This window comes from Hyaena hyaena, unplaced genomic scaffold (genome assembly GCF_003009895.1).
Source record: "Hyaena hyaena isolate Hyena2069 unplaced genomic scaffold, ASM300989v1 scaffold_133, whole genome shotgun sequence".
Lineage (NCBI taxonomy): Eukaryota > Metazoa > Chordata > Mammalia > Carnivora > Hyaenidae > Hyaena > Hyaena hyaena.
Genome location: NW_024080765.1, coordinates 361,301 through 432,883, shown reverse-complemented (window position 1 = coordinate 432,883; position 71,583 = coordinate 361,301). Strand labels below are relative to the sequence as shown.

Genomic DNA, 71,583 nt, shown 5'->3' with positions numbered 1-71,583 from the left:
CTAAATGTGAGACATGAAACCGTAGAACTCCTAGAAGAAAACGAAAGCAGAAATTTCTTTGACATCAGCTGTCGCAACATTTTTCTACACGTGTCTCCTTGAGGCAAGAGATGGAACAAAATAAAAATAATTGACACTACATCAAAATAAAAACCTTCTGCACAGTGAAGGAGATCTTCAACAAAATGAAAAGGCAACCTACTGAATGGTAAAAGATATTTGCAAATTACATATCAATATGGGGTTAGTATCCAAAGCATATAAAGAACTTACTTATACAGCTCAACCCCAAAAATTCAAGTAATCTAACTAAAATGGGCAGAGGACATGAATAGACATTTCTCCAAAGAGGACATCCAGATGGCCAACAGACACATGAAAAGATGCTCAACATCACCTGTCATCAGAGAAATGCAAATCAAAACCACATCGACTTAACACCTTACACCTGTCGGAATGGCTAACATCAAAAAGACAAAAAACAAGTGTTGATAAGAATGTGGAGAAAAGGGAACCCTTGTGCGCTGTTGGTGGGAATGCAAATTGGTGCAGCCATTGCAGAAAACAGTATGGAGGGTCCTCAAAAAGTTAAAACTAGAATTACCATATGGTCCAGTACTTCCACTATTGGATATTTACCTACAGAAAATAAAAACACTAGTTTGAAAAGATTTATGCACCCCTATGATTATTGCAGCATTATTTACAATAGCCAAGATATGAAAGCCACCAAGTGTCCAATAATGGATATTGAAAGATGAGTAGATAAAGAAGATGTGGTATATATACACACAGTGGGATATTACTCAGCCATAAAAAAGAGTAAGTTGTTCCTTTTGTAACAACATGGATGGATTTAGGGGGCATAATGTTAAGTGAAATAAGTCAGCCAGAAAAAGACAAATACTGTTTGATTTCACACATATGTGGAATTTAAGAAACAAAACAAATGAGCGAAGAGAAAAAGAAACAAGCACAAAACCAGATTCTCAAATACAGAGAACAAACTGGTGGTTGCAGGAGAGGAGGAAGGGGGATTGGGTGAAATAGGTGAAGGCATTAAGAGTAAACTGATCATGATGAGGACTAAGTCTAGAATTGTTGAATCATTATATCACACATCTGAAACTAATATAACACCGTATGTTAACTTTTCTTCAATTTAACAAAAGAATATCTCAATGCCCTGTACTTTGTAGAATTCAGCGTTTTTCTTTCCACCACCTAGAGCTGAATGTGTCGCTACCGACTAATATGATCGGGATTTTGAATCAAAGTGATCCAGTTAGATCGTCTGCCACAAACCGCACATTCCCCTTACATACCAGTGGCTGTTTACAAATATGCAACTGTTTAAATAACTCCTTTCTCTCTCAGAAGCTAAAGAAGGTCTCCTGCCTGTGCCGTACGCTGCTACCCTGTGCAGACCCACGCCCACTCTCGTCTTACTTATTACTCGTCTTTGCCCATCATCCCTGGTCTGGGGACCCAGCACTCCTGGTCTCCTAAAGACAGACCCGGTCGGAAAAAGGGAAGAAGAAGAAGAAAGAGAGAAGACAGTGAAAGAAAGGGAAGGGAATCCCCCTTCCCTGACCCCCCACTACTTTAGTACTGCCTGCAAAAATGGCCTGGAGGAGATGGGAGGGGAGGAGGAAGGGAAAGGAAAGAGAGAAGCTCCCACAGAGAAAACCCTCCCTGGATGTCCATTCTATTCCCCCCATCTGCCTGCTGCTCGCTTTTGCCTGCAGAGCCCGCCCAGCCCAGCCCACGACCCTCAACCAGACTGTGGACACGGAAGAACCAGCCCTTCTAGGGGGAAGTTAGCCTCTGGCTCCCAATTCCCGCCTCCCAGCACAATCTACAAGTGATGTTTTGGAACGCAGTGTTTTGTGAATAGATACTATTTAAATTCCACCTTAAGTTCTGGTATGTATATATTTATACTTCATACTAAGTAGAACTGTTTTCCAGGATATATTAAATGTAGCTATTTTAGCCTATCAGTGTAATTAGTAACATCCGAAGACAAGTTCCATCATTTTAACCCTATTCCTTACTTTAAAAATCAATTCTATTTACTATTTATGTTCTATAATAACAGTTGAATAATTTTTATTAATGTTACTACTATAAATGTACAAATTAGCATACATATATTTACAGACGCAGTGGTGTTCATATATGAACTTACTTATAAGAAATTACTTATAACATATTACATACAGTATAGATTTTACATATATATACAATTTAAAAGACAAAAAGACTGAAGAAAGTACTAAAATTTTAACAATGAGACTAGAATTATGGGATATTGTAGAATTCTTTCTACTTTCTTTGGCTCTCAAATTTGTTCTCCTAACATATATTACTTTTATAACTAGAAAAATAAAAATAAACATAACTCTACATCTTAATATGTTAATTCCTATTAACTATGAAACCTGGCTAATACAAGTATACTTTTAGAGTCAATCTTCCAAATTTGGATTTTCAAAAACAAGAATACATACTACAATGCTTTAAAATATGACAGTAGGGGTGCATGGGTGGCTCAGGTCATGATCTCACAGTTCATGAATTCTAGCCTGGCATCGGCTAGAGCCATGCCATTGGCACAGAGCCTACTTGGAATTCTCTCTCTCCTTCTCTGCTCCTCCCCCACTCTTGCTCACTCTCTCTCTCTCTCGAGCTCCCTCTCTCTCTCAAAATAAGTAGACTTTAAAAACTTTTTAAACAAAATATGACAGGAATTTGGAAATTGTGAGAGTAGTAGAAACCTATAATTAAGAGACTAAAGAAAAATTATCTTCCCAGGGATTATCTGTGGTAGAAACAAAATCTAGCTAATTCTTGGAAAAACAAACCCTTGTCAGGATACATATTTCAAGTAATAGAAAATCATTTCACTTCATGAAGTCTTAATTCTTGGTGGATTTTCTGATTTAAAGGCACATGTCTATTTTCATCATTTCTAAAATATAAATGTGTTTTTAACTCAAAATCAAAACCATGATGAGATACCACCTCACACCTGTCAGAATGACTAAAATTAACAACACAGGAAACAACAGAATTTGGCGAGGATGCCGAGAAAGTGAACCCTCTAACGTTATTGATGGGACTGCAAACTGGTGCAGCCACTCTGGAGAACAGCATGGAGTTTCCTTAAAAAGTTAAAAATAGAACTACCCTACAACCCAGCAACTGCAGTATTAGGCGTTTATCCAAAGGATGCAAAAATACAGATTCAAAGGGGTACATACGCCCCAATGTTTATCAACAATAGCTAAACTATGGAGACAGCCCAAATGTCCATCGACAGATGAATGAATAAAGAAGATGTGCTACATATGGAGAATGGGATATTACTCAGCCATCAAAAAGATTGGTATCTTGGGGCGCCTGGGTGGCTTAGTTGGTTAAGCGTCCGACTTTCGCTTAGGTCATGATCTCGCGGTTCGTGGGTTCGAGCCCCGCGTCGGGCTCTGTGCTGACTGCCAGCTCAGAGCCTGGAGCCTGTTTCAGTCTGTGACTCCCTCTCTCTCTGACCCTCCCCTGTTCATGCTGTCTCTCTCTCTCTCCTAGAAATAAATAAAAATATAAAAAAAAAAAAAAAGATTGGTATCTTGCCATTTGCAGCAATGTGGATGGAGCTAGAGTGTATTATGCTAAGTGAAGCAAGTCAGTCAGAGAAAGACAGATACCATGTGGTTTCACTCAAAATTGGAATTTAAGAAACAAAACAGATAAACATATGGGAAGAGGAAAAAAGAGAGAGAGAGAGAGGGAAACAAACTATAAGAGACTCTTCGTGATGGAGAACAAACTGAGGGCTGATGGATGGAGGGAGGCAGGGGGGGTGGGCTAGATTGGTGATGGGCATTAAGAAGGACACTTCTTGGGACGAGCCCTGGGTGTTACATGTAGGAGATGAGTCACTAAGTTCTACCCCTGAAGCCAATATTACACTATATGTTAACTAACTAGAATATAAGTGAAAATTTGAAAAAGAAAAAAGTATTCTCTGTAACACAAATGTTTCCATCCTGCCTGGTATGTTTGTTGTGTTTGTTGACAGTGGGAACGGAAATGAACAGGAATTAGGAGAGTTGGTCTTTGGTTCCCGCAGCTTGTTACTCAGCAGCCCAGAGCCTCAGCCTCCTCACCTGAAGACTGGGGTCAACAGTACTGAGCACCCCAGCACTTGGCCGTTGAGGGCCCCACGCCTGTTAATGGGCACCATCCGTAACCTCTGGTGCGGCTCTCCTTCTGCGTCCCTCTTGCTGAGAAGTGAACCAGCTCTAGGGGAAAGTGTATGGCCTGGGGGTGTGGGGGGCAGACAGTACTCTCAAGGAGCTTGGGGGATGCTTCAGAGCACATAAAAAGAAGAGCCTTAGAAGGGATGCAAAGGAGAGAATGGAGAAAGGGAAGATGCCCTGGGAGGGACATTTGTTTGTCTCCTTTCCCATTGCAAAGTGACAGCATTTTCCAAAGCAGTCCTCGTTAAGGCCAGCGGTGCATTGGAGCAGGGCCATTGTGTCTGGGACAATGAGGACAGACAGTGGCCAGTAGGCTTCCTGGTGAAGTTCTTAAAGAGGCCACTCAGATGTCTGGCCCAGCTCCTGTCTGTGACTCGGACGGAAGGGAGCCAGAGGGGCCATGGGACGCAGTGAGTGTCCGGCTCACCTGTAGGCGAGCATCTGTAGCTGCTGTGCCTGGTTCCTCGGGCTCCCTACTAAAATATTGTGATAAAGCTGCTGGCAGGACGCTCCGGGATGTAGATCGTGTGTATTTTCCCAGGTGCAGAACGGGCTTAGACCAAAGACAAATGTGAACCCTTTCATCAGAGCCACCGGACTGGTCACAGCAGGGACATCTCCAACCAAAGGGTTAAAAGGTTGCTATTATGTCTACAGAGCAAGACCACGGAGACCTTATAGAGGGACCCCATGCACAGGAGGGCCTGGGGATGTCATCAGTAATCGTTCTTTCTTTTCTTTTCTTTTTTTTTTTTTTTTTTATAGTTCTGAGACAGAGAGCACGAGTGGGGGAGGGGCAGAGAGAGAGGGAGACACAGAATCTGAAACAGGCTCCAGGCTCTGAGCTGGCAGTCAGCACAGAGCCCGACGCGGGGCTCGAACCCACGAACCGCAAGATCATGACCTGAGCCAAAGTTGGGTGCTTAACCGGCTGAGCCCCCCAGGCGCCCCTCAACAGTAATCTTTCAAAGGCAAAATAAAATGCTCATGAACCAAGTGCCCTCACACATTTCCTGAATATCTAACGCAGATGGCTAATTGGGAGCCATTTCACATTGCCTGTCTTCAGGCCCCTCGGAGGTTTCTCTGGCAGAACAAACAAATCAGTAACAATCTCACCGGCTAAGGGACAGAAACACGGACTGGAACAGATCACAACTCAGCAAGGAAACCCAAAATTATGGATTGATTTCTTTCTCAGTTGAGAATTCTCATGAATCTCCTTTCCTGTCTGTCTCACAGCAGAGAGGCTGGGCCTTCAGCTTCACGCCTAATGTCTACCGATTACTATTGTAAATTTTATGGAAAATATATTGCTACCTTAAGGTTGGACCACAATGTTTCTAGATCCTTAATGACATCCTAGAATTTCAAGGAAAGACAACTAAAAACACTTTCAGAAACACACTGGTTCTGGGGAACGTGAATCTGTCTTTAGAGAGGATCTTGGGCTTCATCCTTCCTCAGGCCTCTGTATCTTAGAGAGAAAAGAGACACATTGGGTCTTCAGTTAGCATCACACAAGGGTGAGTTCTTCCAAAAACTAGTCTATTTACGTAATGCAAAAACATGCTCTAGAATTCTAGAGAAAAGGTACATTTGTATAGAAACAAAACAAACATTTTGTGTGTGTGGAAAAATTGGCCCTTTGCCCTGGGAGGGCTGAAGACAGGTATTTGGAACGGATGTGACGAATCCCCAAGATTTTAATTTTCATTTTAATTAATTGCATTTTAATTGGAGGCTTGGAGGGAAGCAAATTCCTAAGCCATATCTATAGCGTTCCCCGGATTCATAACGATAGCGTAGCACATGAGATGAATGTCTCTGGGTCGACTTGTCACCAGAAGGTTGACAGAAGCCTTTCAAGGTCTTACTTTACATATTTCTGTGAAGCTTCCATTTTTAAGCTTTCGTCATCAGAACAGAAAAGGAGACATAAAGACTTTTAAGTTGGCTTTCCTGTGAGGTGCTCTATGCTATGGATATTGGAAACAGGTTATTTTTATAATTTCATTTCAAAGTACGGATTTGCCCGTGCAAACAAAACTAGCAGAGAAAGGCTGTCCAATAACCACTTATGCTAGGAAAGGCTTGGTACTGTGTGGAGAAACAGAGGGGGTGAGGCCGTGTGTCCCACCTGCTGGGACCACAGTTCACCCAGCAGGCCTTTGTTAATGAACTCTTTAACCAGGGGGGTGCCCACGGTCAGCCCAGCTCTTGCCTGCCTCAGAGAGTCTTGTGCTGGTCAGCCTCTGGTCGGTCCCCATTCCATGCCCTTACCAAGCACTGCATCCACTCTCACCAGATGCCCCTCGGCTGACCAGGGAGGGTCCGCCCCACAAGACCAGTTCCTGGGGAAGGTCACAGGAAGAAGAAAAGTACATAGAGAAAGGGGGCTGGGGGGGCTGAGACCGAGAAAGAATGGGGGGGGTGTGGAGAAAGGGTGGAAGTGGAAGATGAGCGTGGTGCATGGAGAATGAAAGACTCTATAGTTTGGGGAGGGGGAGTGCGCATAAAATGGGAAGGGTCCTAAGGAGACGGCCAAAGTGCTTCTGGGGTTGAAACACTGAACCCCCTCAACATCTGCAGTCATGGCTCCTGCCCATTGGCCTGTGCTTCTGAAAGCACGGTGGTCCTCTGAGCCTGGGTCATTGGGCCACTCAGGTGACAGAGGCGACAAGTTTAACAAGGACCTAGGAAGGGCACAGGGGTGAGGCACACAGGAGGGGGAGCCCAGGTCCTGGGAGGGCCGGCCCGTTGCAGATGAGAAAATGCTCCGAGCACTGGAAAGGGCCCCAGGCGGCCTCGGGAATGGTAGTGAGGCAGGAGAAATTAATAACTAGATCTGAGAAGAAATATGCAACGCAGAGAAGCAGCGGGAATGGAGAGCTCAGAAGATACATCTCATCTGTCTCCCTCACACCTCCGCCTTCTGGACACTTCCTTCTGGGATGCATTTGGAGGTGGTTCCCCTGAGCACCGCCAAGGAAAGGTGGAGGGGAAAGTGGGTGATTAATCACTGCCTGGGCTGACGGAAGTCACCGACATTGTGATTCCAGCGCAGTGTTAATGAGCTGCAGGGCCTGGTAACTCAGACAGCCGTCCCCCAGGCCTACATTTGGTGGCCTTAATGATTCCTCTAGCCCAGCACCTGACTTCGGTTGGTCCCAAAATTGAATCTGAATTTTTTTCTTTCCTTTAGTGAGACATTGTCTGAGTCCTTAAACAAATGTAGTGCTTTCCGCCCTCTAGCTGACTTTGGGCTGCCAGATGCCTTAGCTTTCTTTCAACCATATTTAAACATTTTTTTTAATGTTTATTTTTTGAGAGACAGAGACAGAGCATGAGCGGGGGAGGGGTAGAGAGAGAGGGAGACATAGAATCTAAAGGAGGCTCCAGGTTCTGAGCTGTCAGCAGAGTCCCATGCGGGCCTCGAACCCATGAACTGCAAGATGATGACCTGAGCCCAAGTCAGATGCTTAACTGACTGAGCCACTCAGGCGCCCCTCAACCATATTCTAAAGTATTGTAATGAGCATCTCCTGTGTTATCAAGTGGAGATCACTTGGTTTCTCAGTGACAGAAAGTTTGTGGCTGCCCGTACTTCTTAAAATATTAGAGGCATAGGCTCTGTACTTAGAAGACCTGGGTTTCAGGCTCCATTCACTGTTGGGCGAGCGAGCTGCCTGTTTAAGCATCAGTTTCTTCGTCTGTAAAAATCAGGTAAGGATAACGATTCAAAGAGCTTTCTTCAGGAGTAAATAAGAGATCCGTGTCCGGCACCGTGTCCAGCACATCCCGTTAGTTTTCTTCCCTTTTCCATGATTAATTTGCTTTAAAAACCTATTTTCACCCTCCTCCACGGTGCAATAAATGCTACATGAGCCTTTTAGAATTACAGGTAATTTTAAATTGTTGAGGCATGTATTAATTAGACTTAGTTATTATAACTCCTTATTGCAATCAATATTAAATTGCATGATAACAATTACTACCTCCTCTTTAATACTCATACGTAAAATCAGATGCTTCTATTCAACAGGCTGCTCTCAGTCCCTGGTGTGACCATAATTTTTCCGAGTGTCTGTCCTGGACCTGTAATAGCGTAACACGTGATTCTCTACCCTGGGGCGGACCTCTGTCCCACACCTGCCTTTCGACCTGTATGTAGACCGCACCTTCCTGAGATGAGCAATGCAGGCTTGTCATATGTGACACTTCCTTCTCAAGTTTAAAATGTGTAGAAGCGACAGGAGGAGAATCTGAAGTTGGTAGAGCTCAGGGGACAGTCATGGTAACTCGCCCTCTCTGCCCTGAGAGGCCACCCCCAGGAAAATCTTGGGAAAGGAAGCCTGTGGGATTAGGGCATTGGTTGTCATGTTGAATGAAATTATTTCTGTCTGTATCATTTACAAGTAATTTTTCTTTACGTTTCAAAATGTTAGCTGAAATCAGGACTGTGGTACTATGGCCATTAAAGGTTGTATGCCTGAGTTTTCCACATCATGGAGATTCCATAAGTTATAGGAACAAACACATAGTTTAAAACTGGTCCTTCTATATTTGAATCATGTCCCACCCATCATTGGTGAGGTCCAAAGCCTAAGGGGACAGAATTTGGAAAGCAGACATTCAACAACCAGGCAGAGGCCACCCAGCTCCCAGAGGCAGAAGCAAAATGCCAAGACAGGTCCATTTCTCAACAAGCTGGTGACAACTTTCCGGAAGGTCAGCCTCCCTCATCAGCCTCCACCACCAGCCTCCAGCATAGGACCCACCAGGATGCCCTGGCCTCTGGCCAGCCCCACCTGCTGGCCTCTTCCATAACTGCAGTCATGCCTGCTCTCTCCTCTTAGACCTTCATACCTCATGCTTGAGCCCTTCCAAATGGAAATGCAATGAAACTTCCAGATTTTTCTGTGGTGATGGGACTGGAGGAATCTGCACTTTTATTTACAAAGTGTTTTCATGTTTGCAGCAACATTTCAAAGTGGGTAGAGGGGGCGCCTGGGTGGCTCAATTAAGCGTCTGACTTCGGCTCAAATCATGATCTCATGGTTAGTGGATTCGAGCCCATGTCAGGCTCTGTGCTGACAGCCAGCTCAGAGCCTGGAGCCTGTTTCGGATTCTGTGTCTTCCTCTCTCTCTGACCCTCCCCTGCTCATGCTATGTCTCTCTCTCAGAAATTAAAAACAATTTTTTTAAAAACATTGAAAATTTTTAGACAAAGTGGGTGGAGAAACTAATAGCAAAGAACAAGGGTCTCTAAATATACCTAATTCGACTCAACTAGCTGCCAACGTGCCTCAGTTTCCTTCTACTATTCACGCTTTCAAATACTTGCACAAATGCTGAAGCATCTTTGAACCTTTCGGGTTTAACTGTTCTGATTTGGATGGAATCAATAGAAGGGGCAAAGTAGATGTAACCGTTATTGCTCTTTACTGGGTTGTATTTTGCTTTGTCAATTCTGAAGTTGTAACTTTTTTTAATTAAAAAAAATTTTTTAATTTATTTTTGAGAGAGAAAGAGACAGAGCGTGAGTAGGGGAGGAGCAGAAAGAGAGACAGACACAGAATTCAAAGCAGGCTCCAGGCTCTGAGCTGTCAGCACAGAGCCTGACGTAGGACTCGAACTCACGAACCTCCAGATTATGAGCTGAGCCGAAGTTGGATGCTTAACCAACTGAGCCACCCAGGCACCCCTAAAGTCAAAAAAATTTTGTTGTTCTATACTTTTTGGTTTAGGAGCTCATTAATAAGATAATATGGCTTTGTTTCTTCTTGAATTAAAAGTTTATTCTCCATGTTGCTGGATTGCAACAGTCCTGTCGATGGCTAAGCTCAGAACACTCCAGTCACCTAAATCACTGTCTGAATAGATTTGAACCAGGAAAAGCAAGGGTGTTAAGGGAAATTATTTGGGAAATTAACTGTATTTGGTTGATTGTTGTATATTTCTATTGATTTCTGATATAGAAAAGATTACTTCCCTTCCCAGGACACATTCAAATACAAGTCTGATTTTGTAAAAAAGACAGTGCCTGATTTAACATATAAAATGCCTTAGAAGGTGCAAATCTGGTAAATTCATTACTTTCCAGACCTAGTGATCTGATCCCTTGTATCAACAGTTAGAGGCCAAGAACAATCCTTGTAAAAGAGAGTGGAGGTGGGCTCACATTACCTGGACCATTGTGACGTAGGCATGATTTTGAAATGCAAGCAAATTTTTCCTAAAATTGTTGTCATTGTCTCCTTTCTATTATCCAATAGCCTTCGTTAAAAATACGATAAATTCAGCAGCGTGAAGAAAACGCTCTAATATAGAGCCACATTTCATTAGCTGTCCTTATAGTGGTAGTCATTGTTATTCCTCAGAGTTATCTTAAACTTTGCCACCTGAGACCGTAAGCCCAATGCTCCCAGAAGAAATAAAGATTCCACCTAGTCAAGGCTCAATGGGTGATGAGCTTGTGGTTACAGAGCCGGTGGAAAACAAAGCAACCCCAGAGGGAACGTCTGTCATGTCTACTGAGGTGACCAGCCAAGAGCCAACTAGGAACCAGATACAAGCAATGCTACTGACTTGGGTGAGGGCCCCTCAGAATCCTGTGGCACCAGCAACACACCTGCTTGGGGATCCCACTGCCTGTAAGTGCACTCTGCTCCCTGACTTGACACTCAGACTCTCGGTTGACTTTCCAGTTTGAATTTTGCTTTTGTTCCGATGAGAATCTGTTTTTGTTGGTGTCCCTTCTTCACTCCTGCACCGTTTAAAGTTTGTTTATTTAGGGGCGCCTGGGTGGCTCAGTCGGTTAAGCGTCCGACTTTCTCTTAGGTCATGATCTCGCGGTTAGTGGGTTCGGGCCCCGTGTCGGGCTCTTTGCTGACTGCCAGCTCAGAGCCTGGAGCCTGTTTCAGTCTGTGACTCCCTCTTTCTCTGACCCTCCCCTGCTCTTGCTGTCTCTCTCTCTCTCTCTCCTAGAAATAAAATAAATAAATAAATAAATAAATAAATAGTCTTAGATCTGCATTTAAAAAAAATAATAATAAAAAAATAAAGTTTATTTATTTTTTTTGAGACAAAGAGAATGTGCATGCATGGGGAGGGCCGGAGAGAGGGAATCCCAAGCAGGCTCTGTGCTGTCAGCTCTGGAGCCCCGTGCAGGACTTGATCTCATGAGCCATGAGATCATGACCTGAGCCAAAATCAAGAGTCGGGCACTCATCCGACTGAGCCACCCAGGCGCCCCACTTCTGCACCTTTTAGAATCCACCACTCTGCTTGGCTTTCATCCTATCACCCTGGATAAATGTGGAAATAAAAACTACTTCTCTGTGGTAGTAAGCCATAGCCTGACTCAGTGCTCAGGAATTCAGAAATGAATAGGATCTATTAGCATCTCCCATTTGATTTTCTTGCAGCAGGATTTTCCTCAGGGTTATAACCATGTCCTACTGTCACATTTTTTTCCTTTGGAACCAATATTCTCTATTCTAGAAATTATGCATGAAGACTAAGTCTTCTTAGTTCAATACACATTGTGCAAAATTGAAAAAAAAGAACAGGGCTCAGTGGAGAATGTACAGAGAAGGCACCCTCTTAAGCAGGCAGAGCTAAATTAACTTTCTGGTCCCAAGTCACACATTACCCATTTGTTTTGCTTTTATAGACTAAGATCACAAGAATCTTCAACAGAAGAAAGGCCAGGAGGGCTAGAATCTCACCAGATGGTGGTGTTTAATAATGGAGCAAAAAGAACTGATGACAAAGTCGGAAAACGACACAAAGAATATAAATATGGTGAGATGGCTCCCTCCATCCCAAATGAGTCTATTTGCCAAATATTTTCATTCCCCTTGTAACATTCATGAAAAAATACGGAACATAGAATCACGCATTACATCTAAAAATGTTCTGCTGGGATCGCTTCTCGGCCTTTTGGCTAAGATCACGTGTAGTAAAAATGTTCTGCTGGTGACACTGTTATTCACTCTTTTTGTCATACGTGTCTTTAATAATAGATTGATGGGTATTAAAATCCCAAAAATATTTAGTAGGAGCTTATTTGACTTGTATCACCACTTTGATTCAAAAACAGATTTAAGGTGGTTTATAAGTTGAGAAGGAAACAAAGCCCAGTTGTGACAAACAAAGCCCAGAACTTTAGCTAGAACTAAGGAACTTGACGCCTCCGAAGCTCTCCATGCTTCCCCCAGTGGCGTCAGTGTGCACAGCTGAGAAGCGGCTTCCCCACCGCTGCCTGCCAGGGGCACCTGAATGGTGGTGGGTAGAGGTAAAACTCAGAATTGGTTGGACAGGTACCAAGCAGCCCACGTGTAAATAAACAGTCTTGAATCTGGGCAGAAAGATCTAGTTTGTATATCTTGGAGTCTTTGAATAGTTTGCCATCCGCACTGAAGCTTCTCTCCACATAAAAGTTACCTGCCCCCAAAGCCCCATCCTTCCCCACGCTCCATACCCTGTACCGCCCAATTCACAAAGGCATACAGGAAAGGTATCCCAAGCCAGGATGCTCTTCATCACAGAAAATGAAAATAACTCTCATTAAAACTTGTTAGGTCCCTGCTCTGGGAAGTGCACAGTCACGGAGTGCCAATGCCAAGCCTCACCAGGGTCTTCCACTGGCCACATAAAGGTTCAGACCACCTGTAATTAGCACAAATTCAGAGCAATTACATATAAAAAGGTAAAGGAAGTATGGTAACTAGTAGCAATTGATGGTTACTAGGCCCCGTCTTTGCGCCAGATTCTGCTTTAAATGCTGTGCATACAGTATCTTATTTCATTTAAATCCTCGTAACAATCCTATAAAATAAGTACTATTCTTATTCTACAGATAAGGAAACCACAGCTCGCTGAGGGTAAGTCCTTTGCCCCGGGTCCACGCGGAGTGCAGCTGAGGAATCAGTCTACTGGATTGACCATTCCGTGGTGCTGCCCCCCAGTGGGAAGAGCTGGTAATTAGCAAACCGGAATTCTGGCTCTTCTCTTCATTTCTCCACAACTCTGTTTTCACCTCAGAGATGGGCTGGGCAAACATGATCCCCAAAGTCCTTTTTACTTCCAGCATGCCTAATTACGCCAGAGATAGGAAAATATGTTCAAATAGCAAATTGATTCTTAAGTATGCTGACTTTATGGCCAAAGTGATAGTAATTCATTCAGCCTGGATTTATAAATTACATATTAAGGCTAATCGGAGTGTCTTGCACTTTAGTCCTGACAATATAATTATTGGGATACACATAAATCTCCATGAGGACCAGATCCAAGACTTCATCTGCCTTTGCATTCCTCACACTGGAAACTGTCTTTCACACCAGAGGGCCTCCCAGATGACTAGTTCCTCCTCAGAGGTGAATGTAAGATTATTAAACCAGCTTTAACTCACTTCTTTTTTGGAAAAAGAAAAGAAAAAGTGGAAAGCATGGAGCTAGAATTGAATTTAAAGGTAATTTATGTAGTTCACTCTTTTTGTTTTATACGTGACTAAATTAGGCCCTGAGATAACATTCTTTTTATCACTATATTGCTATTATTAATAATATGTAGCTATTATCACCATCTTCAACTTTTAAGGGGCTCCGACTGGCTAAGAATTCCTTTTTCATCCACTGCCAAGTATCCTAAGAAAAGAGCCCTCAAAAGCTCTCTGCTTTTTTTCTTCTGAGCTAGAGATTAGGAACCACAACCCTCTGGCCGTCTTGACCCACCCCCTACACACACACACACACACACACACACACACACACCACTCAAAATAAATTCCACCCTTAATTCTTAAATGATGGACAGTTTTCTTTTGCAGTGGGTTTTTGAAGAAAATTTTGTAGAAAAGTTTTGTTTTGCTTCTATATTTAAAGGAAGAAAACTGCGCACCATGTACACATACATGTGTGCTTGTGCGTAGGTGCATATGTCCGTGTTGTAGGTGTGTGCTGTTTTTGCTCTATAGTTCACTGGTAGATGCAGTTGTCCATCAAAAAAAAAAAAAAAAAGGATAAAAATAGTCATTTTGAAATTAATTTTAGTTTGGGTCTGTAGTCATTTTGTATGAGCCTTCTGTTATACATCCCTGGTTGGAGGTGCAAAAAAAGCTTTCTTAAAATGAAATGTTTTGTGGAAAAAATATTTGTCTCCTGGGCTAATCCTAACATCCAAGGTGGAAAACCTTCTATAGTCATATCTGTAGTGCTTTCTGGTCAGGATGATCCAAACAGTCAGCCAAAACTCTGGGAAGAGAGAAGAGAACAGATCACATCCAAAGAATTCCTTTCAAACTGCATTGAAGGGTGAAGATAATACCCCAAAAAACTGCATGGAGTCCAGTTATGAAGAAAAAAATGTAAGCACATTTCTGTCAGATCCAGTTGGAATGCTCTTTAAATAGTTTTCAACAGTTCAGCAGAATATCAACTTTCAACCTCTATGAAAAGAGCTCATTTATATTGGACTAGTTCTCAAAGTTATGTTGAGGTACATCTAAAATGCTACTTTATTAGTATAATATGGAAGTCCAGAATAGATTTTTGTCCATGGAGCAATAACATAATTAAATAAAAAGAACTAAAAGACTGACATTCATTTTCTTATTTTGGAAAATATTTTAAAGGTTCTGTTTATGTAATACATACATATTGAACATATGCAGACTAAAATCAAACCATAGAGACACCAGAAAAATGTATAAGGGAATTTTTTAAAGTAATTTTGGATGAAGGCTTTTTTCAACTTGACACAAAATCCAGAAGCCATAATGAAGAATAAAAACCAACATATTTTAATACATAAAAATTTAACACATCTGTGTAAGAAAAAAACACAATATTCAAAAACAAAAAAAAAATCAGGAATCTGCAATGTATGTAGCATTAATCCTCATGATGGATTTAAAATGGTCACAAATTCTAGAACAGGCTTTCCATCAAGTTCTGGGCCCTATGTCCCCTCCCACTGAAGTGAGCCCCTGAGCCTGCTTTAACCACTAGAGTAGGAAAGATGCATACTAATTTTTGGGCCCAGCTGGGCCTTAAGAGAGTGCAGGCTTTCCCTTCTTGTCTCCTGGTGTTACAGCAAATACTCCGTGCCCAAGAAGAGACAAGCCACATGCACTCAGGGAATCAGAAAAGACTATTTCACATCAGTGGCAGCCCAGCAGAGTCACCTCCAAAGGCTGAGCCCTGAGCCCTGGCGCTGGCCTTTTTTTATACTTGGCTAGCTTCCGGGTACTTGGAATCTTTCTATTGGCTGCACGGAGGGGGCACTATCAGTTGTGCTACATGGGCAGTTGACACAAGAGGCTGCTGCAGAGAACACATGAAGAGGGAGAGGGACCCGCCGAGCACACCCTTCCAGTCATCCCTGCCAAGGTGAAAGCCATGTGAGCAGAGCCACTGTGGAACCTCTAGGTCATGCCAGCTTCCAGTTAGGTACCACTGAGTGACCCCAGGCAATGCTACTTAGAGCAGAAGAATCACACAGGAAGCCCTGCTTGAATTCGTAACCAACAAAATCATGAGATACAATAAAATGATGATTATGTTAACCACTAAATTGTCGAATGGCTTGTTATATAACAATAGATAACCAATATAATCCTTAATTTGTATAAACAGGTTTTATAAATCATTGAAAAGTAAAACATCTCAGTTGAGAGAGAGGAGATATTAACAAGCAAATTATGACAGAAATACAGTGATCATTAAACATATATAAATAGTCTCAGACTCACTAGTAATCAAATAAGTGAGATTTCAGGGTTTTTTTTTTACCAACTGAAAAAATTACAAAAGCCCAATTCTGGTAAGGCTATAGGGAGCTAAGCACTGCCGTATATTATTTATGGAAATGGAAACTAGCAATCTTACAAGAGAACTTTCAGAAAGCCTCTTCAAGAGTGATGCAGAACCCAGGAAGAGAGACTAATAAATTGATGGTATGAAATACAAAACATCTCCAAGACAAAAGAAATACCATTAATTAAGGCAAAGTATATATTTATCAGTGGACTATTGACAATGTTAGACTCTGCTCATGTAGGCACACTCTGTTCACCATTGTTAAAAACTAAAAATTCACCTGAGTAACTTTAAAGCTCAAATTGGCTTTATTCAATGATTCATGAATTGGCAAGCATCCCGTCTAGCAACAGGAAGGAGCTCTGCTGAGCTGTAGAAAGGGAAATGTGTTTAAAGGCAGAAAGGGGCAGAAAAAGGAAATTATTAGCAAAAAAAAAAATGCATTGTTTCAGGCAAGGCCACCCTTCTGAGGGGAATGGAAGGGGTCTATTTGGTGTGGATTATGTCACTAGTGCTGAATGCGTAATTCCAGGTTCACTGTTTAAAGCATACGCCCTGGAAGAGGTTGAAACTACAATTAGGTTAGGTATTAGGTCTTGGTTTGCTGACATGAGGCTTAGCACAAGTGACTCCATATAGGGCCTGTTGTTTCTTTTTTAACACCATAGACATCATTAACTCAGTTCCCTTTATTTGGTACCTCCACCAACGCACAGCCTCGGAGTCCTCCACTAGTTCTTTTGTATGCGGCCACAGAAGAGAAACAGAGTGTGAAAGATGATGCAAGAAGATTTAAAGACAAGCCTGGAAGTAGTGTACTTCACTTCTACCCATATTCCATGGTCACATCTCACTTCAGAGGAGGCTGATAAATGCGGTTCAGCTGTGTGCTCAGGAGAAAAAGGGCAATGGGGTTTGATAAACATAGCAGCATTTTCTCAGTGACCAAAAAAAAAAAAAAAAAAAAAAAAAAAAAANAAAAAAAAAAAAAAAAAAAAAAAAGACAAACTAGAAGATTTTAGTAAATGTAGCACATAAAAAAATAATCTTCTTATAAAAAGAGCACCTATAAACCAGTAAAGGCATAGAAAAATATAATAGGAATGCTCCAAAAAATATAAAGAAATTTAGCTGCACCTGGATGGCTCAGTTCATTAAGCATCCAACTTCAGCTTAGGTCATGATCTCATGGTTCATGGGTTTGAGCCCCATGCCAGGCTCTGTGGCTCTGTACTGACAGCTCAGAGTCTGGAGCCTGCTTCAAATTCTGTGTTTCTCTCTCTCTCTGCCCCTCTCCCATTCACGCTCTTTCTCTCTCTCAAAACTAAGTAACCATGTTTTTAATTTAAAAAATATAAAGTAATTTGGAGAAAGGGAAATTTAAATGACAAATCAATCAACAACCTGACTCACAATCTGCTCTTTTAGATTTTGAAATCTTTTTTATTCTCTTTATTAAAATTTTCTAAAGTTTGTACGATATTCAGTATTCCTGAGTATATGGGTTAAAAATACCTTCACAAGCCGTTTCTGCAATTGTAAATTGGTCCATTTATTGGAGGGCAATTTGTCACTAAATTGGTACAGGCACATAACATTTAACACTTTAATTCTATTGTTAAGAATGTATGTATTTTGCGAGGTAGAGTGTCCAATTTGCCCAGGACAGCCGGTTCAAGAAGATAGCCCTGTTGTCTTAGCATCTTGTTTTATTTTCAAGTTTCATGGTTTAGACAACAAATTACACAAGAGCCCTAGTGATGGATAGATTTTTTTCCAGAACTGCTTATAATAGCAAAGTATTAAAGCCTCCTAAAAATCTATCAATAGACTGTATAGCAGTTGATGAAAATTATGATATATCTATTTAATGGAGAGCTATTAAACAATTAGTGACCGCCATCAAGAGTCATTTTCACTACTGCTCTCCTCTAAACAAAAAGGAGAGTAAATAAAACACCCACAACCTACTCCTATAGCATAACTACAATAAAAGAGAAGAAAAGAAACTCCTACTTTACAAATAAGTGGGGAAATGCATACCTAAGATCAACAGACTTGGCAGAAACTTCATGGAAAAGCAGAGAGGTGAAAGTTTCCTGGGGGAAATAGACTGGAAAGAAAACAAAAATGTTCCATTTTCAAAAGTCGAGGGCTGCACTAGAGGCGGGAACTATCTCCATAGTCAATCTGAGACCGGGAGGGTCTGAGGGCTGGGAATACCAGAATCTAAAAGAAAAGACTTGGAAAGTACTCCTTACTAGATGTGGCAGTACTGAGTAGGCATTGAGTTTGGAAGAGAGCAAGGCTGTGGAATCCCCTGGAAAGAGAATCTGATGATGAAGGAAGAGAGGGAGAAGTGATGAAAATGGCCCTACTAAAATACGTTAACACTGAAGAATTATAGGGATCCAGAACAAGAGCGCGCGCGCGCACACACACACACACGTCACAGTGTATTAAAGAAACTGCATCTACCTATATAGCACCAGAAGAGATAACCCTTGAATTGTGAAACCAGAAATAGACAACCTATCTTTACACCTCAAGGAACTAGAAAAAGAAGAACCAACTAAGCCCAAACTTAGTAGAAAGAAGGAAATAACAAAGATCAGAGTGAAAATAAATGAAAAGAATAATGAGCCTAAGCTGGACTTTTGAAAAGATAAACAAAATATACATACCTTTAGCTAGACTTGCCACGAAAAACAAAATGACAGGACTCAAATAAATAAAATTAGAAAGAGGAGACATTACAACTGATACTACAGAAATACATATAATCATAAAGACTACTATTACGATTATACACCAACAAATTGAACAATCTAGAAAAAAATGGAAAATTCCTAGAAACATATAACCTACCAAGACCAATTCATGAATAGAAAATCTGGACCGATCAATTACTAATAAGGAAATTGAGTTAGTAATCAAAAACCTTCCAACAAAGTCCAGGACCAGATGGCTTCACTGGTGACTTCTATCAAACATTTAAAAAGGAATTAATACCGTTAATTAATAGTCTCCATTTGCCACTCTGGATTATTTCTTTTTTTCCCTAGAACATACATGTGGAACACATCAAAGACCCCATACTGAGGTACTCTTTGTGTTGCTGATTCACTGATGGTGGTTTTCCTCTTATGTTTTCACTATGTCACAGTGAAAGCTCATCCACACAAAGTTCTGTTTTTCCATTGGACTCTGTGAGGCTTAGAGGAGCCTTGGGAAACTGAAGGGTCTCCACGCCCAGAATGGCACCACGTACATTTATTTGTCCGGTGTCTGAGGAGTAGTACTTGCCTGGGACAACTTTCATACTAATTTTACACCCCCAGGAAGCTACTCATAGAATTTACTACATGGGACTCTAAACCCATGTATAGCATGGGCTGGGCTTGATGTCTCAGATTCATTTTCTTCTGCTCAGAGCCACTAGAGTCAAATTTCCTTGCTGTCTTCCTAGGCAATGTTCGCAAGATCTTCTTTCACGGGGGCCACAGATTTTCAAAGGTTCTGGCTTCACGCAGGGGTCTTGGGATTAGCTCATCTCAAGTGAATTTTATGTCTCTGATTCTACCCCAGCAAGGAGCCTAATCCCCAAATCTCCAGTATTAAGGTTGGGGACTCATCTCTGTCATCCTCTGGGGAACAATGTTCCCACAGGGTGAGGTGTTCTCTGCCTGGGCTCCATTTAAACTGAGATGTTTGCACATATATTCTTAAACTGAAATTTTGCTGTAACTTTCTTTTCCAGGATACCATGTCAGGTTTCAGTACCAGAATTATGCTTATGTTCCATAACATGAATTTGAAAACATTCCCGATACAGTAATGATGTGAGATGACCAGCCTACCATCTCACAAAATCCGACACAGCCAAAGGGCTCCAACCCTCCGCATGGGCTCCAGCACCCCCAGAGGCCCTGCCCTCAAGCAGGAGCAGGCCAGAGTTCTCCTCTTCAGACAGCGGAGGAGCAGTAGAGACCACAGCTACCATGTTGCATACTTTCCATGTGGCTTGTAGTGTTGTGCTCCATATTGCTTTTTAGAGCAAGAGCATTATTTGACATTTAAAAGTAAGCCAAAACTTATCTAATGGAGCTAACTGGACCTGGACATTTTTTGGAGGTCATTATTTAATAACTCTGTAATTTTTTCAACAGCTATTGGTTATTTAGATCTTCTATTTCAAGTCTATTTCATTGAGACTTCCAAACAATATACAAATACAGTGTATTTCCCTATACTAATTCATCTTCTCCCCAGCTATTTTATATTCTTCTTGGTCTTACAGGTCTTATTTTATGCTTTCTGGTTTTTCTGCTCCTTTGAGAGTTCTTTTGACTTGTCTTTTCCTATATGGACTATATTTATCCTCCATCCTCACTTGAAAGCAAATCAGCTTGGTTTAAAGTTATACCATCAGTCACATTTCCTGTTTGACACCTCAAACTATATTGTTCTATTTTTCAATGGCAAAAATCACAAAGTTGCTCTTGACTCCCTTGTAAATAAGATGAGGCCTTAACAAGCTTTTACTTTCTCCCACCACTTCTAATTCTTGGTTGTAACCAGAGTTTTTACATTACATATATTCACTCTTCATATTTTGGACATTTGCTTTGCCTTATAATCACAGGATTCCTTGGGCTAGAGCTTTTAACTGGTACTTAACAACATTATCTTAACTTTCCTCATTCTTTTATTAATTTTTTACCTTTGCTAATTTTCCCCCCTTTGGTCAGCTGTAACAGGTCTAGGATATATGTAGGTGGTGTGTGTATGTGTGTCTTTCTAGAGAAGGCAATTCTCCTTACTTTGTATTTTAGGATCCAGTGCCTCACCATGTGTCCATATCTAGTGCTTGCATTATTGACTAGATTGTTGGGAATTGTAACGACTGGATGTCTAGAAAAGGTTAATGATCATGAGAGAAGCACAGGTATGGCCACTTCAGAGATCAATTTCTTCAAAGAGTACTCTGGTTGTACACATCGTGGCTGGCAAAGATTCAGGTTCTTTGGTATCAACTCATAGCAGAAAGGGATAAAAATCTACTTTCTTCCTTCTACTTCTTGAAAGCTCAGCCCTTCTTACTGTGCCTGACACATGACAACACTAAGTTAATCACACTTCAGTTGTTCAGCTCCATTTCAGACTAAGAATTCCTTAGAGCAAAGACCAATAATTCATTTTTTTAGACTAAGCTGTTATAATAATACTCCATACTTATTAGTACCAAGCACTTTAGTACCTTAATAGGTGCTCAAAAATGCCTAAGCCAAATCTCTAACACTATACACTTTCAGTTGCAACACAAGTTAAATCCACCTCTCTACAATAAATGGGAACCCCAATCCCAGGCTTTTCCCCTAGAAAATGTGTTCCTAGTTAATAATGTAATCTCTCCCAAGAGAGACACCCCCAAGTTTTCTTTTGCATTTCATCTCAGTGTTCACGGACATCCTGTAATCAAATTCCACCCCCGTCCAACAAACAGTGTGGCTGGAAATTGCATTTCCCTTCTCACAAAACAGTAAAGTTGGCGCAACACAAGAGGTTAGGCTGTGGCAATGTGTTCTAATACTGTCTCATACACTTACCTTAGATTAACACTTAAGCTCTGAGACTTAATGTCCCATTTTTTAAAATGTTGTCAATACCGGTCTACTTTGCTAATTTTGTTTTGTTTTGCTGCAAATAAAGCACCTGTGGCAATGTGGACATAAAAATTTATTTTTAATTACAAATTGTGTCATGCAACAAGCATGGAATCTCCCCTATCACCATTACACAAGAGTGAAGTAATGCAGCTGTCGCTTGCCACTTGCAAAAGAAACAGTAAAGGCAGTATTTGTAAGTCAAATACTTGCACTGTCGGAACTATTTGTACTTAAAGGTAAAATTTGATTTAAATGCTTAATTCTTTTACAACTTAATCAGATTAACATTTTGCCCTAAACGTCCCAGCTTTACAGCAGTGAGGCTGCTGACGACCTTTCTTTTCACAAAGGTGTATCCAGAGGCTCACGGGACTCAAGTGACCAGTATTTACTTTATTTTCTTCTGTATTAATGTACTCTTTACCCACCAGAGTACACCTGACATAGAGCAACCAAGAAGTTCCTTTTCATTAATAATGGCCCTATCTTTACAATCTAAAACTAATCATAAACGATTACTTCCCAGCCTTAACCCACATCAACTGATAAATCACTATAATGAAAAACAAGCTTCAGAGTTTTCTCCAGGTATTTAATGCAATATGCAATGTAGCCATATTCCATGAAATGCTGATTACCACTAGGGGGCTGTTGCCCTACTGAATCAAATAAAAGTACTGCAATACAGCTAAAAGCTTTAAGAGAGATGTATTTCTGTTCTTAACCGCTATAATGTAGACAGTCTGATAAATAAGGTTGTCTCTTGTGCTTTTTCTACTGTGGGAGGATATATATTTTATAGATGACACTCACAATCAACTCTACTGGTTTAAGAGTTCTAAATGTTATGTTTACTATAGACCTTTTTTTCTTCCCCATTTAAGATGGGAAGACCCAGCCTTTGGTATAAGTAACTTATAATTTCCATGGCAATATTGAAATGATATCATTAGTGTTCACTGTCAGTTGTGTAGTCTTTTGGTAAGGGGGTGGCCAGAGCCTCTTTGCTCTCAGTAAGTGCTCGGGGCTGATGGATAAACACACTAAATTTAACACCCTGGTTGTTGGCGGCTCTGACAAAACCACTATTGGCAGTCATCGTGATGGCTTTTAGAGTGTCTCCTGTCCCAAAAATTGTTAACGAGCGGCTATTGATTTTTGAACTGGCCACTAGTCTCAAGGCACGCTCCGAAGGCTGGTCTGGTACCACATTAATTTTTTTAATTAGCATCGTGGCCCTCTCTCTCTCCCCAGGTCCTCCTAAGGTATCTAGAATAGACTGAAAGTCCTTGACAGCAGATTCACAAGCAAACAACTCCTTGTCCTTCATAAATGCCTCCAGCTGCGGTAAAACCTGCTCCTTCTTCTCTTGCTCTGCTTGTTCTGTGAGCACTTTTTCTTTGAAGATAAAGTGGCAGCCTCCATAGCTGAGAGCAGATACATATGTGATTAAAGTAGTAATGTTCAGATTTACCCTTTTGCACACATCAACCTTAATTTCCGTTGGAAACGCAACACTTGCTAGTATATTTTCTCGGTCTACTCTGGTCACTTGCAAAAGTTCAGGGCCTTCATCATTAGACTCACTTTCGCTTGGCTGGAGCTCTTCAGGATGATCTAACAGAGAGTTAACTGCTTCTATGTCTCCTCTCACCGATATGCCCATTTCTTGGAGCTTCTCCGCCATGGTGCTGGAGACACTGTTGTAAAACGCAAAGATGATGTGAGGGTTGCTATACTGCACTGGCTGCTGGTGACTGGCCTGGAGGAAGTCTTCAGCCTGCTCAATGATGCTTTTGTCACCATACTGGCCCCTGCCCAGCCAAATGTTATGTAGAGCTTCAGCCTTGCGGCCAATGGCTTTCACCCATGTATGACCGCCATTTGCAACTACATCCACCACAAGGGTCTGCTTTTCTCCCAAGGTATCTGTGTAACCAAAGACATGAAGAACACTGACAACTTCTTCCAAGTTTTCTGCTGATTCCACAATGGCTCTTAGGTGCGTTAGATTAGTGCTCTGTAAATGGGATTCCTTAATAGCTACTTTCCCAGCTTCTACTTTCTGCAAGAATTTTAATTCTGCCTTCAATTTGCTGCACAGCTTTGCACCACCTTCTATGCCACCTTTCCTTGATCGAGAAAGTGATTCTGCTCTCTTGTTCAGTTCCTTGGCTATGGCGATTCGTTCACAGAGCATGGAGTGTGCAGACATGCTGACAGCATTATTCCTTTCCTATGAAAAAGAAACAGAACAAGACAAATTGAAATAGTCCTCAAAAATCACGGCAATCAATTCTTCACTGAGGATTATAGAAGTTCACTCTAGCAACAAAGCTCACGGAGGCTGAGTCTTTGAACCTCATTTGGGGATGGATTTGGGGATGACTGATTTGGGAGTGACTCCCTCCTCTGACAACTAAGGATGATACATGTATTACTGAACTCTTCTTTTCTAGGCTGGATTCTGACACACTTTTTAGACCTTTATTTCTTCAGTTTGAAGGTCATACTCATTCGTCATATTCAGGACGTCCCAGGTCAGAATGAAGCGTAGCTGTCCCACAATCTACTACATGAGGGGTTCCCTCAGCAGCAGCTTTACTGTTGGGGGGTAGAGCAATTTTAATAAAAGGCTTGGAAAGTGAAGAGAACGTGAATAAATTAAAAGTGACTCGCAGGTTCGCAAACTGTCCAAACCGACACTGTAAGCCTTTCCAACCTCCTCCTCCGGGGTGAGCCGGTCTCCTTCGCCCGGCTGCCTCGTGCCCTGCCACCGGCTCACGGGGCGCCCGCCAAGGTCCAGGCTGCCCCGCTCCTGCGTCTGGCGTCAACACAGCACATTTCCAAAGGGCTAAGGACCCCCCACCCCGGCGCCAGCTCGCAGCAGGAAGGACAAGCCCGAAGATGAACTAGACCCAGGAGCGCAGCCCGTGACGCCCCGCAGGTCTGAGGAGCCTTCCGGGGGGGGGGGCGCTGGGCCCCGGAGCCCTGGCGGGGGCGCCCGCACAGCCGGACCCCGCCACGCACACTCGGGCAAGTTCGGGTCCCCGGGAGCGGACCGGCGCCGGGCGGGGCGGCCAGGGCGCGGGCGGGGTGGGGGGAGGCGCGCGGCGGCCCGGAGCCGGCCCCCCTCCCCCCCCCGGCCCAGCCCCCCCCTCGCGGCCTCGGAAGGGGAGCCCCGCTCCCTCCCTCCGCCTCCCCGGCTCCTCACCGGCAGCGCCAGGACCGCGAGCGCGAGCGGGCGGCACGTGCGCGCGCGAGGCCGGGACCCGCCGGGAGCCCTCGCCTGGCGGACCCCACCCCACGCTAGTCGCCGCGGCTGCTCAGCCCTCGCGAGCGCCGCCGACTCGCCAGCCTCCCGCGTCACGTGGCCTCGCGCCGGGTGACGCCGAGCCCGCGAGTCCCAGGCGGCAGCGCGGTCTCCCGAGCGTGGCTGACGCTCACGCGGCGGCCATGTTTGTTGAGGGCACCCGGCTTCCGGCACGCACGCCGCAGGGAGAGGCCGGGGCTTCGCGGCCGCGCGGGCCCGGGAAGGAGCAGGGGTGAAGCTCCGGGGGCTGCGCTTCGTTCCCAGTGGGTCTGCGGTCACTGTAGGAGGCCGAGCCCGCGCTCTAGGTCACAGGCTCGGCTGGACATTCCCTGGGGCGGGAGCCATGCATCTTGGTGGAGAAAACGCCCCGCCGTGCCCAGCTACCCTACTCCCGCTGCCCAGCTCAAACGCCTACCAAGTGGCAGGGTGGTTCCAGAAAGATTTCCAGCTCATTTTAACAGAGGAGGAAATAGGCCGGAAGCGTCTCCATCGAAAGTGTGGGATCAGAGATGTGCCTTTCTGAAAAGAGGATAAATAATCGGATGGCTTCTGAGGGAGAAACTTCTATTAGCCTAACAGGAGTGTCCAAAGTCAACCAAAAGGTTAGGACTCTAGATAAAGCTAATTTCAAAAATTTAAAAGGACTTCAAGTTAATATTAACCGCACGTGTGCCTGCTCCTTCCCCAAGCCGTCCTTGAATGGCAGTCTTAGGGGAAAAAAGCAATAGACCCGCGAAAATAAAAAGAGCAGGAAATGGAGACTGCACATGAGACGTGTCAACGCGTTCTTGGAAGACCAAGGGCAATAACATCATGCAATGCTTAGTATGTTGCAGGCGTTATTCTGAGTGCTTTTCACGTGTTAACTTATTCGGTCCTCTTTGCAAACGGAAAGGTAAATCTATTTTACAGGCAGTCCGCCTCTCTGTGAATGGAGCAGTGGGCAGTGGAGAAAAGTGTCTACAGCAAGCGACTCACGAAGCAGAACCCAGGTGCCCGGAACACCGAAGGGAGGGGCAGGGAGGCAGGACTGAAAATGGGCACTGCTCAAGCCTGAGACCAAACAGCCAAGTGCTCTCTGTTGCAGTGCAGCTGGACAGTTAGCCACCCATCCCCACGCCGAAAACTCGAGTTTACGATGTCGGAGGCAGGGAGTCCGAAGGATTCCAGACACATTACGAAGTGACAGTCTTCTACGGAATGTGAAATACTATTAGCTCCTCCCCTTCCACCCCCCTGCCATCGTCTCCCTACTTTTCTCTGGAGAAACTGAGCAAATGAAAGACCATAAAGTAATGGCTTATAGCAGGATCCCCCCAGTAAGCAGGTGTGGGGCTCACAAACACAGCGCTTCCAAACATTCTTGTTTGGAATTTGAATTAAACAGAAAGCAGAACAAAATGGTTTTTTAAAGTATTCTATAACTTAGCATCCTCAGATGAAAGGTATTGCATTCATAAGACCTGAGGACTTTTTTAAAGGGAGCTGACAAAGAATGTGGGTTTTTTTAATGTTTATTTTTTTGAGAAAGAGCATACGTACAAGCAGGGGGAAGGGCAGAGAGGGAGACTAGAGGATCAGAAGGTGGCTCCACAATGACAACAGAGAACCCTTTGCAGTGCTCATGAACCCCACCATGAGGTCATTACCTAAGCACAAGTCAACTAAGTTACCCAGGCACCCCCAAGGAGTTTTTCCAAAATTAAAACTGTTATCCCCAATGTTAAAATACCAACAAGAGCAGGAAGAATGGGTAAAACTGTACTAGAATGTACAATAAAAAGATAGGTGAAAAATTTAGCAAAAAACACTAGGAAATTTACCAAAACTGAAAGATCTTAGTTTCTACAGTGAAAAGGCCTACTGAGTTAAGAAATCCAAAGACAGGCATGTCATTGTGAAATTTCAAAATGCTGCAGATAAAAGAAAAAGTCCTAAGAACTGCAAGGGGGAAAAAAGTTATACCAGCCAATGGAGAGAGAATATAGTTTCAAACCTGCAACTAGCCTGGATTAGGGCAAAAAGACGGAAGGTTCCAAGCCAGAAACTTCTGAAGGTGTTTGGGGAGCGGAGTGGGGGACTAGAGGACTGAGGAGAGAACTGTTAAGATCACTTGACATGATATATTGAGGAAAACAATATGCAGGCTTTACAATCCTGTCGGGGGAATCTGGGAATTGGTGACAGCTACAGAGAACAGAAAGAAGTGAAGCAGTATCGCCTCCAGGAAGATTATTTAGGAGATGTAGTAATAGTATACATCCATAGCCATAACAAAAACTTTTTTTTTAATGCTTTTTTTTTTCTTCTGAGAGAGAGAGAGAGCGTGAGCAGGGGAGGGTCAGAGAGAGAGGGAGACACAGACTCTGAAATAGGCTCCAGGCTCCGAGCTGGCAGTCAGCACAGAGCCCGACGCGGGGCTCGAACCCACGAACTGTGAGATCATGACCTAAGCGAAAGTCGGACGCTTAACCGACTGAGCCACCCACATGCCCCATAACAAAAACTTTTACACTGAATATGATTTAATTAAACTGAGGCAGAGAGAAGGGAGGGTGGTAGCAGAGTTCTAAATTCCTATCTTGCAGGATATAAAGTTTATACAGTGGCTCAAATTCAGGAACCCAGAGGTAACCGGATAAGCCTACTATCTGCAATATGGAGGAGTGCCTACTGGAATACCTATAAAAGTTCAAAGTGATGAAACTCAGGGTCAGGGCCTTTGATGAAGTATTATCTAACTTCTTAAATACGCTCATGCTTAGCAAGGTATTGCTCAAGTGGAGGTACGTGAGAGGTGGGGTTAAGGGCTGAGTGGGCAGTTTCAGCCCATGAACACATAAAAGCTCTCTTGATCCTCATCTCCCAGTCAGTGCCCAGTGAACCGGCACTCGATAACTAAAAAAGGTCAGTATTACTCTTCTTCCTTAACCCCCCTTTCCAACTCCCTCCTGCCCCCACATGTGGATTTTAAACACTGCCATGCTTCATAGCTAATCATTATTCTGCAAACTTCAGTGAGGAACTAGTAAAGAGGAAGGACAGAGCAGATGGAGGCAAACTTTTTAAGACTGGGTAGATACAAAATGAACTGAGAATGGAGAGAGGCTGTGCACATTAGGAGCGTTGGGACACAGAAGTGTATTAAAAGCAGCTCTACTCCACAAGCTAGAGATGACTGAAGGGCTATGGGGCATTCTGGGATACAGTGGGTCAGAAGACCAAAGAACTGTTACCCAAAAACTGGGATGAAAAGGAATGGCCTAATTTTAAGGTTAATGAAAAGAATAAACTGAGAACAAAGGTAAAAGTGTTCTAGGCAGCTTCAATTGAACTAGGCTTTGTATTTAATGGGGCAAGAGGCGAGAACAGAATATGGGCACAAATCTGCGTCAGTTTTTCCTCCCTTTATTCTGTGGACTTACTGTTAGCCCCCATTATAAATCTTACACACATGTCCCTTTTGTCCTTAATGTCTGCCTTTACTTTACCCTTCTTTGATTTGTAGAATTTTGGCATTCATCTGGCTTTTGAATAGTGGATAGAAGGGAGGGCTTAAGCAGATTCAAAGGCAGCTAAACTTTACAGAGTACTTGACTATGAACCTTGCCTGGCCGTTCATTGGCATCATCAAATTTGTCCTTAGAAAACCCTCTGAGATAATTAACATGTGCAGTCACTTAGCCAGTGAGAGTTAAGACCTGACCCCAAAACCATCGCTTTTTACCACTGTGTTCTCTTTCTAGGGTGCTAGCGTCTGTATGTGCCGAGAGCCCACGAGGACAGATGGTTGGATAAGGCCTTCAAGACAGGCATCTTGACGTTGGGTATCAAGTTGCCATTTTCCACTTTTCACAAGAATCCGGCTGCCACCTAGGCTAAGATATGGTGCTTTTGTGATGTGGGAGCAGAACTGGGAATCCTGACTGAGGAAAGAAAAAGTCCCAGGTAAGACTTTTTCTCCTACACTCACCTAAATCTTAATCAAGATCTCCTGAGCCACATTTAAATCATGGAACTACCTACCCTTATCTTTGTTGTTAAGAATGATGTTCTTAAACTCTGTTCTGTACCAAACTAATGGATGATTTCTCTTATCCTAAGAAGCCTTAAAAAACAAAAACTAAGCAATGTCTTCACGTCTAATGAAAACATAGAGTTCACATTATTTGCCTGTTTGTATGGGCCTTAATTTGAAGCCAAGGTTCTGATTGTACTGAGATTATGTGAATGAGGGAGACCCTTAAGCCATAGTTTTGATGTTTAGGTATTAGGATTTTATTTCCATACTCATGTTTATCCTTGAGTTTAAAAAGTCTAGTAGAACCTAAGGGACTCCTTTTAAATACAGTTACCTGCTTGTGATGGAGAAACCGATAGGAACCAGTACATCATTTTTATCCACTTGCATTACTATCTCCTATAGGAGACTGGCCTGGCGCCCTTCACAGCTCCAGTGCAATCTCAGTGTGCTACGATTTCACTGAACCATGCCTAACGGTGCCTCCCATCTTGTCTCATGAATCCATGAAAGCCTGCAGATTCTCTCAGCTCTGAAAGCAGTGATGTTTACCAAAATCAGCATTTTGCTTTCCTGAAACATGGACAATATCTGACAGTAAAGAGATTAACAAGATTTGACTTAACCAAAATTGCACGAAGGTTAGAGTGTTTCGCCATTCTGCTCAGCAATGTAGTTTCCAGAAGTCAACTGTGACAAAAAGCAGGAAATAACTATTTTAAAATTTTACTAACTCCTAAGAAGCTGAAGTTGGATTTAACAGTTTATTATGATTTATAAGTGTCATTTTAAAAACATCTGTCCATTAAACCATGTAGAAATAAGTATGCAAAAAGTCTGCAAAACAAAACATACTTTAAACATGTTTAAGTAGAGGGATTATTTGAAATTTCGGATTTTTCAGTCCCTTCTTTATCATGCTATTGCAGCCAAGTAATCCTTAACTTCAGTTGGAGTAAGCCTCCTGAATCCGGCTTCATTGCAGATTCCAACCTCAATGTTGTCTTCTGTCATCTGCCCTTCAAAGCTTTCCTATTGAAGAGGGAGGGAAAGAGGTCAGTTTTCAAGCACTTAATTATAAACTCACCGTAAATCCCATTGTTAGAAATTGTGCTAACCTTTAGGGTTAATATGGCTGTATGAATGGCATCTTCAAGTTCCAGGTCTTCATTATATCTAAAGAATTTTTTGAAAAAGCAATGATTTATGGCATGACTTACATTATTTATGGTTATTTACACAAGACAGCAGCAACCTAAGAATTTTTAAAAAACAACAACATTCCTAAAAATACTAAGCTACAGATTAATTCTTTTTTTTTTTTTAATGTTTTTTTATTTATTTTTAGGAGAGAGAGAGAGAGAGAGACAGCGTGAGCAGGGGAGGGTCAGAGAGAGAGGGAGTCACAGGCTGAAACAGGCTCCAGGCTCTGAGCTGGCAGTCAGCACAGAGCCCGACGCGGGGCTCGAACCCACAAACTGCAAGATCATGACCTAAGCGAAAGTCGGACGCCTAACCGACTAAGCCACCCAGGCGCCCCATACAGATTAATTATTTTAGTCCACTCATTGCGATAGCTGTCTGCCAGTAACAAATTGATGCTTGTAACCCTAACAGGAGCATAAATATTTTAATATAATCAGAATGTGGTGGCAGTATTATAATTTTTTTTTAAATAAAGAAATCAGACCTTTGTTAAAATTTTTGTTCATTCTTATAAGGTTTAACTTCATGTGAAATATTTAGACTCACTATTAATGCGTGAAAGGAAAAGGAAGGTGCTTTAGGAAAGATCATAAAATTATGTTTACTGATTAATCTCAGGTCTAAGATTTTTAATAATCATTTAGCATTATGTGAAATATGTACTGAAAGGTTCATCTGCTGGTAATAGTTCATTATAAACTCTTGCCATTCAAAATGAATGTAGAGCATTTTTGGTGGGCCAATGCTGAGGATATAGCTGGAAACAAGAGCGTGACAGCAGATTTTCACACAGTACTCCACTTTTCATCTAGCCCATACGATAATCTATGGTCAATACCAGGAAGTCAGATTCACCATTTTTTTCTGTAACTGTCATAAGGCAAACTGTTGTCACTTAAGTCACTTAAATTTTCCGCCCAAATTTTTACTCCAATTCCAACAATTTTTTCTGAGACTGTAAGAATAAAAACGAAGTAAAAAAATAAGAACTGAACTTAAAAAAAACCCCTAAGAATGTAGAAATAAAAGTTCTTAAGAAATAAATAATATTACCACTTCATGTACTGAAGACTAGGGAGCAGGGGGTGAAGAGAAGGTTTTATTTGTAACTAGGCTAACCAAAAGAGTATTTGAATACAAAGTAATAAATGTATTTAGACCCACGATATTAATTGTTTAAAAACACTGAGAAGCATACAGTGAGCTTGCTAGGAAGTCGTGTTACAGTAAGCCTACCTTTTTTCCAAGAAAGTCTTCCCATTCACATAGTTCTTTCCCATTGCTGTGGCTTTCCACGCAAAGTAAGCTCCCTAATCAGGAAGACAAGAGGAAACATATTTTAAATCATTAATCTAGTTATATCACTCTGCCATTTCTTTTAGGTCTATAAATTTATACAGAGTATTTATTGGAATACAATGAAGTAGGTCACAAGAGGCTATTTAAAAAAAATTTTTTTTATGTTTTATTTATTTTTGAGAGAGAGAAAGAGATATCACGAGTGGGAGAAGAGCAGAGAGAGGGAGACACAGAATCAAAAGGAGGCTCCAGGCTCTGAGCTGTCAGCACAGAGCCCGACGTGGGGCTTGAACCTGTGAGCTGTGAGATCGTGACCTGAGCCGAAGTTGGATGCTTAACCGACTGAGCCACCCAGGTGCCCCAAGAGGCTATTTTTAAAAAGAGAGCTAAACAACAGAGGAACAAAGATACTTCTGGAGGTTATGGAGAAGTTCAGTAACTTGATTGTGGTGACAGCTTTCTCAGCTATTTATATCCATCAAAACTTATCAAATTGTACACTTTGTTTATATGTGATATATGGTTACAATTTTTGTGAATAAGTCCGTTAAGGGAAACAGGTTAACTTACGACAGATAATCAAAAGCAGTATTTCAGCTTATTAGGATTGAAGGGCTCTAAAAATCTGTCATATATATATATGTGTGTGGAAAAAGTGGTGATTAAGTCTTTATCATCATTGCTGAATGAAGTAAACAGAGACAGTATTTCATTAAAAACATTTTGAAGTTTTGGGTGCCTGGATGGCTCAGTCGGTTGAATGTACAACTCTCAGTTTCAGCTCAGATCATGATCTCATGGTTTTGTGAGTTCAAGCCCTGTGTCAGGCTCTGCAGTGACAGTGCGGAGCCTGCTCAGGATTCTCTTTCTCCCCCTCTCTCAAAAATAGATAAATGTAAGTTAAAAAAAAAATTTTTAATATTTCAAAGTTTTAATATTTTATAATCTAATGTTTAATGAAAACAGCAATATGTTGTATATAACACGGCCTCATCTGTTGAAAAAAAAATACATATGCACACGCATAAGAAAAATACTGAAATACACCAAACATTTTTTAAAAGAAACAACTGCCTTCGAAACAGAACAGGGAAGAAAAGGGCAAAAGACGAAGCCTGGATTCCAGTGATGGTGGCTTCTGCTTCCCACTGGGAAGGAAGCTAAGAGGGCTTATCGTTTAGTTTCAGAGGCTCAGATGGCGTAAGAGACACTGTCAGAGCTCCCAGCTTTCCTCAGACAGTTGCAGAGCAGCAGCAGCCTCTATGAACGGCTTCTAATTCAGATACCAATTAGAGGAGACAGACTCACCCACTTTGCAAAACACTGGCTTCAAGAGTTATGTCTGTTTGTGCAATTAGAGTCATGCTCCAAGTCATCCCCAGGATTAAACAGATGGCAGAGTGCAGCACTGTCTTCTAGATACAAATCTGTCATCAAAATATTTCTCAAATATTTCTCAAAGTAACAAGACTCCTCAGACTTAAAGAGATTTGATAACTATTCCAAGGAACCATTCCACTCTGTGAACTTAATGAGTAGAGATGGAAGAAGAGCAGTGAGGGCAGACCTAATGCACCCTCTTCATCAGAAGACTGAATTACCAACATTCTAAATGTGCAAATGCACTACTTCATAGGTTCTAAAGCCCAAATGAAAAAGAAAAAAAAGAAAATACTGCTAAGTTTTAAACTTTTTATGGTTATTTTTTATTAGTTGTTCAAAAAATTCTTTAACAAATCCTTCCACTATGTCTGATGATACTTACAGATGGATCTGACTGAAATAAATACGGTCGCCCCTCATTCCAACCACAAATTAGTAAAGAAACTCCAAATGGACGAACACCACTAAAGAAATGAAAAAAAAATTACTTGGCATCTTCATGGTGTTAAAAATCAACCTAAGGTAAGAATTTATTAATACTTTCAAGTCTTAATAAAGCAAATCATCAGGTAAAATCAGACTTGTAAGTTCCTTAAACAGTACTGAATACTTTTCTGAACAAATCAATTCAAAAACAAATTCTCTTTATGGTACTAAGGAACACTAGTCAAATCATTTTGGTAAATGGAGTGACACAAATTTTGAACTTAATAAGCATGGAGTAACATTTTGTGTCCTAACAAAGGACAACTTCCAACAAATGCAGCTTTTTTCCCCACTAGCTTTAGACATCAGCAAGTAATTTTATACTACTTCATCCACGTGTATACCCAGATTCAAGAGAATTACAATGCATATGGATGTATCAAAGAGCTATTGCTTTCATTATGTGCTTATAATAATTTCTAGTTAGAAAGATAAATCTGGAAGCAGAAATAACTGCCTGCCCATAGGGAAGTGTTTCAATCACTGACAAAAGGGCTTTATCTAAAAGCTGCTTTCTTCTAGTACATCAACAGCAAGAAAACACCCCAATCTCTACCTTAAAAAAAAAAATCCTAGCTCCAAATAAGATCAGAAATATTCATCATAGTAATTTTCCCTACCTGTTCAAAAAATACAGGAATAAAAAGTCCTCTTTTTAAATACACCAACTCTTCTAAAATGGTTTCTTTTTTCTAATTCATGATGCATTTCATGTAATAAGATCAACTTACCCTGACTGAGTATATTCTTGCATCACAGAAGCTACTCTCTGTACCAGCTGAGCTGTGGGAATGGGTTCTTGGTACACGAGATAGTATTGCTGAGCTAGTTTTCGAGCTCTGTGCACAAGCACTCTAACAAGGAAGAAATAAGACTTCATGAAAATCTTGACACTCTGCTCCTTAAGGACTCTTCTTCTACAGGCATATACCTATAGCACAAGTCTTATATGCATTTACGAATAGTAACGATCAGCTCAAAGCCAGTCTTGCTCTTACATCTGATTACAGTTAACTTACACGAAAGCATCAGAGCAACACAGAGGAACTGAGCCACAGGAGATGGGACAGGACAAGGCAAAGGAACAAAATTAGGGACAAGGGGTACCAGTCAGCTCAGTAGTAACAGATTTAGGGTACATATTGGGAGGCTTATCTCCATCCATGGCTTCTTCAAGATTGTGCCCCTTTCCTGAGGGCAGTCACCCTGTCTTTATATCTCAGTCAAGCCAACACACACAAATGCCCACGTGATCTCTCTCTCTCTCTCTCTCTCTCTCTCTCACACACACACACACACACACACACACACACACACACACACACACACCATTTGGGGCATATTTTTCTCACTCTGCTTCAATCTTTTTGCTACCCTGCACTTCAAGGAGTACTCTTAAGAGATTAAGGAACATCAAGAAACTACTTGTAACGTAAAAAAGAAAAAAATGTATTAAAAAACAGTAAGAATATTCTAAATAATCAAATTAGCAAGACAAACAGATGTACCTTTACATGCCCCTGTACTACTGACGTGAACCACGCACATCACCTCATGTAATACTCCATTCCTCTCGGCTGTCCTGTCCTCACACTTTACCCCATCATGCACTGCAGCACCCCTTCTATACAATGGCAACAGGATCCACCGTAGTGAGGCCTGACCACATTCCAGCAACTGTGGCTTTTTCTGACTCCTGAAAGTGAAACTTTGGCTTTGTCTTGTTCCCCCCAAATCAGGAATGAAGTTAGTAATACTCCTTTTACTTGCTAAATGGCAAACATATAAAGTTGCCAATCTCTTTCAAGTTGCTGGTATAACCCTGATATAACAAAGGCCCTGATGTTTCAGTGGCTTTTGAAAATTCTGTCTTTTTGCTAAGAACAAAAATGTAATGGGGAGAACTCTGAATGGTAATGCTTTCTTTTGCTGCCTTGTAACTTTTTTCAAATATAGTCTATTATAACTTGTACTGCTTTGGTTATTAAAAAGCATTAGAGAACAGCAAAGCCTCTGAAAGCCCAGCCCTTGGATGGAAAAAAAGGGGCTGTGATCAGAAAGGAAAGTTCACTAAACAGCAATAAGTACTGGATCTTCTCTTTTACAACGGAGTGGCACTGAGTTATCCTTAAAGCAACCCTTGGGCTGTTCCATGCAGACAGACTAAATTCAGCTGCCAGTGATGCTGCTGCTGCTGTTAAGCAAAGAAAAAGGAAAAGTTGGGGATTAAAGGAAAAACATCCCTTCATTTTTCTCCTCAAAGTACAGACTGCAATCGGTTCACAAAACGGTGAGAAAAGCAAACAGGACAAAGTACCTGTAATCTGGGCCCATGCCGCTATACACCAAGCCTATATGCTTGGTGATTGGTTCCACTTTGTGTACACTTCGCTCGTCATACAGAATGGATTTCTGTTTCTTCTCGGTTGCTAATACCACACCATTTGCAGCTGAAAAACAAAAGTGCTAAATGTTTAGTCACTTAAAGACTCTGCTTCAATAGTTTTCTAAGTATGAATGCATTTTATCCAAATTCTTTTATTTCTTAAAACCTTTTCTATATTAAGATCACTCAAGAAATGATAGATCCAGGACACCTGGGTCCTCAGTCAGTTAAGTGTCTGACTCTTGATTTCAGCTCAGGTCACGATCAGGTTTGTCGGATCAACCCTTGCATCTGGCTCTGTGCTGACAGCTCAGAGACTGCTTGGGATTCTCGCTCTCCCTCTTTTTCTGCTCCTCTTCTGCTCTCTCTCTCTCTCTCAAATTAAATAAAAACCTAAAAAAAAGGTAAACCATGGGGCTCCTGGGTGGCTCAGTCACTTGGTTAAGTGTCCTACTTTGGCTCAGGTCATGACTTTTGTGGTTTGTAGGTTCAAGCCCCACATCAGGCTGAGTGTTGACAGCTCAGAGCCTGGAGCCTGCTTTGGATTCTGTGTCTCCTCTTCCCCAGCTTGTGCACGCGTGCTCTCTTTCTCTCTCTCTCAAAAATAAATAAACATTAAAAAAAATTTTTTTTAAATGGTAAATCCATTTCCTCCCTTACTGGTTATCTCTATTACACTAAGGAATCCGTATAGGAAAATGCATTACCCAATATCTCTTAAAGTATTCCAGGACACCTAAGAGTCTGTACCTTTTAGACTTCTGCCTACTTGACTACTGTTCTTGTAATCTGAAATTTAAAATCCAATGATACAGGCTTTCTTTTTTTTTTTAAAGGGTATCTTTAGCTTAAGTTTTATAATTAACTTCTTCTAAATTATAGAAAGAATAAAAACTGCCACAGAACAGTGATATATTATCAGTGGAAAAACAAAAGAATGCTCATTTTTTTCAATGGGAAAGGCTATTTGTGGGTTATTACAACTAAAAGATAAAGGAGTTGCATTTATTTTGAAAAAAAAAAAATTTTTTTTAATCTTCTTGTACCCATTGGCTTATTACTTTTCTTTAAACTTCAAAATACTGTAAATAAAAAGAAAGAACTATTAAAACTTGGCTGCCCTATTTATTTACACTAGTCACTAATTAATTCCAAGAGCACTTTAGGATAACTATTAACAGGAATCTGAAACGAATGAAACTTTTAATTACCTTTAATTCCCACTGAAGGGGCTCCTCCAGCTACAGCAGCCAAAGCATATTCAATCTGGACAAGTTTACCAGATGGGCTTAAAAAGAAACAAAGGTATTTGCTAAATTCACATATTCTCAAATACGCATAATAGGAGTATCTCTGAGAGCAGATATATAGGTCAAATCCATTAACTAAACACCAAGGAACAGCTGAGTGTTCACATTATAAAGCTGTACAGAAATTGAGGATACCAGGCAATTTGAACACATACAGAGTAAAGCACTTAGCTTTCCTTTTTTTAATTTCTTCCTCCTTTTTGTCTGACTCTTTAAGCAGCATCATTACTACTGTCGCCTTTTACCATTCACCAACCTTGTGACTTCAGGCAAGGTACTTAATCCTGTTGTGTCTCAGTTTTCACATCCGTAAAAGGGGGTAATAGTACTATACCTATTTCAGAGGATTGTGGTGAAGATTAAATAAAGGCATGCCATTTGTTCCTGGCACAAAATCAGCAGCAAGTAAATACTAAGTAGTGTTACTGAGAACATGTAAGTGACTGTTAAATATCAAGCAACAGCATAGATTTCATATTGATGGAGTTCCACATTTTAGAAAGTAGGCATGGCCCGAGATGTAAGACCTAGATACTTATCAGCCACAACAAAATATCTCCTATATAAACTTATTTCTAGAAGCTGAGAGCTGGTGATACCTACCATATCTGATTTCATGGGTTTGTAGCCAGATTCTAGCCCTTACCTGGCTTTTATGATCCTTTATTTGGAACCAGTTATTGAGTTAAAATCATCAACTAATTTCACAGATAAAGTTTCTGATTGAAAGTAATTTGTCCAGAATGACACAGCTTGGTTTGTATCTCTCATCTACTAGTGAAAATAAAACTTGAGTTTCGGTCATTTATCTTCATAAAATTATGGATACACCCTTTGTCACTCAAGCCTCAGCTTGGTTCCAGACACACTGACTCTTAGAATTCAAAAACCCCTCTGACAAGCTAACCCCTCTGTCATGCAATGCATTTCACCCTTGTCTGGTAAACTTTCCTGGTGATCCTTCAGTGTTTAGGAGAAATGCCTTTCATGTCTGTAAGGAAGCTGTCCTGACCACATGGACTAGGCTGAATCCCCCACACTCATGCCTGTGATGCCCCATACTTCCTCTCTGGCTAATATTCATCACACTTAAATTATTCTTACAATGTTCGTCTTCCTCAACGAAGTCTAAATAAGCTGTTTGGTCAGTATCCTAACATATAACCTAGTAACCAGGAGTCCACAATCATTTATCTGACAAAGACACAAGGAGACCTATTTAAAGGATAAGCCGGGGCGCCTGGGTGGCTTAGTCGGTTAAGCGTCCGACTTTCGCTTGGGTCATGATCTCGCAGTTCGTGGGTTCGAGCCCCGCGTCGGGCTCTGTGCTGACTGTCGGCTCAGAGCCTGGAGCCTGATTCAGTCTGTGACTCCCTCTCTCTCTGACCCTCCCCTGCTCACGCGGTCTCTCTCTCTCTCCTAGAAATAAAAAAAAAAAAAAATTAAAAAAAAAAAAAAAGGATAAGCCTAAGTGTGGCAGTTTAAAGAGTTTAGAGACTCTTAAGTGACAAAATCAGTTAACCTGAGTGGAATAACAGTAATAGGTACTTAAATTTTTAAATTTTTAAAATCAGGCTGTAGGTGTTAGTCACTATTTCAGTAATCATATCATGACTCACTAAGTCTATTCAGCTTTCAATTCTCATTCAACGTAAAGCTCAAGTAGACCTGGGGAACATTGTAAAGGCTCAGGTAAACTTAAACCTACCTTCTCACTGTTCCCACAATGACCTACATAAACATCTACTGTTGCATCTTCCTATATGAAAAAGCTCACCCATCTCTGAGCCCACAGAGCAATCAACCATCTTTGTACTCAGTTAGGGACGAGCCCATTCCAAAGCACTAGCACCTCCACGTGGGATGACTGATGTAGTCTTCTAACTAGTTTTCCTCTTTCCCACCCTTAACTTTTATCTCCCTAGTCAGTTACCTGTGTACCAGGTCACTGTCACTCATATCCCATAATAACTTCCCAGCTCACTTAACATAGAAACTTATTCTAGCCTACGGTCGGTCCTACCAACGCTAAATCTTTGCTCACTATACTCTAGCACACTGGCCTTATTATCAATTCCCGTAAGAGTTCAAGCTCTTTCCAACGTCAGGACTGTCATATATTCTTTCTTCTGTCCACAAGTCTCTCTACCCCTAAATTTTCAAATAGGTCCCTCTTTTTCACCTTCTGGTCTCAAAAATCACCCCGAAGCACTGGCTTTTTCTGAGTATCCAATCTACAGTTATGCTTCTTCTTTCAGGATCTTTTAATACAATTCCTGAGTAAAACATTTTCCAGAATGTATTAGTAGACACCAATTTGTTTACTCATTTGTCAATATCCTCAACTGAATGTAATTCGCAAGAACACTTTTCATCCTATAACATAGCCTCATCACTTCCATCATTAAGAGTTTAATTCTGATAACAGGCTAGAAACACATTTTTAAAATCTAAAACAGAGTTGAACTATCATGTTAAAAAAAAAAAGCTTATTTTACTAAAGCTTATTATTACAGAAGGATGTAGCTCCTGATGATACATCATTCTTTCAGCGCCACTTATTCTAAAGAAAGGATTACACTCTCTTAAAGAACCAACTTTGCTTTGCTCACAAATATGAACAGTGACTATTTAGCAAATATTGTTCTCTATGAGACCTTTTATTACAACATTTAATTTCACTCAAGGTTAAAAAATCTTATCACTAAAACTGCCAAGTGTAAGGAAAATATTTTACTATTTTAAGAAGACCATACAGTAATAGAAAATGTATTAATTTTGTCATGAGAAAGAACCCACTTTGAATGTGACCTCAGCTACTCACCTATGACCTTGGCCAAATTACTTAATTTGACCAACCCGTGGTTGGTTCATCTGTTAAGATGTTCAGATAACATTTATCTCACACGGTAGAAAAGAAATGGTGTAAGTGAAGTTGCACCCACACAGAAAAGTACTCGCAACAAGTTGGATTCTGCTTGCCTTCAGCTGCCAAACATTTCAGCTAAATGGGAAATTACCGATCCGTAAGAAAGTGATCAAACTGAATCATTACCTGGTCGATTTATTAAACCCTTCGCTGATGGTTTTCTTACATTGTGAATAGTTTATCTCCACTGTTATTTCGAAAAATATACGTATTATCTTAATCCTTTGTTCTAGAATAGAAAAGCCTACAATCGTTTGCAAAGTAAAGACACTCCCTTCCCCCCCAAACGTAAATGTAGTCTAGAAGTTTGGGGCCCACAAACACTAGGTGACACAGAGAGATTAGCGCTTTCGCTTTTAGTCCTTCAACTTCTACAGGGGCATGGAAGAAACCGAAAGCGGGAAGGGGATTCTAAGCACCAAATGGAGGCTAAGACTCAGACCAAAGTGTAACGGTGAGGTTTTCCGAAGAGAAAAGGGGACCTCAAGAGACGTGACCACGATTCTAAGCTCCAGAAGCTCCCCAATCAGGCCTTCTAGGGTCAGGAAGGAAATCCTGAGTTCCGAACGGGACACCCGGAGACAGCTAATCCGAAACTGCCTCATTCTCTAGTTTCCAAACAGAAAGCAAATCCCTGGTCGAAGGCCTTACCCTCCCGCAGCCCCAAGGTCGCCCTGGATCCCCCAACCCGCGTCCCGCGGCTTCCCGGCATCGGGGCTTTCAGGCCGCAGGCGGGCCGAGCAAATGACTTTGCAAAGTCGCGTTTCCATCTCTATTTCCTCCTGGGCCCCCCGGAAGCACTGAGCCAGAGTCTAGGCCGGAAAACAAAACTCGGGGCGGGGGAGCTCCCGCAACCTCGACCACGCGCAGGGCTTGGGTGCCCCTTCCGTACCTGAAAGTTGTCAGCGAAAAGCTGTAACCGCGCTCCGCCATCTTTCCCTGGAGTGCCGAAGCACATCCGCACACATGCGCACTGCGGCCGCTTTCTTTCCATTTCCCCTCCCCGCTCCTTCCTTCTTCTCTCTCTGATTGGAGGAGAGGCAGAGCCGCTCCAGGGGTCCGCTGGGCGTTGTAGTTCCGGGAGCCAGGTTTGCCCGACTCTGCATCTGTGCGCATGCTCGAGGTGAGGGCGGGACCTAACACCCAGGGGGCGGGCTTCCGGCGACGAGAATGGCGCCCGCCATGCTGGTGCTGGTGCGTGCTCCGTGGCCGGCAGCCCGCGGACTCCTCTGGAACCGTTGGGAACGACTGCGGCTGAAACTTCGGCAGAGCTGGCGAGGCTTCCCCAGGTCGCCGTGGGGTACGTAAAGTGGGGGACCGTGGAGGAGGAGCCGGACGAGAGGACCCCAGGCCGCGTGGCGGTCGCTGCTCCAACGCCGCCCTCCTCCCGCCGCTGGGGACGTCGCCCGGGTCCGTTCTATACTGAGAAGCTAAAAACCGCTGGGTTTGCTTCCCGTAGCCCCGGAAGACAGAAAACGTCCTATGTCCCCTTCGCACAGAAAACGTAACTGAAAACCGAAGCTTCTCTTAGACCCGGGCGCCGCTGTGTGCATCCTGTTTCCTTCTCTGCCTCCCACTCCCTGAAGCAGTGTACCCTCCTTTCTGGTGTTCTTTTTATTTATTTATTTATTTCTAGGAGAGAGAGAGAGAGAGAGAGACAGCATGAGCAGGGGAGGGTCAGAGAAAGAGGGAGTCACAGACTGAAACAGGCTCCAGGCTCTGAGCTGGCAGTCAGCACAGAGCCCGACACGGGGCTCGAACCCACGAACTGCGAGATCATGACCTAAGCGAAAGTCGGACGCTTAACCGACTAAGCCAGCCAGGCGCCCCTTGTTTTTGGTGTTCGAGCCCTGCAGGTGCATCCTGCTGATATCTCTGTGTTATTTTAGTTAGAAGTATCCTGAATTCAGTTAAAAATTGTCATTGCTTTGACATTTACATCTATCCTTAATTCTAAGGTATTCCGAACATCATACCCCGCGAGTCTGAACCGAGAGTCCCCGATATGCCCAGGCCTGCTTGCGCTTCCTGGGAAATCTCCGCCCACACTAGGTATCACCACGTTCAGGCGCAGAAGTAGGCTCGTGAGGATCCCAAGGTCACGCAGGCCTGCTGTTAACCACTGAGCTATGCCTAACAATACTTGTACAGATGTGTTGAAAAGGGATGCCAGTTGTTAAATGTCAGACAGCTTTGTATATATATTTTTTTAATGTTTTATTTATTTCTAGGAGAGAGAGAGAGAGACAGCGTGAGCAGGGGAGGGTCAGAGAGAGAGGGAGTCACAGACTGAAACAGGCTCCAGGCTCTGAGCTGGCAGTCAGCACAGAGCCCGACGCGGGGCTAGAACCCAGAACCGCGAGATCATGACCTGAGCGAAAGTCGGACGCTTAACCGACTAAGCCACCCAGGCGCCCCAGTTTTGTATATTCTTAAGAGCTCTTAAAACCAAAAGTAGTATTCCAGGTCTGGAGAACAGCAGGGAAAGGATAAAGGAATCTTTTTATCAACCGTTTTAAAAAAAAAAAAACAAAAACTGAAACATTGATCGTCCTGTAAGTAAATACAGAGTGGTGAGTTCTTTAGAGAACAGATAGTAATCAGGTATTATGAAGAATTAAGTGATTTAAAGGGCCTACCATGTTATATGACAAAGGATGGAATATAAGAAATGGGGAGCAAGGCCAACCTGAGTGCAGGTTGGAAATACATTTTGGGAATCTCAAGCTTAGATTGACGTGTAAAGTAAATAGGAACTGCCTGCGAAGTAGATGTGAAGTTGGAGTGGTTTATTCATGTTTACTACCAGAGCCCTGAGTTCTGTATTTCAGAAGGTGAGAAACTCTTGGTAGAATTTCAGGGATTCATTTCAGCAGGTGCCTCTAAGAAAAACTTCTATTTGTGTTGTTTAAAATTGCTTTCTGGGGGCGCCTGGGTGGTTCAGTCGGTTAAGCGTCCGACTTCTGCTCAGGTCAGGATCTCACAGTTTGTGGGTTCGAGCCCCGCATCAGGCTCTGTGCTGACAACTAGCTCAGAGCCTGGAGCCTGTTTCAGATTCTGTGTCTCCCTCTCTCTCTGACCCTCCCCTGCTCACACTGTCTCTCTTTCTCAGGAATAAATAAAACATTTAAAAAAAAAATTACTTTCTGTATAAGTTTTAGTGTATTTTAATAGCCAAGGCTTCTGTTAAATATCTATTGAATGTAATATTCTAAACTTTATATGTGTCTACTTACATCACTGGTGATTGTTAAGGAGAATGAATGATACCCGTAAACAGTCATTTCAAAGCTAGAAATCCATTCTGTGTGTCTGTGTTTTGTTTTTATAGGACCAGCATTGGCAATCCAAGGTCCAGCTGTATTTACAGAACCAACAGATGATACCAATGGAAGTAAGGAGATCTCCAGCCTTTGGGATAGTATCTTTTGGATGGCAGCTCCTAAAAACAGACGTAGCATTGAAGTTAACCGCTGTAGGAGAAGAAACCCTCAGAAGCTTATTAAAATTAAGGTAATATGCTGATTTTTGTAGGTATGCTTTCTCTCACATCCACCACTGCATGTCTTCTTGGTACTTATATGGCCTATGTGTAAATCATTCTTAGAGCTTATCTGTGTACTTTTCTCTGACCTACATAAAATAACAGCATTCTCATTATGTAGCCTAAATATTAGGACCACAGTCAAGGAGAGTTTGGAACCTGGACAGAGGATTGGGTTGTGACAAACCTGTGTGACTTTTGTTATGAGCTGGTGATTTGGAATCATGTGGGTAAACATCTTAATTACAGCAGAGCCTAAAATTAAAGTCAGAAGCAGTAGGTATATTGGATTTGTTTAACTAGCCCTTACATACTTATTCTCTTCTTCACTGTGATCATACTGTGAAGGAAAACGCTTAGGTAGGTAATAAAAAATGGCTAACATCTGTTAGATGCCGACAATGTATCTAAGTGCTTTATGTGAATTATCAAATCCTCACAACAACCCTTCAAAGTAAATATAACTTTGCTCACTTTTAGGATGAAGATAGTACTGCAAAAAGAATTTGACTGTATTCACAAACTGTTAAGCGATAGAACCAGGATTTGAGCCTAGGCAGTCTGATTCTTGAACTCACATTCTTCTCTTGAAACTTTCTGGTGTGTTCCTGTCCCCAGACAGTTCCAGATCTCCACACCTGCTCCCTTCCCCCATGGATACACTCTTCATTGATCTGGTAGACAGAAATTAGAGTGTTTACTACCTTTGCTTTGTTGACTTAAGGCTTTAACAGCCATGATTTGAGTAGTTTTGCTCTGTGACATTCACGGCAGCACACTTCAAATGAAACTCAGGAACTGAGAATCGACTCTCATAAACTTCCACATTCAGTAGTAAACCACACCCTTAGAACTTAAGCCAAAAAGTATTACCGAGTCACATTTGCAACTCGGAACTTGGACTTAGAGTCTGGAGCTGAAAAGTATGTCCTTAATTAAAGCAACAATAATTTATACAATTTGGTTTCGAGAACTTAAGATTTTCGGAATGAAAACTTATACCAGTTTGCGATGCGATTTTATTCTGAGGGAAAAGAATAGCACCCTGTGTATTTTCCTCACTGAATTGGTTCCTGCCACATGGCACATTCTGTGGCTGCTGTGGTCAGGAAGAGACCACCGACTGGAGGTACAGCTCCCAGAGCTCCGGTAGATGTGCAATCCAGTGTCAGGAGGAAAATTAGAAGTTGGTGAGGCGAGTCGTTTGCAGGGTTCTTTGCTCCTTTCAGAAAATGAAATTTTTTTTATCTTGCCTCACAGACTTTTATATATTAATCTCATGAAATGGTTGGGATTTCTTTGATGTTCCTATTTACAATTTTTCTTTTCTATTTCAAATCTACCTTTAGAACATTGTTGAAAAGATTTCTTTAGAGGTTATAATTGTCTAAGAAAGTTGGGTAGACGTGTATAAAAACTCATTAAATTTCATATTGTAGCCTAATGAGGGAGTTTCGTGTTAAGGAATAATCAGTGTTCATTCTTAAAAAAAATTTATACCATATGCCAACTATTATACCATATATGATGCATATACTTTTATACCATGTGTTTCATACCGTTAACACCAATAAATCAGGGGAAGCCAATTGTAATGTTTGTCCCCTCGTTTTCACAAGGGTAGATTGAAAGAAAAACTGAGTTCCTATCCCTTGGTCTCATTAAGATGCTGGCCATGTGGATCTTCCCCTTGGGTTGAAAGACTTCTTATCAGATGTTTAGAATTTGAAAGCGGGGTAATAGAGTATCCTTTTACGTAATATGACTGCTGTATGTACATGTATGTACATGTAAAAATGTACCAGGTTCACAGTTGGTACACCTGAGTTCTAGTGCCATTTTTTCTATTAATTCAAAGTCATTTGTTCTCTGTTTCCCTATTAAAGTGAGGTTGAATGAGACGGTGCATGACCTTATGCAACATGAACAGTCCAAGAAAGTTCGAGTGTGAACATCATTTCTGTCTGACTGATGTGCATTCTTATGCTTCTTGTTAAAATATGTTTTGTTGGCTTTTTGTTTCTTTTTTTTTTTAAGAACAATATTGACATGTGTCCTGAATGTGGTCACCTGAAACTGAAGCACGTCCTTTGTGGCTATTGCTATGAGAAGGTGTGCAAGGAGACAGCAGAAATCAGAAGACAGATAGGGAAACAAGAGGGGGGACCTTTCAAGGCTCCTCCCGTGGAGACTGTGGTGCTGTACGCAGGAGAGGCAGCATCCGAACAAGATCGGGGTAAGAGAATCATTGAACGAGACAGGAAGCGACCTTCCTGGTTCACCCAGCATTGACCAAAGGTGTTCGAAGAGGAAAACTGCATAGAAGACACTTGTCCTGGAAGAGAGGAAGATGCTTTGTTTTTATGTTGGTTTTCTGCTTGTTCTAAAATCACCAATATAGTTTAAAACATGCTCTTGAAGCAGTTAGTTTTGTGTGGGTGATTTGAAGAATATACCAGGAGTAAACCCTGAAAATGCTTGTTTATGCAGAGGCACAGAGGATTAGTATGTCTGTTTCTATTACACTGTAAGATTTTGAGTAAACCTAAAATTTCCAGTACAGAAAAATAACGTAAAATTCTTAGCTACAATTAAGTGTTTTGGGGGCGCCTGGGTGGCTCAGTAGGTTAAGCATCTGACTCTTGGTTTCAGCTCAGGTCATGATCTCACAGAGACTCTGTGCTGACGTCAGGGAGCCTGCTTGGGATTCTGTCTCCCTTGCTCTTGGCCCCTCCCCTGCTCAATCTCAATCTCTCAAAATAAATAAAAATAAACTTTAAAAATGTGTTTTGGTTTTGTTTGCCAGTGATTTTTCTTACACAAAAATACACAGATGCTTTTATTTAAGTAACACCTGGAAATAAGTTATTTAAATTCTGGGTGTTGTTTCTTCACATGGTGGTTGTGGCAGTAAGAGAAAGTTTGTTCTGTTTGGTTGTGTTTTAGCGAATTAGAATTGCCTTTGGTGGAACTCACTTTATATGGATGCATTATTGTTAATTTAGATAGAAAGCTCTTCACATTTTACATGAAGCCAAAATGACTTTAAAAATTTATTGGATGGCTCATGAGGTTTGTACTTTATAGTTTTCTAAGAGGTTTTAAAATTTTTCTGTTTTTATTTTTGAGATCTCACAGACTGTGAGATCATGGCGCGAGCTGAAGTCAGACACTCCCGACTAGGCCACTCAGGTGCCCTGGAAGAGAGTTTTAAAAAGGAGATGTGAGTAAATTCTCTAGTCCACAGAAAATGTACTAAGAATGTTATCTTTTGTGTTTTTCTCCTAGAATTTCCTTTAGTTTATTTTTCACTTTATCTCTTGCAGCCATGGCCTTTTTAATTCATTTCAAATTTCCCTTTTTCTGCCCCATTCTTGTGTCCATCGTGAGCCTGAAGTTTGCTATTTTATGTGTCTCCTGCCTTAGTCCAAAAAAAAAAAAAGTGAGGTAACTTATTAAAACATAAAAAACACACTGAGATAAATAAAGGAATTACAGTTAAATGGAAAATCAGTGGGAAAAATAATATAAAGCGTAGAAATATATTTAAGTAAAATGCATGGCACAGTAGTAGCCTGAATATTTTTTGGAAATAGGCAGTGAATTCAACTAGGAACTTTTTCCTTGAAAGAACCTACGTGTATCAACCTTCACATGGTAAGACACATGATCCAGAAATGCACTGCGTTCTTGGTACTCAACCTGAGGGCTGTTTCTCCTGTGGGATTTCATAATGAGGATTCTGTGATGGAGTATCCATGTTAGCATCCCTAGAAGTGAAATGAACCAAAATCCTGAGGAACAGTATTCACCAATACTGTGTTGAAGTACAATTTAGTAAAAGCAAATCCTTAAAACTTCCAAAATATTGCAATCCCAATAAACAACTCTTGGCTCTATCTAAGCATGAAATTCAGATTGTGGAGGGATTAATTATATGGATATTCATATTAAGGCAATCCTCTGCGAATCACTATTTCGTAAACGTTGATAAGCTTAAAAGTGATATGTGTCAAACTTAAGGTGGAATTGGCAATTCGTGAAAGCGGAGGCCAGTGAAGTACCTACCTGAATCTTCTGCTGCCGACTCAGCCTCTCCGTGTACTACACGTTGTGTAGTGTGCCTCTAGGTGACATGCTGTCCTTGACTTAGCAGCATGCTCCACACGCAGGGAGACCTAGTGAGCATATGTGGGCAGGTCACTTTACTACTCATGGATAGATAAATGTTATAAAATAGATCCCCAAATTTGATAGCAAAACCAGTTGTTAATGTTAGGAAATGGTGTCATAAAAGATTATCATTTTTGTTGAAGTCCTCTCAAAGTTATTGTAGTACATCTTACTACTTCATTCCTCCAGCTTATTGTATTAGAAGAAAAAGAACATCATGAGTTTGAATTAAGTTATTCATGTAATTGATGTGTTACTGTTCTGAACATTAGAAATGACCTCCCTCCCTGCCTGTCCCCTGCCCTCAAGACGCTAAGACATTTTGCTAGGCACTTCTGGAGAAGACGACTCCACAGGGGTTCAGGTTGTGGTTGGGAGAGGCTAGGGCCGAGGTGCATGCCCCCTCTGAGCTTGAGGCGCTCCCCTCCACCTTCCTGACTCGTGTTTAACCTGGTCCTAGCATATCACCGGGTTCTGAAAATCTGGTGTCCTGACTTCATTCCATCTCCCTGTCAGTGTCCTCATTCTGACCGTGCCCTTTTTACCGAGCTGTTGTTACCATGTGCTTTACAATTATTAGTTTCTAGTCTTCTCATATTTCTAAATACTTTTCTTCAGTAGTTTTTAAATTACAAAAGTGACACATCATTGGGGTTAATGAAACAATGCAAAGTATGTAAGCAAAAGGATCCTTTCTCTTCTACTACACCTTCTACCACACCACCTGGTGTCTATGCTTCTAAATGTCACACTGCCACCAGGTGCTTTCTAAAACACATGTCTGATTGTATCACTCCCCTGGTCAGAACCAGGCTCCTACTTAAACCCTCCCGCGTCTTCAGAGTCTGTCTAAGTCTTCATGCCTGCCTCCTGCCACAGCGTAGTGCGCCACCCCTCCCTCAGGTCATCAGAGTCACCCATCTGCAGCCGCTAGTTGACCACCTTCTCAGCAGGCTTCACTCCTCTCCCGCTGTGTTCACTGGGCTTCACTGCCTGTCCAACCTCAGCATCCTTCGGACTCACTCATTGCATCTCTTGTCCGTAGCCCTTTCACCTTCGAGTGCCCAAGGCTCCCTCCTTGGTGATCTCATCCAGTTGATGGCCTTAACTAACTCTATGTTGACACCTTCCAGTTTGGTGTTTCTGGCATGGGCCTCTCCCTTGAACTCCACACCCATGCGCAACTGCCCACGTAACATCTCCAGTCAAATGTCTGAAGGATGTCTTAAACTCGGTATCTCTGACTCCAAATCCCTTCTCTCCCCAGTCTACTTTTCTGCTACTCCCTAGACCTTTCCATCCCAGCAAATGGCAACTCCATTCTAGTTGCTCAGTCCCACGGCCTACTCCAGTCATCCTTAACTTGGCCATTTCTGTCTTCCTCTCTCATATTCAGTCTGAGCAAATCCACAAATCCACTGGTTCTACATTTAAAACTATACTTAGAATCTGACCGGTCACCACCACCTGTCACCCCAGAGTCCCCATCATCTTGCCTGGAATACCAAAGTATCCTTCTCACTGGTGTCCCTGTTGCCACTTGGTCTCCTATAGTTTGTCCCCAACACAGCAGCCAAAATCTTTTCAAAACTGGGCAAGCCATGGCTCTCCTCTCTTCAAATTCCTTTATTCAAAATGTTGCCTCAGATGAAACATGCAGATACGTACATGAGGACTTTTGCATTACATAATATCTATACCTTTTATGGATAAAGTGAGTTTTGAGATTTAGTTGTACTGTGGATGACCCCCACTTAAAGAAATTGTGGGGAGGGCGCCTGGATGGCTCAGTCCGTTAAGCGTCTGACTTAGGCTCAGGTCATGATCTCATGGTTTGTGAGTTTAAGCCCTGCATCAGGCTCTGTGCTGACAGCTCAGAGCCTGGAGCTTGCTTCATATGCATGTCTGCCTCTCCCCCAATCACACTGTCTCTCTCTTAAAAATAAATATTAAAAAATTAAAAAAAGAAATTATGATAAATCTCTTAAAAATATGAATCATTTTTCATAATTTGTGAGGAATGACTTTCAATTTCAAAATTTCTTTTTAGAAGTACAAAAAGTAGAGGGCTTTCAGCCATCCTCGGTAGGGGGATGGATCACTTTACACTCTTCTAACTGGAGAACATTTCCATCCCAGCTCCTACCCTCCCATCCCTCAGAATGTCTAAATCTGTGCTCAGGGGCTCTATCGTCTATGATTAGTGTTTCTTTTCCCGGCACGCGCACCAAAATAGATGCTCTGCCTTTGGCCACAGCTCACAAGGAGCAGTGTCATCCTGTGGCCTATATTGGTGCACAGCGTTTTAACTTGTGCCTCTAACGGAATGGTGTCTCTTCCAGCTGCTGTCTTCACTCGCGTCTGCAGCAGAGGGCAACAGAGAGTGTGTTCTGGTACCAGAGGCTATTTTTACCTTACTGGAAACGCTTTCTGTAATGGCCATGCCCTTGCCTCACCCTGCTCCTCTCTTGTCCCATTGACCTCCTTTGCCTTCCCCCTTCTCAGTGTTTGTTAAGCGGCTAGTGAGTGTTAGGGATGCAGTCTGGAGCCAGCACAGAAGGAAAGCTAGGAGGCCAGCATGATCTGGTCTCCTGGACCCTGTTTCTCAAGCTCTGAAACAGCTTGACAGTTCTCATCCTTGAAGCCAAACCCTGGAAGTGCCACAATGTACCAGCCATCCCGAGCTGCCTCGCTAGGGGGCAGCAGGTGAACCGCATTGCCTCTTCTCCAGAGAAATAATGGCCTGTCAGGTCCTGCAATGCGGGGGGACATTTTTTTCTGATTCTACCAAAGCCATACATTTAAAGCCATGGAAATGAATGAGATTATCCAGAAGTACGTAAGAGAGGGACAAAAGAACTCTACACGGAGGAGGAAATCAGGAAGATTGTCCAGCCACAGATTCCAAGAGAGGAAAGCATATGAAGAAGAAGGAGTTACCCATTCTGTCAAATGTGGCTGGGGTGAGTATCGAAGGGGGGCCCAGTGATCAGGACGAATCTCATTTGTGACCTGGCAAAACTGGTATCTGAGTGTTGCCGGCAGGAGCCAGATTGAAGTGGACTGAAGAGTAGATGGACCGAGGAGTGAAGCAGTGTTCCTAGATAGTTCTTCCCAAAATTTTCCTCTGCAAGGGAATAGAGAAATGAGGGAAAGCTACAGGAAGACGGAATGAAGAGGCCAGTGTGGCACACACGTGTGTGCTGTGAACTTATAGCTCAGACATGTGTTTATTATGCTTATGAGAATTGTCCAGTAAAAGAGGAGACTTGATGAAATGACGAAGGATGGACAGAATCTAGTTCTGTATTTATTGAGACTTTGCTCAAGACGTTAACCCTAAACTTTAATGGATTTGGTATAGTCTTTCTACATAGTAACGTGGCTTTTTTCTATATTTATTCCTATCTTACTTTCCAACCTTAATTAATTCTTTGGCTTTCCTCACATAGGTCCCACACATTCATTGCAAGGCCCCCAATGCCCTTGACCCAAAAACCACTGGCAGTGGAGAGGAGACTCTGTCCTGCTAGTTAACCAGAGTAACTTCCACTTCCATCAGGCATGGAGTAAATAGTGATCAGACATCAGTATTTACTAAAGTAGTCTCAGAAGCTGGAAGAAATCTGAGAAGCCTGATTCATCTTTATCCTTTTCTGGAATATGCCTAAGACACCTAGGTCTCTGAATCTGTCCTCACCACAGCCCAATCTATAATTTTGCTTTTCCTATTTTCCTGCCATTAGATTTAGGTAAAGCAAATAATTCCATTCAGTCCAATGTATTGATGATTTAATGGCTGGTGTTATAAGTCATGTATCATTTGGGAGGCTTAATGGTTATTTTTGCTGATCTTATTTTCCAGAATATGAAGGCCAGGGACATCGAATTGTACACTTTGAGTTAGCACAGGATATGGTTTATAGGAGGCAAAAACGAGCTACAGAAAAGACAAATTCTCAAAGCTTTTAAAAAATTATTATTTCCAGTTAATGTCCTCATTCTAAATTGTCTGTATTAAGCTCAAAATCATTTTTCTTCAATGTGAGTGATGTTTATTGAACATGTCAGGCATTTTACATGTTATAAATAACCTTTAAAATAATATTGTAAAGCAGTTACTAATAATTACAGCTGAATGTATATAATGCATGAAGCACAGTGCTGAGTGTTTTATATAGACTACTAATTAAATATATGCTGTAAAAATATAATGGGTTTTTTTTTTCTGTGATACTTGTATCTTTTGGCTTTTATCTGAATCAGGGAACTGGAACATCTTATTTACTTTCTCAAGGAAGGAAAGGCAGAAAGAGAGGGGAAAAAAAGACTTTTCAAAATCTTAGCCTTTAGGGGGAAAAAGCAAAGAATTAAGGAAAATGACTGGGGAAGGCGCACATTTATTTACTGTGTTAGTTTCCCTGCCCCAGGGACCAGGTGAAAAGACCCTGGGTAAGAGAAGAGGAAGGCAGGAGTCTGAGGAAGTTTTCTGTGTCCTGCCCACCCCACCCAGTCCCCAGTCAAACTCTAATTCTGGAAGGAGAACTGGAGGCGTTTTTTGGGGATAGCCTCAGGGAAGCAGAAAGACTGCAGGGAAGAAGTGTCTGCGTGGTTTTAGGCAGGCAGCACCTTCTGCAGTATCATGGAGAGGTGAAGAACCACAGAATGTCTGGGCCTGACACGCTCTTGCAGACAGGGACCAAGGATGACTCCCCAGGTGTGTGTGTGCTGGGGCAAAGAGGGATCTGTTGACTTGAATTGGCGGTCATGTCTGTCACCTGGTAGAATGGAGCCTCACAATAGAAATTAACACCATGAGGTAAACTTAGGCACACGAGCAAAGCCTTGCCATTGTCAAACCAGCAAAGAGGCTAAGTAAGAATTGAGATTAAACCAATTCTAAATCCTGAATCCTAGTGGCTTTATTACTATGGCAGACAGCCTTGAGGTTTATAGATGGGGAACATGATAGACACTCGCCCACAGCCCAGAGCTTCTGGAAGGGAGCTGGTGTCTGAAGCCAGCCTGGGCTCTCCCGTGTGCCTCATTGCCTCCATGGTGTTGGCACGTGCTAATCGTAAAGCTGCACTTTTTAATTCTATGGAACAAATGCTGGCGAGCCTCCCAGATGGTATATGGATATTTATAGTAGAATAGGTTGTTAGAGCTTGAAAGCAAATGATGTAGTCCAATAGCTTCATTTTGGAGCTTGGGAAATTTAACCCTAGACTTAACCACGATCACAAAGCTAGTGAATGTTAGAGGTGGGTCTAGGACTGTCTATTCGGACCATACTCCCAGCATACTTAACTTCTTAAATGTTAATTCTTTAATTATATAAATACTAAGATTCACTGAAAATTGAGGTTAATCACACATTCTCATTGTAACTTCTGGAAGTGTAACAATATTTTTCCCATAGTTAATACCACTTTATACAAAGAGTAGAAGTATAATAATAGACCTTGTGATTTTCTCCTACTAATAGGATTACCATATAATTTGTCATCTACACCAAGCTGCTTTTTTTTGTTGTTATCTTATTGTTATTGTGTATTTTGAGAGAGAGAGAGAGAGAGAGCATGAGCAGGGGAGGGGCAGAGAGAGGGAGAGAGAATCCCAAAGCAGGCTCTGCACTGTCCGCTCAAAGCCGGACACAGGGGCTCAATCTCACGAACCATGAGATCATAACCTGAGCCAAAATCAAAAGTAAGATATTTAACTGACTGAGCCACCCAGGCACCCCTCAGGTTGCTTTTGAAAGTGAAATGGAAGGATATATGAATAATTATTCTAGGACAACAGGTATAAACAGGGACTGTCCAAGACCAACACTACCTATCACTCTACTTTCTAAACACCATTGCACCCAGACCCCATGATGGAGCAGCCATTCAGTTCGCATAGATGCCAGGGCTGTGCTCTGATTGGTTTAAGCACTTGAAGATTACCTCCTCATCCTTAAAGGCAAAAGTGATTCAGGAAAGCCTGTCAGATCATGGCATTCTCCTGGTTACAGACATTCTGCATGACACCCAGTGAGGTGTAAGGATAAGTTTCCAGAAGACACTTGGAAAGAAGTGCTGGACCTTTGGGATATCTTGGAAGAGAGATCTCTCTTTCCTCTCCCACGTTGTTTGCAGATGTAAGGCCTAGAATACTATAATTCATCCTTTCTTCCATTTCTGTACCTGTCAGTCCATGTTATTGTGTCTTTCTCTGTCACCCGTCACACTATGCCCATCTATATCTCAGATTCTGTACCTTTTTACTTATCTCATTTTTTGTATATCTCTCACAAAAATTTTCACAATTTTCTAAGTGTCTAAGACATAATTGTAAGCAAGTAGTCTTGTATTCAATTTATAGTGACTGCCTAAAGATTATCATTAAAATAAAAATTAAAACTACAAAAGTAAATTTTGTTTTTGAATAGAAATTAATTGAAGAATTAAATCATCTTGATAAAATATAGATCTTAGCATTTTTACTGGAGAAAAGTAGACTTGGAAGAAAGAATACAAAAACAAAAACACACAGGGACAGAAGCTATAATTTGTAAAGTTAGGTAGAAACAAACAAAGCCTAATGAATCAAACACTTATTGTTAAATACTAATGGAAAATAGTTCATCTCTGTGACAACGATTTCAGTAAAATAAAAATAAACATTCAAGTAGTTGGGTATGGTTTGACTGGTCTTTAGCTGCTATCCAATGTGGTAGCAATGAGCCACAGGCATCTGTTTAAATATAAATAAATAATGATTAATAATTAATAATAATAAACCAAAATAAAATTAGATTAACAGTTCACTTTCCCAGTTGCAATAACGACATTCCAAGTCTTCAGTAGCCATGTGTGGCCAAAGGCTACCATATTAAATACTGCAGGTGTAGAATACTTACATCATCCAGTAAGTTCTGTTAGACAGCACTGCTTGGTAGGAAATCGATCAAGGAATTAAATGGACTTAATGAGATTTACTCCAAATACTATCAAGTATCTTCAAAATATTCATAGTGTCAAAATAATTGGCGTCAAAGCATCTTGTACCCATTTCTCTATTTTATTTTGTTTTATTTTTATTATTTTTTAGGTTTATTTCTTTTATTGAGAGAGCGTTAGAGAGCAAGCAGGGAGAGAGAGACGGAATTGCAAACAGGCTTCTCACTGCCAACGCAGAGCCCAATATGGGCCTCGAACCCAAGAACCTGAGATCATGACCTAAGCTAAAATCAAGAGTCAGACGTTCTACCAGCTGAGCCACCCAGGCTCCCCCATTTCTCTGTTTTATACATAAGACATAAGACAATAGTAATTAAATGAATGATTAACTTAATTAACAATTCCCCAGAATAACATGTGAAACCAACTCACAGTAACATCACCGACCTTGAGTATAAGTGTGTTTTATTATGAGTTTTAATGAAAATTTCTGTACTTATTTATAAATTTTACCCTCTTTGGTTGTCCAAATCTTTAATCAGAATTTTGCCTTCATTATTTCACAAATACCCATTGATTTAAACCATAGTAAAATGAGTCAAATCTAAATATGTTTTTTAATCTGTTCTCACAGACAAGGAGTAACGTATTAAGCTTTCCATGACAATTGAGTTTCTGAATTTTTTTTAGGTTAAAAAAATTTTTTTAACATTTCATTTATTTTTGAGAGACAGAGACAGAGCATGAGCAGGATAGGGGCAGAGAGAGACAGAGACAGAATCTGAAATAGGCTCAAGGCTCTGAATTGTCAGTACAGAGCCTGACACAGGGCTCAAACCCATAAAACATGAGATCATGACCTGAGCAGAAGTCGGAGGCTTAACTGGCTGAGCCACCCAGGGCACCTTGAGTTTCTGAAGTTTGTGAAGATATGAATTGAGTTTCTCTTTGTAGTTTGAATATTCTAAAATGGATGATATGGTCTTTTTCACCCAATGTCTAGGAGACTAATATTTATATATTGACAAAGTTTTTCAAACATGAATAAAAATTTTTCAGAAAAGAATTTAACAACTCCCCCATATGCCTGCAAGTGTCTAGATTTTGCTATACTTACCTCATCTTTCCTTTTTTAAATTTCCTTTTTTTCTTAGAGTATTTCAAGCAAATCCCAAACATTTTATCATTTTACCTTTACAAACATGGATATTTTTATTGAAGGTTACAATATTAGCACACTTAACAAAACATACCGATTCCTTGTTGTCCTCAAATACCCAATGCAAATTAAAGGTTTTCACCTTAAAAATGTCATTTTATAGTTGCGTGGTTTGAATTAGGAAGCAAATAAACACTATATATATATTTTTTGGGTATTTATTTATTTCTGAGAGAGAGACAGAGACAGCATGAACAGGGAAGGGTCAGAGAGGGAGGGAGATAGAGAATCTGAAGCATGCTCAAGGCTCTGAGCTGTCAGCACTGACCCCGACGTGGGGCTTGAACCCACGAACCGTGAGATCATGACCTGAGCCAAAGTCGAATGCTTAACCGACTGATCCACCCAGGTGCCTCACAAATAAACACTATATTTAATCATTAGGTCTCTTACATATTGTTAATCTAGTGTGGTCCCCACCCCCGTCTCTGTCATGCCTTGGTTGGTTGTTCTGTGGAATGTCTCACATTTTGAATTTTTTAAAAATGCTTATTTATTTATTGGGGGGGTTGTCTGTGCACACATGTGTGTGGGAGGTGCGGAGCGGGGCAGACAGGATCCGAAGTGGTCTCTGTGCTGACAGCAGACAGCGCCATGCAGGGCTCAAACTCTGGAACCATGAGATCATGACCTGAGCCGAAGTAGGAGGCTTAACAGACTGAGCCATCCAGAAGCCCGTCACATTTTGAATTTTTATGTTTTACTTCCTTCTGTTATTTAGCTTGTCCCACCCTCCATGTATGCAGGAAGCAGGAAGTTAGCCTTAATGCTTGATTAGATGCAGACTCAATTGTACTTGGCACAGTTAATACATAGGTAGTTCTCTGTCCTTAACATAGTACATCAGAAGTCACGTGATGTGTGGTTGACCCACTCTCAGTGATGTGAAGTCCGATCAGTGGATTCAGGTAGCAACAGTCTGATTTTTCCCCTGCCAAGTTCCCCATTAACTTTTCATCTAAGGATTTCATCTATTGGTGGATCTTCGCCTGAATCAATTATTACGTTAAGACTTGCAAAATGTTGGGTTTCTAACTATCATCTACTTATTTTTAGTAGTTGGAATTATCCTGTAAATAAACAAACTTTCCCTTATCAATGATGATAAATATTGGTCATACGGGAAAAGCAAGGGAGATGTGGAATTCCCTCCCTTTATTGGCCAATTTTTAGAACATGGAGTTGGTGCCCTAGTTATCAATAATGGTGACCAGTCTTAAATCTTTTTTTGAATATCAGGATAACTACACAGGGTTGTAAATGTTTAATTGTTTTTCAATTATTGTTCGGCTCTTGAGTCCTTTCTTATTCAGGATTTTGTTTTTTCAGTATTTATTTTGAGAGAAAGATAGAAAATGCATGTCATGCCCATGAGCAGGGGAGAGGCAGACGGAGGGAGAGAGACACAATCCCAAGCAGGCCCCTCGCTATCAGTGCAGAGCTCCACACAGGGCTCGAGCTCACGAACCTTGAGATCATGACCTGAGCTGAAATGAAGAGTCGGACACTTAACCAACTGAGCCACTCAGGCACCCCTGTTTTGAGAATTTTTAAACATAAAGACAGTTTGGAAGAATTGTACAGTGAACATCTATACCCACCTACTGGATTCAACCAGTTATTAACATTTCAGTATACTTGTTTTTTCTCACATATCCATCTACCCATCAATCCTTGCTATTTTTCTAATGGACTTCCAAGTAAGTTGCAGACATCAGTACACTTCCCCTTAAACACTTCACTGTGGATATTGTCAACTAGATTTCAGTATTAATTATAGTTGTTCCTGATTTTCTTTAGACATTAGGTCATAATATTTTAGACTTTGGTGCTTAGCTCATGTCGCTTCTGCTGTGCAACTAGCCATTCCAAAACCAAGTGTGAAAACAACCAGTTTTTAGCTCGTGATTCTGTGGGTTGTGTGGGACTGCTCCTCTTGTCTTGCTCGGCCCTCTCCTACATCTGTCATAAACGAGGCAGGTAACTAGATGACGTAGGATGACCTTATTCACACGTAGGGCAGGTTTATGCCTATTCAGGTACACAAAGCCCTATGCTCTGAAGGGCCTCATACTTGACCCCAGAGATCTGCTGTTTCAGTTTTGAAATTAGTATGTTTTAAAGAAAAGGCCTCACATTTTCACTTTTTTTTCTAACCCTGAAATTGATGTAGCTGGTCCTGCTACCATGCCAGGCCTTTGGCAGGCAGTAGACTAAGACACCAGGAGCAAATCAGCCATATTTCTTTCACCCAGTCAGTTTGTGGGGGCTTCTTCATACGCTGGTGGTCACAGAGCTCTCAAGAGCAGCAAGAGAGTAAATCTCAAGGAGAACGTGCTTTCCAGCCTCGCTGCGTCACATTTGCCAATGTCCCATTGACCAAAGCAAGTCACACGGCCAAGCCTAGACTCAGAGGAAAACACTCAAGCTTGTGAATACCAGGGGAAGCTGTGACGATTACTGTAGCCTATCTCCAGAGTGAATGGTGTTTAGAGGTTCTGATCTGTTTACCTGGGGTGCTCATTGCTGCCAGGTTGTCACTGCCTTCAGGATTTTTAAATAGAAAAATAAAAACTAAGAAATGTATTGTTTTCAGGGAAAATAATAATGACTTCCTAATGTTACTTTCATTTTAAATGCTGTGTTAACAGGACTTTTATTTCTTTGATTTTATACTTGCAGCTCTGTTGCAGAATGCTAAGAATCTTAGTTCCTAACAGTATTAACATAGTTACTTTTTGCTTTAGCTTCCAATTTAGCCATAGCCATACGACTAGTATAATGATAGTAACATTACTGAATGAAGTTACGATTTCTGCATAGCTGGAGCATCTGGCTGGCTCAATCCGTAGAGCATGTGACTCTTGATCTCAGGGTTATGAGTTTAGCCCCACATTGGGTGTAGATATTGCTTAAAAATAAAGTCTTTAAAAAAAATTTCTTCATAGCTCAATTTGCCCTTATGATATGCTTCACTAATGATAGGCAATCAAAATATTTGTTCTAAAGTTATTTGAAATAATATTGTTCCTTATATGATTATATCAATAACTTGAAATACACTTGAATCATTTGATACAATTTCATATTTAGGGAGTTTTTTATCTTTCTTGATGTATTTTGATATTTAAGGAAACATTCATAGATTTGCATGCAGTTGTAAGAAATAGTGTAGAGAGAGCCTGCATACACTTTACTCAGTGTCCCCCAACAATATCATCTGTGAAGCAGTAGTGTAACACCACAGCCAGAATGTCGTCATTGATCCAATCCACTGATCTTGTGCAGCTTCTGCCAGTTTTCCTTGCACGTGTGTGTGTATGTGTGTGTGTGTGTGTGTGTGTTTAGCTCTAGGTAATTTTGTCACCATCAAGATACTGAACAGTTCCATCACCACAAGGGCCCCTTCTCATGATTTACTTTTACATTTTTAATACAGAAGATAATTACATGAATCAAAAGTGAGAATGAGAACTGTATACTAAGGTACAGTCAAAGGAGTCTGGCTTCTCTCCATGTCCATTTCCTCCTTTTCATTATCAGTGATTTTTTAAAAATTAGTTCTTATGGTATTCTTCCACTGTTTTCTTTCTGAAAGTATCAGCAAATATATGCATCTATTCCTATTCCTGTCCTTTCTTTCATCTAGCGATACATAAGAAATACAGTTTGCCTACCACTTGCCTTTTGTACCTAACAGCTGTTGTCTACCTGGATGGGCTGGAGTCTATGTGTAGATCTGCATACCGCGCTGACACCTCAGTGGTTTGAAACACAGTCCACTTCACGTCTCACCGCGTCCCCCTACGGTGGCTGGGGCTCTGCTGCCATCGTGTGCTCCCTCTGGCCTGAGCTGAGGGAGCAGTGCTCCCTGCACTATTGCGGAGGAAATGAACTTAGCAGAGCCCACATTGGTCTCCAAGGGACTCACCACCACACTGACTGTCGAAATTGTGGCCATAGCTAATTTCAGAGAAGTGCGGTTTTCTTGTATGCTTGGGAAGAGAGAAAGGCAGCACCCCTGTGAACAGCCATAGTAACTATCACAGTCCATTTTTCTTGGCAGTAAGTACTTGGTTCAAATTCTTTCCTACATACAAATATGCTTGTCTAACCTAAGGATGACACATTTCTTGCATTCGTCTCCAAGTCCAGACTCTTTGGATGGTGGTAGCTCTACACTGAGGGTCAGGTGTGTGTCTGTACACTGGATCCAGATGTGGCTCTTCTTATTTTGTCTATATGTATGTATGTATGTATATATATATGGGGGGTATGTATGTATATATATGTGTGTGTTTGTATATGTATGTATGTATATGTATATATAAATGTTTATTTTTGAGAGAGAGAGAAACAGAGCATGAGCAGGAGATGGTCAGAGAGAGAGGGAGACAGAGAATCCGAAGCACCTCCAGGCTCCGGGCTGTCAGCACAGAGCCCAACATGGGGCTTGAACCCATGAACTGTAGGATCATGACATGAACCAAGGTTGATCGCTTAACCAACTGAGCCACCCAGGCACCCCTTTAAAAATTGTTTTTAATGTTTGTTTATTTTTGAGATAGTGTTTCTATTTTATTTGAAATTTTGTTGTTGAGATATAATAGAACACTTCCAGAACCCAGAAGCTTTCTTTGTGCCCCTTTCCCAACACAGAGATAGCTACTATTCTAATTTCTATCAAAATAGTCTGTCTGCTCTTGAACTTTGTAGAAATAGAATCCTACAGTATATAATCTTTTATGTTTGGCTCCTTTCATTCAGCAGTCTGTTGTTAGGTAGTATATTGTTGAATACTATCCTATTGTATAAATACCACAATTTATTTATTCATTCTATTGATGGGCATTTGGACTGTTTCTTGTTTTGGATTATTTAGGATAAAGATGTTATACACATTTCTGTACATATCTTTCGGTGGTTATATGCTCTCTTATGTTTTTTATATAGTAGTGAAATTGCTGGGTTATGGGATAGGAATATATTTCATTTTTAATAATTCATATCATGTTTATATTTACTTATTAAATAAATAGTTCTCTAAAGTGCTTGTTATCTATTCACATTTGATGCGTCTTCTAGGCCCAGAGACTATGAGCCAAAAAGGCAAGTTATCTGACCATCTACCTACACACACAGTCATACACCAACAACATACCCTGACGGGATAGAGTGAGATGGTCCTGGTGGACATTCCCGTTTGGGAAGCAGAGCAGGGGAGGAACATAGCAATCTTTATAGCAACTCTGAGACCCCATGGGACGGCCGCCTGAGGACCCTCTACCCTGGGGCTGTTTCATGAATAGGACTGTCCTGGGGTCCATTGTTTTTATGACTCTTTGTCTTTAACCTCTGGAAGACTGTTCTGTACCCATTATCTTCTTGGACCAAATGTGACCCAGCATTTTATCACTGCCTAGTATGGATCCCCCTCCTTCCAGCTTCTACTCAGTTTCCAAACTCTTTACCGCTGGGCCTGAAAACCGTATCATGTACCACTTTTTTTTTTTTTTTACCCATAGCACCCTACTTCTGGTTACAAGGTGGTGTATCTGTCAAGATACCGTGTTAAGCTGCAGCAACACACTAACACAAAAATCTCAGTGGCCTTATGCAGCAAAGATCTATATCTCATTCATGTTACATGCCCCTTGCCAGTCACCTACAAACCCTATTTTGTGTCACTGTCACCCTGACTCTGGGACCCAAGCTAAAGGAGCAACCGCTATCTGGAACGTTATGTGGGCTCAGCAGCAGGAAAAGAAAAAAAGGCCAGTCAGTCACACCCTGCCCTGCAACGGCTCCACACAGGGGTGAGGCACAACGCTTCCACTGACGCTGAATTGGCAAAAGCAAAATCCAAGTGGGCATGGAAGTGCATTCCCGCCATTGTCTGGAGAGAGACAGAGAAAACCTAAATGACTACTCCGGCCATGTGTCCTGGCATTGTCTCCACAGCAGGAGAGAGAGACCTTCCTTATACCGTTAAAGGCCCAAAGGGCACACAGTTCCCCTCTGTGTGGATGTGCCAAGGTCACCCAACAGGTGTCATAGACATTGGGTGTTTGTATTCCTTAGGTATTAATGTCATGATGAACAACCTTGTGTACAAATAATTTCACAGTTTACAGTTTTGCTACTGTATTTATTTTTTTAACTTTTCTGTGTTACAATATTTCATTTTCCTTTGGACTAGCATTGTTCGCCTAATCTGATATTTTTGCATTTTAATGGTGTTGATTAACTGACTCACACTTAGTCAAAGCATTAACTTTTCTATATATCTGATGTCTGTTTTTTAAAAACTTTAATGTTTACTTATTTTTTGAGAAACACAGAGAGAGAGGGAGACACAGGACCCGAACAGGCTCCAGTCTCTGAGCTGTCAGCACAGAGCCCGACACGGGGCTTGAACTCACGAGCCATGAGATTATGACCTGAGGTGAAGTTGGACACTTAACTGACGGAGCCACCCAGGCGCCCCAATGTCTGATGCCTATTAAAGCATTTTAATGATTGTTTCCTCCTTTTTCTTCTTTGCTTTGCAATATGTTTTCTATCTGATAATAGGCTATGTGTCATTTTTTCTCTCTTGAAGTAACAGATAGTAGAAATCATGCTTTAAACCTTTAGTTCAATACCATTTGCTCTTAAGAATATCAAATAAATAACAAACTTCTATATCAGGATAAGATAATAAATTTTGCTTATTCTTTAAATATAAAGGTACCTTTGATTCTATGATTCGATCTTTATTTCATCTCTGACTTACAGGTCTAGGTCATTATTGTTATGTCCTCTTTTTTATATCAAAAATTGTCCCATCCCCCAAATCTTTTTTTGCCTTGCATTCAGTTTGTTAACCACACCTTCATTGGTCATTATCACTTAGCAGTAAAAGACTTCCCAGTAGGTTTTAACTACTTTCCTGATTTTTTGGTTTAGCTTCATCAATTGGAGTATACTTTACAGGGCTGTTGGTTTTCTTTTACTCTGTTTCTGCAAGGAGGGGGAAGGTAGGTTATACTGAGCTTCATTCACATCACTGCTTCTCCTCTGACCTCCTAAAGTCCTCTGGTTTCTATGTTCTTTCCCCTTCTCCATTGGTGTCCTCCAGTGCTGTGTCTTTACCTTTCCTCCTTCCCCATCCCATGAGCAGGGTCTTCTGTGTCCAGGACTCCAGCCATTTCCCACGTCTGACAAGGACTCCAATTCCTCTATCTCTAACCAAAGGCACCCTACCAAATACCACATGTGTATTTCCCAAGGCCTTCCACCTGTCCTGCCCGGAATAGGCTGAGGATAATTCAAATGTGAAATTTTGTTCTTCTCTCAATCTGCTCTTGGTCTTGTCTTTGGTCACCAACATTCTTCAAGCCTCTGAAGCTGATACCCTTGAAAGCCTTTAAAATCATTTGGATTTTCATTATATCCAGTCTGCTCCTGAATCCCATCGATTCACTCCTTGGTGTCTCTCAAATCCACTAGCTCCTTTCTGTTTCCACAGTTGGCACCATATTGGATCCCTCTTTACCTTCCCTTGGACCCAGCAATAATCTCTTTGGTTTCCCTACCCCGACTCTTTCTCTAATCTGTTTATCTAGATAGAAATTGTAATTAGTGCCATATAGGGAAAACAACATGGGTGTGAGGAGAGAAAATGGTGGGGGAAACTGCTTTAGAAAAAAGGCTTCTCAGAATAAAGGTGGCTCAGTTGGTTAAGCATCCGATTTCAGCTCAGGTCATGATCTTGCAGTTCATGGGTTCAAGCTCCCTATCTGGTTCTGTGTTGACAGCTTGGAGCCCGGAGCCTGTTTTGAATTCTGTGTCTCCCTCTCTCTCTACTCCTACCCTGCTCGTTCTCTCTCTCTCTTTCAAAAATAAATATTTAAGAAAGTGGAAAAGAAAAAAGCTTCTCTGTGGGCATGGGACATATGGTGAGAGTTGAAGGGCGAGCGAGAGGTGGGCCATGAGCAGAGGAAAATTCCATGCAGAGGGCAGATAGGAATTTCCCAAAGTAAAAAGGAGGTTACAGTGTAAGCAATAAATATTTTCCAAACTGAATTGCCCAAATGTAAGTTTTATTTTAAATAGTACTCTCCACTGGCTCCTTTAAGCAGTAGATGAGAATCTTGGTCATGGTCTACATGAGTCAGGATGATTAATGCCGATCACTAATAATGTGTCTGACATATCTCAATGACAGGGTTATATCTCACGCACATCACAGCCTAACAAAGAGTTAAGTCAGTCAGGTCTCCAAGGCGATTCTCCAAGTGGCGAACCCAGGCATTTTGGCCTCTTCTATTGTGTGGCTCTGGATTCTGAAACCTTCACTCCAGAGCAGAGAGAGACAGGGATTGGAGGATCTCATAGGTTTTTGGAGGCAGAGAAGGTGGTCACATCACTTTCGTCTGCATTCCACTGGCCAGAAGTCACATGACCCCATTTTTTTTGTAGGTGTATAAAATATATATTAACAGAAAAGGCCTACAGTTTTGTCTCTTCTTGGCAGCCACAGCAGCCTGGCTGGCCTTTGACACCAAGTCCGAGGTTGTAAAGGTAAGTTATGGACAATTAAGAGACTTACTACAACATGGGAAGTGGTGCAGCCCTCATGAGCCCGAATCTTTAGTCAACCCAGGTCTTCGCAGAGCTCGTTGTCCAGACCATTGGCTTGACCTGGCTGTGCTTTCCATTCTTCCCCTCCAATCTGCTCAAGAACCAGTCGTAGATCTTGTACTGGTGTGGATTCTGCATAGTGGTGATCACAGGTTCCACCTCATCCTCAGAGAGCGGTCCCGACCTGTTGGTGAGGTTGACGTCTGCTTCCCTCAGCACTTGTGCACATATCCGGGCCGTCCCCTCAACTGCCCTGATGGCAAAGGCTGTTTTCCCCTGCCACTCAGTGCTGGTGTGCTCAGCAGAGGCAGGCCAGCAGCCCCAGAGGCAGCAGGGAGACCTCCTGGGGCAGAGAAAACCACCGCCTGGGAAGTACGGGTTTTCCCAACCAGCAGAAAAAGGAAATGGACGGACCAGCACACGGCACTGTGTGCCACGTTTCAGAGTGTAACACGGGCAGAGGGTTTTGAGAAACACTATTGTAACAATATTTTTGAGACGACTGAAGCGTTAGTTGCATGCATTTCAAGCTATTAGGGTTCTCCCACGTAGAGATGGAAGACCACTGCTTTCCTTTAGCCCGGAACATTTCCCCCGCAACCTTCTCTGGCATTGGGAAGACCTCCAAGCCCCTGGTCGTTTCTCACCAGTCAGACTTCGCACAGGGCTTTTCACACTTTCCTCAAGGTTTGCATCTCACAGGACACAAGTTTAGCTATTGCTTTTAGAAGGCGCTGGGGCACCCGGGTGGCTCAGTCTGTTAAGCGTCCGTCTTTCGCTTGGGTCATGATCTCGCGGTTCGTGGGTTCGAGCCCCGCGTCGGGCTCTGTGCTGACTGCCAGCTCTGAGCCTGGAGCCTGCTTCAGTCTGTGACTCCCTCTCTCTCTGACCCTCCCCTGCTCACGCCGTCTCTCTCTCTCTCCTAGAAATAAATAAAACATTAAAAAAAAAAATTTAGAAGGCGCAGTGAATCATCCCCTTCAGCAAATAAAGAATGCACTATGCCCTCTGCAAATGTCCTACCATCTCTGCCGCTGAGCCAGAAGCAGAAAAGCCAGAGAATGGGAGGGCTTCATTGTAAGCCACCATCACTATTTATCCCAGGCTTAGTGGTGGAGTCATATACAGGAAAACAGCTCTGCCAGTTATGTCTGGGAAAGATTAGGGACTTTAGGGTTGAAAGAATGAATTTGACATCGGGATCCTTTACCTGTTGAATGACCTTGGGCTAGTCATCAATTCTAAAAATTTATTAAGCACCTATGGTAAGCCAAGTACATAAGAATGGAGGTTGTAAAGGTAAATTATGGACAATCAAGGGACTTTCTGCATTGCAGTATGGGAGATGCTTTCCCATTCCCTGATGTGTCTACCTTGGTGCACAGTGGAAGGGACTTCTGGACCCTCAATTTTGTGACCGTTGCCAACTTCAACATCTGGATGCTTTTCCTGCTGCTCTGATAAGTTGAATTGATACCTCACAAGAACCTGTTTCTTTACGTTGTTGACTTCTGAAGTAAGGTGTCAGCTGGATGAGATTGACTGGGGGCACCTAGGTGATAGGTCTATGGTTTAGGTGTAAAGAAGGCCAGGAAAAGGAGGATGCAAATTTTTTAATTTTCCAGCTACTAGAAGGGCACTTAAAATGTGCCAGGCAGGAAATATGGCACATTTCCAAATGGTACTGAAGAACCACTTGATCTTTCATGGAGGCCGTGCTTTCATCTTGGCATAATGGTACAATCATTCCTAGGTGTGCTGAGCAAAGACAGACAGGAACATAGACCAGGGATGGTTTGTTGGGTCCTGGGTTTGCCATATAGGGATAGTTGCTTCAGAAGAACAAGACCACTAGATGTCAAGTGGCCTAGAAAGAGGTAAGTAATGATGTTCTCAATGAATTGGAAGAGCAGGTGGTAACAAGAGTGAGAATAGTTTCCTGGAATTTAAGATCTCAGGCATTATGCAGTTCTGGGTAACCATCCAGTGTAGGAACGTGGATGAATTTCCACTTGGTTGCTCTGTGTTGGGATAGTACCGTACCTAGGTCAGGGGACAGAATGATATGATATCTCAAGTATCACTTGACTTGTTCAGCTTATTTCAATCACCTTTTCGTTAAGAACTAGACCCAAACCCCTCAGCAGCTGGTCTGGAGACACCTGAGTGACAACCTAAGGTTCTGCGTACAAAGTTCTCTATTTCTAGGACAAGTTTTCAGGCAAATGCAAAGCAAATGATCATTCTAATGAGAGGGATCTATCAGAGGAAAGTCTTGTATGGACCGTTTCATGGGACAGAAATATAGTAAAGAGCCAGAAAAGAAATTTCTCGGGGCAGCACCTCATTAGAGAGTGAGCATTACAGTGTCAGCCTCTTAGAAATTGAATGTTCTTTCTAACATGGAACTGATCAGATCACTGGCAATGGGCTGACAGTAACTAGAACCAACCGAGACTAGGTGTAAAATCATGTCACACTGTGGTGAGGATATTACAAAGTCTCCATATGCCCTCAAAATGTCCCCTTTACAGTCAACCCCTCCTTCACCCCTTAAGCCCTGACGGCCACTTATCACTTCTCTGTCCCTCTAGTTTGCCTTTTCCAGAAAGCCATATAAAAGGAATCATGCAATATGTGGTCTTTTGAATCTAGGCTATTTTCACTTAGCAGTATGCAGTGAACATCAGTGTTGTTCACAGAGTATATCAGTATTTCTTCCTTCCCATTGCTGAATACTATGCCATTGTATGGATGTACTGCACTTGTTCGTACACCTCCCAGTTGAGGAACAAGGAGGAAAGTCATGGAAGCCATTTTGGAAAACAATCTATCACACATGTTAATTGATTCAAATTAAACACAATTCTGTATCCTTCGTACAAAAAAATTCAAACAAATGTAGAGAGAATAATACAATTATTCCCCATATAGCCTTCACTTAGCTTCAACAGTCACTATGATTTGTTTGATCTAACCTATGTTGCTCTCCCCCCACCCCCTTGCTGAAGTATTTTAAGGCAAATAGGGAACGGGCATAGTAAATGATGTAGGTTTGCATCTCCAAACGTTATGGATGTTTTTCAAATAGCATTGATGAATGAGCAAATTTTTTTCTGTAAAAGGCCAAACTTTGTGAGCTCTATAGCCTTATCGTAATTATTCAACCTCTACTGTTATGGAAAGAAAACAGCCTTAAATGATATATAAATGAAGGAATGTGACTGTGTTCTACTAAACTTTATTTATAAAAACAAGCATCAGGCCATAGTTTGCCAAACCCAATCTAATATCCAGTCCATGATCAAACTTCCCAGATTGCAAAACTGTCTTTTTACTATTTAACAGTTATGACACCAATTCTTTTTTCTTTTTTTAATTTTGATTTTAGAGAGAGTGTGTGTGTGTTGGGGTGGGGGGGGGAAGAGCGGCAGAAGGAGAGAGAAAGAGAGAGAGAGAAAGAGAGAGAATCTTAAGCAGGCCCCATGTTCAGCACAGAGCCTGACTTGGGGCTCCATCTCATGACCCTGGGATCATGACCTGAGCCGAAATCAAGAGTCAGATCCTCCACCAACTGAACCATCCAGGTGTCCCCTGACACCAATTCTGATGGGGGTTTTCCCACACTGATGAAGTTTGGGGTGATGGGGGCTTTGTGGGGTCCAGAGCTGATGGCCAAGAAAGAACTCTTGAAGACATCTTTGGTGCAAAAAGGTGATTTTATTAAAGCACAGGGACAGGACCCATGGGCAGGAAGAGCTGTGTGGGGTCATGATGGGTAACTCATTATATACCCTCAGGTTGAGGGGTTGTGGTCAGGGATGGAGTATGTCTGTAAAGAATTTTGGAAGCAAGGTTTCCAGGACCTTGAGGGGCCAGGTGTTGCTAGGGAAACACCATTTTTTTTCTTAAATAGTTTATTGTCAAGTTGGTTTCCATATAACAACCAGTGTTCATCCCAGCAAGTGTCCTCACCCATGCCCATCACCTCCCTTCCCCTCAGCCCTCAGTTTGTTCTCAGCATTCAAGAGTCTCTCATGGTTTGCCTCCCTCCCTCTCCCCAACTATTTTTCCCCTTCTTCTCCCCCAGAGTCCTCCATTAAATTCCTCCTAATCCTCCTATACGTGCAAACATATGGTATCTGTCCTTCTCTGCCTGACTTATTTTGCTCAGCATAACACCCTCAGCTTCCACCCATGTTGCTACAAATGGCCATATTTCATTCTTTCTCATTGCCATGTAGTATTCCATTGTATAGATGAACCACATCTTCTTGATCCATTCATCCGTTGATGGACACTTGGGCTCTTTCCATGTTTTGGCTCTTGTTGAGAGTGCTGCTATGAACATTGGGGTGCATGTGCCCCTATGCATCAGCACTCTTGTATCCCTTGGGTAAATTCCTAGCAGTGCTACTTCTGGGCCATAGGGGAGCTCTATTGTTAATTTTTTGAGGAACCTCCACACTGTTTTCCAGAGGGGCTGCACCAGTTTACATTCCCACCAACAGTGTAAGGAGGGTACCTATTTCTCCACATCCTCGCCAGCATCTATATTCTCCTGATTTGTTCATTTTAGCCACTGTGACCGGTTTGAGGTGGTATCTTGGTGTGGTTTTGATTTGTAGGGAAACACCATTTATTACCATTTAATAAAACCTCAGTCATGAGACCATTTAAATGTTTATTGGGGGCCTATAAGCTTGGAGTAGAATTGCCAGCCTGTATCTTGAGGCAGTTGAGATACAGTATCCTCGAGTTTGGGATAATGTTAAGCTAAGGTTCTCTTTTGCCCCCAGCAAAGTGTCATCCTTGAGGCAGCTGAGTTCCTAGAGGGAGGTCACTCTGTCAGTTTCAAGGACTTGTCAATGGGCTGAAGGCAGTAAGGGAATTTAATTTTTCATATGCTTTAGTTTCCCACATTCTACCCAGAGATAGTGTCAGATTCCACAACTAAAGGCTCAAGCCTACAAGACTGTCCTCTACTTTAGATATCAGTTACAGGTCTAGTTTGTTAACCTCTGCTTCTAACCAACTGGCTTTAGATCTCAGGTTGCAATGACTCCCCTCAATTCCTTTGCTAGAGCAGCTCACAGAACCCAGGAAAACCAGTTTACTCACTAGATTATTGGTCTATTATACAACTCAGGAACAGCCTGATGCAAGAGATGCATAAGGCAAGGTACAAAACTTTCCATGCCCTCTCTGAGTACTCCATTCTCCGTGAATTTCCAGGTGTTCACCAACCTGGAAGCTCTCTGAACTCTGTCCTTTTGGGTTTTTATGGAGGGCTCATTACATAGACACAATTGATTAAATCTTTGGCCATCTGTTGCTGAATTTAGTCTACAGCCCCTTTTCCTTTCCCAGAGATACGAGTTGGAGCTGAAAGTTCCCATCATCTAATCATGTGGTTCTCTTGCCTGGCAACCATCCCCATCCTTGGGTTGTACAGGGGCTTCCCAAAAGCTGCCTCATTAACATAACAAAAGACATCTGTATTGCTCTCATCGCTTAGGAAATTCCAATGGTTTTAGGAGCTTTGTGCTACAAATAGAGAGGAAAGCCACATAATTCTTGTTATAAATTGCAACATCACACTGGTTTTTAAGCTCACATCAGGATCCAAACTAGGTTTTGAATCCAGTCTTTAAATGATTTTAAAGTTTCTAATGATAAAGTTAATTTGTATATTAATACCCTCAAACTAGAGGCCATCCCAGTTGGCCAGCTCAAGTTACAAATCAAAACCTAAGTCAGCCTTACTTACAGGAAATACCTCATTGTTAAGGAAACCTAAACTATACCAGTCACAAGTCTCCAACTCACCTTTAGCTAGCTTACTCTACCCTAGAAAATAGGACCTCTTGACCAACTACTTCCACATTACCTCCTTTAACTGTGTAGAACTCCTTCTCCCCCTAAATACCCTGGGGAGAGTGTTCCACTGCTTATGAGGCACTGTATTACCCCAATCCATGGACTGTCTTCCCTTGAATAAAGAACATCAAACTCATTATGAATTGTTTTAGTTTTGTCACTGTACACTAACACAATGACTTAACTAACTGTATTTTCCAGTGTATATTCTGGAAATATACTGCTATCCCCTGACCTTCTTCCTTGAAAATTAACTATTTAAAATAAACAATATGTATTTATCACTAAGAAATTAGGGGGAAAAAAGCATAAATCCCTCTAATCCTATCAATCAGAAATAACCATTGTTTGTTTTTCTCTGACTTATTTTTCTTAGCATAAAGACAAATATCATATGATTTCACTCATATGTGGAATTTAAGATACAAAACAGATGAACATAGGGGAAGGGAAGGAAAAATAAGATAAAAACAGAGAGAGAGGCAAACCATAAGAGACTCTTAAAGACAGAGAACAAACTGAGGATTGACAGAGAGGAGGAGAGAGGGGGGTGGGCTAAATGAGTGAATGACATTAAGGAGGGCCCATATATACATATGAGCACTTTATATATAAGTGAATCACTGAGTTCTACTCCTGAAACCAATACTACACTGTATGTTAACTAACTGGAATTTAAATAAATTAATTAAAAATAATAAATAAACAAGCAAATACTTTTTAATAAAAAAGAGACAACCAGTGTTAATATTTTGGTATATATGGTTGTAAATGTAAATCTGTTGGTATAGCTCTGTAGACAGATATAAATCCATAGGAAGATTTTAAAGTAACAAGGGATCTGGCTCATATATTATTTTATAACTAGCTTGTTTCACTTCTAATGTTATAACATAAACACCTTTTCATGTTAGTAAAGATCTTTCTACAACTTCTGTGGATGTCTCTGTGGTAGGTATGTTCCATCATTTTCTTATGACTCACTTACCATCACACACTTTTGAGATCAGCTGAAGGGATTAAAAATCCCGAGGGCCACTCTCCACTGATGCCAAAACTTATCTTAACAGAGTTTGGTCTCATGACTGAAAAGAAAATAACTT

At 41.7% G+C, this 71,583-nt stretch overlaps 3 protein-coding genes across 3 annotated transcripts; 1 reads left to right on the top strand and 2 right to left on the bottom strand.

The window, feature by feature from the left end:
* Positions 1-21,810: 21,810 nt before the first annotated feature.
* Positions 21,811-25,110, bottom strand: CUNH7orf25 (chromosome unknown C7orf25 homolog). The gene is made up of 2 exons (XM_039237974.1): positions 24,974-25,110; positions 21,811-23,995 (listed from the first exon to the last, which is right to left on the bottom strand). The coding sequence occupies exon 2, from the start codon at positions 23,972-23,974 to the stop codon at positions 22,709-22,711; it is 1,266 nt and encodes a 421-aa protein (XP_039093905.1). The 5' UTR covers positions 23,975-23,995; positions 24,974-25,110; the 3' UTR covers positions 21,811-22,708.
* Positions 25,111-29,838: 4,728 nt separating this feature from the next.
* Positions 29,839-41,092, bottom strand: PSMA2 (proteasome 20S subunit alpha 2). Its single transcript, XM_039237983.1, has 8 exons — positions 40,985-41,092; positions 37,065-37,141; positions 35,785-35,917; positions 34,199-34,321; positions 33,364-33,445; positions 31,536-31,609; positions 30,212-30,269; positions 29,839-30,125 (listed from the first exon to the last, which is right to left on the bottom strand). The coding sequence occupies exons 1-8, from the start codon at positions 41,023-41,025 to the stop codon at positions 30,009-30,011; spliced, it is 705 nt and encodes a 234-aa protein (XP_039093914.1). The 5' UTR covers positions 41,026-41,092; the 3' UTR covers positions 29,839-30,008.
* A 132-nt stretch (positions 41,093-41,224) lies between these two features.
* MRPL32 (mitochondrial ribosomal protein L32) lies at positions 41,225-46,047 on the top strand. The gene is made up of 3 exons (XM_039237984.1): positions 41,225-41,392; positions 43,424-43,605; positions 45,674-46,047. The coding sequence occupies exons 1-3, from the start codon at positions 41,263-41,265 to the stop codon at positions 45,926-45,928; spliced, it is 567 nt and encodes a 188-aa protein (XP_039093915.1). The 5' UTR covers positions 41,225-41,262; the 3' UTR covers positions 45,929-46,047.
* The last annotated feature ends 25,536 nt before the right edge of the window (positions 46,048-71,583 follow it).

What these genes read in the sequence shown, in the direction of transcription:
- CUNH7orf25 (XM_039237974.1), bottom strand. Translation starts at nt 23,974, where the DNA reads ATGTCTGCACACTCCATGCTCTGTGAACGAATCGCCATAGCCAAGGAA.
- PSMA2 (XM_039237983.1), bottom strand. Translation starts at nt 41,025, where the DNA reads ATGGCGGAGCGCGGTTACAGCTTTTCGCTGACAACTTTCAG. An exon ending in GGCATGGGCCCAGATTACAG is followed by an intron (nt 34,322 to 35,784) that starts GTACTTTGTCCT and finishes CTTCCTTGTTAG; the next exon opens with AGTGCTTGTGCACAGAGCTC. An exon ending in AAGACTTTCTTGGAAAAAAG is followed by an intron (nt 30,270 to 31,535) that starts GTAGGCTTACTG and finishes AAAATTCTTTAG; the next exon opens with ATATAATGAAGACCTGGAAC.
- MRPL32 (XM_039237984.1), top strand. Translation starts at nt 41,263, where the DNA reads ATGGCGCCCGCCATGCTGGTGCTGGTGCGTGCTCCGTGGCCGGCAGCC. An exon ending in CTTCCCCAGGTCGCCGTGGG is followed by an intron (nt 41,393 to 43,423) that starts GTACGTAAAGTG and finishes TTGTTTTTATAG; the next exon opens with GACCAGCATTGGCAATCCAA. An exon ending in AGAAGCTTATTAAAATTAAG is followed by an intron (nt 43,606 to 45,673) that starts GTAATATGCTGA and finishes TTTTTTTTTAAG; the next exon opens with AACAATATTGACATGTGTCC.